Source organism: Juglans regia, chromosome 12 (genome assembly GCF_001411555.2).
Source record: "Juglans regia cultivar Chandler chromosome 12, Walnut 2.0, whole genome shotgun sequence".
Taxonomy (NCBI): Eukaryota; Viridiplantae; Streptophyta; class Magnoliopsida; order Fagales; family Juglandaceae; genus Juglans; species Juglans regia.
Window position 1 is genome coordinate 11,221,419 of NC_049912.1, and position 72,089 is coordinate 11,293,507.

The window sequence follows — 72,089 nt, forward strand, 5'->3', positions numbered from 1 at the left end:
AAAAAAAAACACCCAGGCCGAAATATCGGCCGGTATCGGCTGAAATATAGGCCGAAATTTAGTCCAGTATGGCCGGTACCGGCCGGCACGGCCGGTATTTTAGCCGGTACTGGACAGATATAGCACCTGTACCGGCCGGACGGCCGAAACGAAAAATTTCGGCCGTACCGGCCGGTACGGTACGAAATTTAAAACACTGCCTAAGACTGGTGAGTGTACATGTTATGATAATATGTTATATTACCAATGCATTCAGAACGAGTCTACAGACAAATGTAGTTTCAATGTGAGTTGTACTACGGTCACCGACAGGTACTCACAGTGAATATGGGAAACTGTGACGATACCACACGTTATGATGTTACGATTAAATTATCAACTGCTAATGATGAAATGTTATGATGAAATTATGTTTTTTTACTGTTGAAGTAAAAATTTTCTCTGTACAAAAATATGTCTCTATTTTTGTAAAAATGTTAAGGAATCTAGATGAGAGAACATGTTGATTATTTACATTTCATGCATGTCATATTTATCATTCTTCATGCATAATTTATCATTCTTCATGCATAATTTATCATTCTTCATGCATAATTTATCTTTATGCACATTGGTTGTTTAGCTTACTGAGATTTCAAGTAAATCTCATCTTTTGTGGACCCACTATCATTCAAGTTGGAATGATAAAGGTTGTGTTAGGGTTAGAAGAGGATAGGGTAGATGGAGTGTTGAATCCGACTAACTAAGGAGGAGCCAGACCTCGAGGAAAGACTGGACTGGATTGTGACGCCCCCAAACCCTCACTTGGGATGTAATAGAGACATGGAGCATCGAAACATGCAATACAAGGTTACATACTGTAACACCTCTCTCCTTCCTTCTTACGTACGCTCATTCTTTCTGACGTAAGCAAATTCCGAGGACAGAAATTATGTAACACTCTGCCCTTCTCTCTAGCTACGGCGAGCCTAGTTGTGCATGCCGAACCTCGATGGCGTGTTTCTAAAGATATTATGTAATTTCTAAAGTACGCACAGTGTTTTAAATGCACTAAAAATATTTATATGAGGTATTTCCAGTGTTACTGAACTAAACTTGATTTTAAATACGACAATTATAATATTCTTGAAGACTTCAATTATTTAAAACATTATGAGATTTAAATTATGTTGAAAACTCTAATTAATTTAATGATTTTATTATTTTAAAGATATTAAATGAGATTTCATCATTTTATTAATGATGAAGGAATATTATTTTATAAACTAAAGTTTAGTTTAAATAATATTCTATCTTAATTCCTCTTAGTGCTTTTAAATAAGTTAATGTTCACGCATTTTAAATCAGTGTTTTAAAACCCACCATTAGATCATTTTGAAGATCCCAAGACGAAGGGATCAGGATTAAAACCCAGACCCTCTCTCTTTCTCCCTCTCTTTTCCTTCCCCTCTCTCTCTCCTCCCTTTCCCTCACGCATACAACATACGCCTCTTCCCCTCTCACCGATTCTTCCATAGCCCAACCCAGCACCACCGTGCACTGCCCAATCTCACCTCCACCACTGGCAGCTTTCCCTCACGCCGGCGAGCTCCCACCGGCAAACTCAGCTCCCACCTTGCAACTGTCCTCCCCCACGCACGTATGTAGAGACCCACGCACGGTTTCACTGTGCGCAAACCTTTCCACCGCCATACACGGCCACCCAGGCCACCACACCGCCACCAACGATCTCCCCTCTCACCGGTGAACCTCTTCCATGGAACCCAAGCCACGCAACCTCCCTCTCCCCTTCTGTCACACGCATGCACGAAACCCATAAATGGGTTTCGCACGGGTTCTAGGCCACTGACGGCCCTAGCGACGCCATGTGCCAGTCCAAGCCCCACCAAGCACCTCTTCTGGCCACCGTGACTCCTACCCGAGCTCCTCCAAGCCAGCCAAGCCCTCCACCTCTCTCAAGCCCTCTCGTTCTCCCACAGCTTAGATCTGCCACTGTGGCGCCACCCCAACGTAACCACAGCTCCACCATACCCCTCTTAAGCCCCTCTATGGCCAGCCATGACCAGCCAAGCCCTCCCTCCGATTCCCCATGTTGTGACCCGCAGCCTTAACTCCTCCATGAGCCCCCATGTCTCTGACTTGTGCCACCTCGGCACCACCAGGAGACGACCACGACCCGACCCTCCTACGCCTAGACCCACACCTCTAGCCACCTTCAATGGCCAAGACAGCCACTGTACGTGGGTTAGTCGCCACGTACGACCCTTCCGACGCCATCAACCGTGACGATCAGTGAGCAACGCAAGGGTTATCCCGTCGATAGTATAACTCTTTATCCTTCGTTAATTATGTTATTTGTTAGTTGATTAGGTTGTAGACTGTGCTGTTAGTATTGTGGAGTTTGTTGTGTAGTATGGAGATATGATGTGCGATGTATGTGAAGTGTTGGGCGTAGTTGGGAAGTGTGATGTGAAGTGTTGTGGACTATGATGTGTAGTGTGGTGGACTGTTGATATGAACCCGCGGGAAAGGAATCCCTTGAATCCACAGTCAATTTGAAAATACCCCAAGAAAGCCAAAATCAAGTCAATGGATGGAGAACCTAGACCCGATGAGAACTCGTTTCAAGAACCTAGATTATATTAAAATCTAGACCCGTTGAAGAACCCGTCTCAAGAACCCAGATTATAAAGGAGGAACGCCACAAAGGTTGTGATTTACCTTTGATAAGTTCAAAAGTTCAATTAAGAACAAGAGGAGTAAAACTCAACTCACAATGAATAAAACTCATCAAATTTCATAAATTTTATAATCTGAATAAAATGTGGCCACATAGAGTATTTAAAGCAAAACATAATGAAACCCTAGCCAAAATAAACCCCCCATCTTCCAAAAGTGCCCCTGGATGAACAGTGCCGCGGCTACAGTACGGAGCTACAGTAACTCGCTACAGTACCCTAACCCTAGTTCAATAAAATAATAACTTTCCCAATATGCCCTTGCATAGGCATAAACCCAATTATTCTAAACAAATAAAATAGGTCCTTGAAATTAATTAAATAAGTTGAAAGTCTTCAAGTGTCCAAAGCCTATAAGTCATGTTGTTGCCCTTTCCATAGCTTATGAAATGAATCAAAGCATAATCTTCATCGTTTAAGCCCTTGAACTTGTATTTGGCTCATCTGGAACTTGCAACATATCTTTAAGACTAGGCCCACCTTGGTTCCCATCATTCCCCCTCTCCTCAAAAGGATTCGACCTCGAATCTCCACCTGGATCAAAGGGAAAAATGTTAGTAACATTATCATTGATTTCATATGCATTGTCATTAATTTGTTCAAGAATTTGAGAACATCCATCTAAGCTACTCCTGTTGTCAACAGATAAAGATATTAAGTCTATAAACAATTTCAAAAGGAGAATATAAAGTGGTAGTATGCATGGTCCTGTTATATGCAAACTCTATAAATCCATCCATAACCACAAAAATAGAATTTCTACTCCTTTCTTTCCTAGGCAGCCCCAAAACAAAGTCCATAGCCCCAAAACAAAGTCCATAGATATGTCTACACATGACTCACTAGGAATAGGTAGGCATTGTGTTTGACCCGTGGCAAAATATGGAATTTGGTAAGTAGCTGATACTTGCAAAATGCAGTGGGCATCTCCTCTTTAAATGTGGACCGGCATGAGTACAAACGCAAAGTGTCTGTGTTTTCTTGGGCGCGGAATGACTGTCCCGATATGTGCGGAAATGAAGGGCAAATGATAGTCCCACAAACGTTCATGCAACACATCAATGAATGGCAATTGATATTCCCATAAACGTTTATGCAACATGTCTGAAATCTTATTTTCACGAGAATGACCACTCCAATTATATGCAAACTCAATGAAAAGCAAATGATACTCCCGCAAACGTTCATGCAACACGTCAATGTATGGCAAATGATACTCCCACAAAATGTTTATGCAATACATCAATGAATGACAAATGATACTTCCACAAACGTTCGTGCAACAAGTCTTTGAATGGCAAATGGTATTCCCACAAACAGTCATGCAACACAACAAAAGTTTTCCTTACACCATGGTTACCCAACAAACCAGTATATCCATCGCACACAAGCAACTTACGCATAAAACTAATAGGCACACAAAATCTATTCATTCTAAACAAGTACCAATCTAGTTTATAGAACTTACCAAAAGATGCATTCTCACATGTTCCATACACACTAGCAAAGTCATCATTATTAGCATGCAATTCCTTATCATATTCAAATCTCAACAATGTCGAATCTAAAATGAAGACAAGGACATACCTTCTTGCTAAAGCATCAACCACAAAATTTTTCATACCTTGTGTGTATTTGAATACATGAGGAAAAGTCCCAATACAATCCTCCCGCTTAGTATGCATTCTAGTCAACAACTTACCTTGTCCCTTTAAGTGTGTCAATGACTCTTGTTTTTCCAAGAAAGGTCGATTAAGAATTGTCGCACCTGGCATAAAATCAATGTAGTGTTCTATCTCCCTAATAGGTGGCAATCCACAAAAGACACCACTAGGAAACATGACCTCATATCCCTGCAACAAAGAGACAACAATACTAGGTAAACATACGTCAAGTCCGTTAGGATTAAGACTCGCCTTAGCACAAAAACTCACTTTTCTCTTTGTTTTTCTTTCACTTTCTTCACACTCTCTTTTCTTTCCACTCTCTTTTTCTTTTTCACTCTGTTTTTCATAATTACTTTTCAACTCATTCTCTCTTTTGCTTAAGGTTTTAGTCTCACCCTCTTCTTTTTTCTCTCTCATTTTTCTGTCTTTCTCCATTTCGGTCTCACTGTTTCTTTTCTTCTCAATCTCACCTTCACTCTTTCTTTTCAGCACAATCTCACTTTCACTGCCACCTTCACTCTTACTATTAAGCTCATTCTCACTTTTTCTTGAGGTTTCAGCCTCACCCAAATCTTTTCCCTTTGGTGGTTCGGTCTTCTCCTTTGCTACAACTTGATCATTTTTGTCCCACTTTGGTTTCCAAGAAGTACTAGAAACCAAAGTATACCTTGATGTACCCTTTCCAAAAAGCCGTCTCTCCACCTTCATAGCCATGTGCACCATGTCCTCTACCTCCTCATAATGTTGCAACTCAACTACATTGGCTATCTCCCTATTCAACCCCCTCAAAAATCTTGTCATCGTGGCCTCCCGATCCTCCACTACATTAGCCCGAATCATAGCCACCTCCATCTCCTTATGGTAGTCCTCTACACTCCTAGAACCCTGTATAAGATTTTGTAATTTTTGGTAGAGGTCTCTATAGTAGTGGCTAGGTACAAATCTCCGCCTCATGATAGCTTTCAACTCTCTCCATGTTTCTACAGGCCTCTCAAAATTCCTCCTCCTATTGGATACTAATTGATCCCACCAAATAATCGCATAATCAGTGAACTCAATTACAGCCAACTTCATCTTTTTCTCCTCAGAGTAATTATGACAATCAAACACCAACTCTATTATTTTCTCTCACTCTAAATAAACTTCAGGGTCAGTTCTACCTTGGAATGATGGTATTTTCATTTTGATGCTTCCAAGGTTCTTATCTACTCTATCTCGACCCCCTGAGTTTGCCCTAAGGCCTCTTCCATGCCTAACTCTTCTATGTCTACCCAATCCAACTTCAGATGTTAGCACTTCCTCATCCTCACCATACTCTCCATTCTCATACCCATTCTTAATATTAGGTTCATGTCGCCTCCTATCTTTCTCTGCTTGCAGATTTCTAACCATTGCTTCTTGATTATCCATGCTATTCCTCACTTCACCTAACACCAAGTTCAACTGCTCAAACTCATGTTGCATGGCATGCAACACAAAGGATGAGTTATCTACTCGCCCCCTTGGTGATGAGCTACTCCGATGAGACATTACAAGGTGCTGCGCAGAAGAATGTTAGTGGTAAAAAAGAAAACCTCACACACTCCCTTACGTGTTTCAACTCGAATAATGACACTCTACTCGTGTTTCACTCTTAATGGCTTTTTCCCGATAATAGTCCCACACTCTCTTGCCTTTTACCTCAATAGTTTTTCCACTCAAGTTCTTTCAGAACTAAATGAACTCAATCAAGACAAGGCAACCTTGTTTTATCCTAACTAGTAATTAGATTCAGGAAACAAGAACAAGAGAAACATGAAGGAATAAAAATGACACGAGAATCAATGAAGTTATACGAATGAAAGTAAGACAAGATACCAACTTGAGTGATGTATGCAGCAGCCCCTTTGATGATAAGGTTCAATCAACAAATTTCTTTCTTTCTCATTTTTGTAACTATGTAGTAACCTCTGAATATGCTACCTTTTTTTTTTCTTCTTCCTCTTCTCTCTTTTTTTTTTTTTTTTTAAAATTTTTTTTTTCTTTTCTTTTCTTTAATTCATCCACAAATAGCAATATTCAATTGTGAAAACCAACCAATTGAATTCAAACACACAAGCATCGACAATGAAGTAGAAGAGAATCAATGGAACGACACTCCAAGCAATTGACAAACTTAGAGATGCAGGAAAACCCTAGAATTTTGAAACCCTAGGTGATGCAAATTTCAGACAAACCCAAAACCCTAAGAATTTCGGCAGCCTACTTTTTGTTTCTATTTTTTTTTTTGGCAACTCTAGAACAATGAAGCCCTAGAATTAAATTTAAGGATGCTAAAATTAAAAGATAGAATCAGACCTGATTGGAAACCTTGCTCTGAATACCAAATGATATGAACCCGCGGGAATGAAATCCCTTGAACCCACAGTCAATTTGAAAACTCCCCAAGAAAGCCAAAATCAAGTCAATGGATGGAGAACCTAGACACGATGAGAACTCGTTTCAAGAACCTAGATTATATTAAAATCTAGACCCGTTGAAGAACCCGTCTCAAGAACCCAGATTACAAAGGAGGAACGCCACAAAGGTTGTGATTTACCTTTGATAAGTTCAAAAGTTCAATTAAGAACAAGAGGAGTAAAACTCAACTCACAATGAATAAATTCATCAACTTTCATAAACTTCATAATCTGATTAAAACGTGGCCACATAGAGTATTTCCCCATCTTCCAAAAGTGCCCCTGGATGAACAGTGCCGCGGCTACAGTACGGAGCTACAGTAACTCACTACAGTAACCCTAACCCTAGTTCAATAAAATAATAACTTTCCCAATATGCCCTTGCATAGGCATAAACCCAATTATTCTAAGCAAATAAAATAGGTCATTGAAATTAATTAAATAAGTTGAAAGTCTTCAAGTGTCCAAAGCCTATAAGTCTTGTTGTTGCCCTTTCCATAGTTCATCAAATGAATCAAAGCTGAATCTTCATCATTTAAGCTCTTGAACTTGTATTTGGCCAATCTAGAACATGCAACATATCTTTAAAACTAGGCCCACCTTGGTTCCCATCAACTGTGCTGTAATGGTGGCATGGCTTCGTGTGGATTAGGAAGAGAGTGTGTACTCTCGTGGCATAGTGTGGGATAAGGAGAGTATATGTAAAATATACCCTCCTGGTGTATTGTGGAATGGGGAAGAGTACGCGTTGAGTGTACTCTGTGTGGCTTAGCATAATGTGAAGGGAGTACACGTGGAGTGTACTCCATGTGGTGGAGTGATGCACCATATGGAGGGTATGCCATAGTGGTGATGTGGCGTAGAGTGTGTGAAGGGAGTGCACGTGTACTCCATGAGATGCAGCGATACACCATGTGGCGTGTCACAGAGATAAGGATGGTTGTGTAGTTGATGGGCGTAGAGCGTGGTGAGTCATGACGGGAACTGTGGAACAGTGACCCGAAGTAGTTGTGATGTCGCCTGTAGTATGAGTTGACAAGTTTCATCGTAATTAACTTATGGCTGGGAGTATGTGTGAAGTGGCAGAACAAGTGTAGGAGTGTGCAGCGAAAGCATGATTGGGGAATGTCACGAAGTGACATGGTTACTAGCAGTCGTGCTTATGATAGGTGAGGAGTTAGTGTAGAAATGGCACAGCAGAATCGTGACGAGATGTCACGATGTGATAGGAGTATGTGAGGAACCATACTCATGATGAGTTAGGAGTTGGCGTAGAAATGGTGTAACGGGATGTCAAGTGACGTGGCACGTTCACGGTGTAGCTTGTGAGTCGTCTCGAGCTATATGACGTGACGTAAGGCGTAGTGGTTAACGGAGTCTTGTCATGTTAAGTGTTGGGATGAACTATCATAAGGAACGAGTAGCATGAAGAGTCATGCTAGCCGGTTTAAGAGAAGGTCGGTATCGGAGTATGACGCTTGTCCTTACGAGCAGGTTATCAACGGTTTATATGTTGGTCTCAGGTGATAAAGGGGTAAGGTATAAGTGTAATCTGGTGAGACACATGTACCGGACAGATTCACCATATGTAATGGGTACTCTGTTCTAAGCACATTTACACGGTGCTTAAGCCTCAGAATTGGCTTAGAGCCGTGTGGCTTCTATGGATGGGAATGAAGATTTAGTATGGGATAAGATGCATGGAGGCAGTGACGGGTGTATTGTTAGGATTGGGATGCGTGATTCCATCGGTCGGAATCATGCATTGGAATGTGGTCAAAAAGAAGAGTAAGACGGAAGTCCTAGTGTCTTAACCCTAAGGTGAATCATGGGTTCACTTTAGTGGATGAGCACTCGAGATAAGAACGTCGAGTTTGGAAGAGATAAGTGGTCTCCGAAGGTCTTAGCATAGTAAAGGGTACGTAAGAGCATGGGATAGAAGGAGAGTGTTCCAAGTGAAGCATAGTTCTATTTCTAGTTTAAGTTGCTTATGCATTAGATAGAGAATGACATCAAGGTTATGTGTATGCATGTAGGTTACCATCTGACACGCACATGAATGGACTGCATGATATGAAAGTAGCATGGAGTCCAGTTAAGTATTACGTTCATACTCTTCTAGACTTTTCTAATATACACGAAAATGAAAACGAAACGCTTTTCTCTTTACGATGCCTTAAGAAACGATACGAAAGATGTTTTACAAAAACGTGCTAAGTATAAGTGTTCAAAGGTATACGTATGTACGGCCCCTACTTGGTAGCCCCTATTTACGCACCCAAAGTAATAATTGTATGCATGTGAATGGATGACTATACGCAATATCTATTGTATGTATTTTCTAAGAAAATCAATGAACTAATGTTTTACGGATGCCATGAAAAGATGATGTTTAAGCTCATGCTTCTAAAAGACGTTTTTCCATGAACGAACTGTTAAATGAAAAGGACTGAACTGAAAGAAATGACTGAAATGAAATGAACGTTTACTATATGAAAATACATAACGGCCACATGAATGAATGCAAAGGGTACCAATGAATGGCCAGATTGCAATGCCGGGTAAATAGTACTAGAAGTGCACCCAGTGCTACCCCTGACTGAAAAGGGATCTGCCGTGGCCACGGGCGGAGTCCAGGTCCAAAGAAAGACCGCTAACCCCAACACACGGGGCGTAACAGTATGTACCGACCAATGAAAGTGATAAGAAAGAATGCATGAATGCATGAAAGCATCAAACTCTTGAAGAAATGAAGGCACTGATGGGAGACACGTTTTACAAAAAGAAAGCCCCTTTTTAAAGAAAAATCTCATCCAATGATGTTTTCAAACGAATGCATGCATGCATGTACGTATAGTATGTATGGTATGATCAATGCATGAATGAAAACCTATGTTATTATATTTTAATTGTATGAAGTAATGCTTACGAGTCATTGACTCATTTTAGTTTTTATGTATGCCTCTCCCCCTACAGGAACCAAATGAGCAGTACGCGTCAGGACGGACACGGCCCAAGGGGAAGAGCACGGAAGTCTAGGCATAAGTTTTAATTGTATGAGAGGCCTTTTATTTTAAAGATTAATGTTTTCCGCTGTAAATCTCTTTTATTCTCAAAGCACATTTTATTTTATAACGTAGAGTCTTGCACCCTGGGTATAGAAGCAAAAAGTTTTAAATCAACGATAATTCCAGTCGTCCTTCCTAAAACCATTTTATAAAATTCTCACCACAAGGACGGGCATTACACATACTTCCGTTCATGACAATTAATATGCAATGCATCGTAGTATGCAATTAGCACTATGCAATAATCGCAACGGAATAAGGGTGATTAGTTATAACTTATACCAAAATGAACTAAAACATCCCAATAACATTAATATCCATCATAAGTTCAAACTTAAGGATAGAATTTACTTAATAGAAAATACTTAATCCAAGTTCCCCATAGCGTGGGGTGGTGGCTCAGCCAAACCGATTTCAACCAACTACCTTCTGACGATTAATCAGTTTGGTGTTTTGGTTTTGTTCTTGAAACTAAACTCATCCAAGGCTTGGTCTGGGTTCAAAGGGGTCTCATGAGGTGTTCAAAGACCATAGTCCTTGAGAAAAAGGCACAAAAAGATTAGGTTTAAGGGCAAAACAGTTCATGCACACAAAAGGCACACATGTGTGCCAATTGGTGTAATTTGGGGTTTGATATGTCATTTCTTCTAATGACATGTGTGGAGGTATATCTAGGGCCCTAATATGGTCTAAGAATGATGTAATTGAATAATGAAACAAGAAAATTTTAGATAAAAAAGGCTAAAAGATTAAGAAAGAAAATTAAGCTCTAAAATATGGTTTAAAGATCACAAATCATGGGTAAGGTGATTAATGATCTTAACCCAATTTCAAAACTTAATTTGGATACTTAGGGTATGACATGGGCTTGAGGAAACCCATGATATTGTGTATTGGGCTTTCAAATTGTAGAGTGAAATAGAACAAAACAAGGCTTTGGGCCTTGTGGGCTTAAAAGGGTCATGAGTGTGGGTTAATGGTTCATGGGCTTCTGGGTTTAAGTGAATGGGGGCCTTGTTTCCAAATTTTGAGGGATTAAAAGAGGCCTTAAAATCCACTAAAATGGGGTTTAAAAGGCTTTCCTTGACATAATTGGGCCTTATGTGAAATCTATACCAAGCTTGGCCCAAATGCCTTATGCCTTCCTTGTACTTGGGCTAAAGCTATCCTACTAAGTCTTGCACTTCTATGAGTCTTGTTTTAGGGATTCTAAGGCTTGGCCCATAAATGTCTTAAGCTCTAAAGGCCTTAATAAAATTACCTATGGCTTGCTTCTCTAATCCTCCATGCTTAATAATTTATGACACTAAGTGTCATGGTCTAAATAAATCTAACTATCAACATTGGAGTAATTAAATAAAATAAGCAAACAACATAATATAATAATAATAGTAATAAAAAAATAAAATAAAAATATTTAAAGCTCAAAATCATAAGCTTAATATAAGGGCGTTTAAAGTTTAATCCTAATGATTAATTAGGCGGGGTGTTACAAAATCCTATTCCATCCAACCATCTAAACTGTGCCAAAACAAAGAAGGTTTCAACCATAGTAAAACCTTAAATGGTTGGAATCCAATTGAAACCCCAAAAGTTGGGTTGAAACTGAAACCCTAAACGGTTTCCCCAAATCCTAAAGTTTGCCTCCAAACCCTATTTGATCTGATTTCTAGTATTGTGTTTAATCACTTGATTAAATCACTTACACATGCTATTAATTCCTCAAATTCATGTTATGACATCATTATCCACCCATTTAAACCTTAAAATTTGTTTGGGTCAAGAAAAATTAGATTTTAGTTTGATAGCATCTCAAACCCTAACAAAATCCTTTTTAAACCCTAAAAGACACCCACTTGTTTAAGGCCCACGAATTTTAGCCACATCAGTAAAACTTCTTAAGGAAGTTTTCCCCCACCCATGGCAGACCAACCTTTGTCCATGATAGCCCCAAATAGTCTCATGATGTGAGAGGAAAATTGTGATGCCCCCAGCCCCCACTTGAGATTGGACGGTGATTGAAGTGTCGGGACATGTAACATAAGGCTACATACCTCTCATACATGACAGATAAGATGTAATGCATCTATGTATACTAGCAGTATGCAATATATTTCGCAGTGAAAAATTTAAGTTCGTGTAAAACTAAGCAACACCTAAAGCAGCTGCATTAGCACATGGTACCATAAGACTAAACAAAACTCAAACATTGTCTTAACATAACCTGTTTTTCAAAAGTACCAGATAATATATTCATTGTCTCCCAAAATATAAGTACTGAAACTTTCTCCCAAAACAAAGGGGACCATTGCAAAAGGTTAAGTCTTAAAATCCAAAACATGTTTCCTTGCATAGGAAAAATGGTCCCTTTTCTTTTCTTTAAACTAGCCACGCTTCTTTCTCTTCTCCTTAACCTCTTTAGCTTGTCAATGAGCTACAATGCCTTGGTAATGAGTCGGTCGACGTTCTCTACCCTATCCAAAAAAAAAAGGGCTCCGTTGAGCTCTCTTTGCTCTTTGGTACCTCTTTGATGGTCGGAGGTACCGTCCTCTTGCGTTTCACCATGAGGGTGATCTTCTATACTTGTCACAACTTCTACCATTCTGTGTGGGGAATAGTAGTGGAAACTATCACAATGAGATTTTGAGAAGTCTCAACAAGTAAATATATAACATACAATAGTTAACATAAGCATACAAATGGCAAATGGCAAATCATGGAATGTGTGCATGGACATGTACTTGGTGTGACGCCCCCAAATCCCGCTTGGGATTGGACAGACATTTGAAACATCGAGACATGCAACACATGGTTACCTGCCCCCGTTCATGACATATAAGATGTAATGTTCCTAATATGCATCTAGCATTATGCAATATTCGCTGCGGATAATTTTTTTCTTTAGCAATACTATGCACCAAACTGAAATATCCCAAATACTTAAAGCATATTTCATACATAATGACATACTAAACAACTAAAATCACAACACTAGTCCAAAATGGCTGCGATCAAAAGAGTGCTGGAGATTGAACTCCACAAATATATGTAATAATATGAGGTAACTACTTTACTATCATCTATGTCGCATCGTCGCATCATCGCTTAGTCGACTGTTTCCAGTTGGTCGAATCTCGATTATTCTTCAAATCCTGTAACAAGATCTATCATTCGGGAGGAATGATAGTTGGGACTACTACAGTGAGATTTGATTACAAATTTCAGCAAGTTAACAAAAAAACCTACACACAGGTTAATGATGCATGCATGCATGGTAATAAAAGCATGAATGCATAATCAAAATTATAAGTAATCATAGCACAACTTGACATATAACATAACATAACTGACATAACTTAAACTGAAGCGTGAACTAAACTTGACTTGCTTAAACTGAACTGGACTTAAACTGAGACTTGACTTGACATGAACTTGATTTGAGAATTGACTTAACATGATCTTGGACTTGAATTTTGAAATTTAACTTGACATGAACTTGAACTTGAACTAAAACTTAGCTATACATGAACATGAACTGACTTCTTTACTTAACATGAACTTGGACTTGAGTTATGACAATCAAAACGATTCTGCCACTCGTTTTGTCAGGAATAGTGAACAATCAGAATGATTCCACCCAACATATTCCGTCAGAGATACTCAGACAATCATAATGATTCCATCATGAGTATTTTAAATGAGATACCTTAACAATCAGAATGATTATGCCAGGAGTATCTGTATAACTAAACTTGAACTGAATTCTTTACTTAACATGACTTGGACTTGAATTCTGACAATCAAAATGATTCCGCCAATCGTTTCGTTAAAAATAGTGAACAATCAGAATGATTCCACCCAACATATTCCGTCATAGATACTCAGACAATCAGAATGATTACATCGTGAGTATCCTCTACATAACTGACTTGAACATAACTCAAAAGATATGACTTACTTGAGATTAAAATATTTCGTAACATGGCATAACATGTAATAGACAACATACTTAACATGACATACTTGCAACAATGAATACTACATAACATGACATACATGTAACATACGACATACTTGCAATGTATAGCAATACGTGACATAATATCTTGTGTAACAGATGAATAATTCGTGACAGAATAAATTCTGTGTAATAGATAAATATGTAATGACTTGGCATGGCACATATGATAACATGCATACATACACATTAGTTCCCTTACTTAGCACTCATACACATTAAACTCATAGTAAGTTAAAAGCTAACTTACCTCGATCTTCGTGCTTCTAAACAAAACTCAAGTGCGATCACAAGAAACTAAAAGTAGTGATTTTTAAAAGTTAGAACTTAATCATTAACAATTAGGAATATGGAAAACTATTAACTTAGAGTAAAATTACCATTTTACCCTTTACATGTGAACAAATGACCATTTTACCCCTAACTTAAGAATTTTGCATCCTAACTCCAAAAATCACCAACCATTAACTGTTACAACCCAACATATTCCACCCAACATATTCCCTCATGTAACTTTTGTCCCAAGCTCAAATATCAATTCAGAAAAATTTAAAACTAAATACAACCATTAAAACTCTATAGGGCCGAAACTTACATAGGTTATTTCCCTTTATTTTTGTTGCAATTCTTTCAAATTTCAAGACTCATGATTAAACCAAAAATTTTCTTCTAATATACTCATAACATATTCTTAAGAATAATCATGTTTTGAATCATGAACAAAAGTGTAACACCCGGACCCAATCAAGCTCAATTTCTTTTTTATTTATTTATTTTGTTTTATTTTATTCTATTTTATTTTTAATCTATTTTTTTTCACACATTAACTTCCGCACGTTTTATTCTTTCCGTCTATTTTCTTTTTCCCCCTAGGTCTTCCTCTCGTCCACAGCATGCATGCACACACACGACTCAACCTTTCATCTGCACACATGTCTCTCTTATCTCTAGGGTTTTCGCATCATATTTATACGCACACAATAGCCATGCATAGAGAACGCCTTCGTTACGTTCACTACCGCTGCTAGCAACTCCTTCCCACACAAACAGCAGCCCACTTCCACCGTAAACAACCATCACCCAGGGCCCAAAGCCTCACCTAGGTTGGGTACTTACTACTTTTGACCTAATATATATATATATATATATATATATATATATATATATATATATATATATATATGGAAGGTAGGTTTAACCTAATGTTTTCGGGTGATATGTTTTATTTTTTTGGGGTTTATGTTTAAATGAGTTTTGCTTTAAGTTTCAATAAATATTATATTTGTATTTTAATAATATTGTTAATTAAAGGAAGTAAACCTATTTTTTTAAGAGAGTAGTTTTCATGACTTATTTTATGGAAATTTTAGTAACCAATGTATTCTTTTTATTTCTAAAATGTTGCTGGTATTTTTAAATATTTTGAATATTAATTTTTATTGAGTTTTATATTTATTTTACTACTTGCTTGATTAAATTCTTATTCGGTATGAATTCGATTAAGTGGATATTGATGGTTTTGGGAAAATGAGGGTATTTTGGAAATTATGAGAATTTTAGGTTTTGAGGAATTAAATAGATTATTTTAGAAGCTTGAAATTAAATATAGAAATATGAGATTAATTGAAAATTTACGAGAATTACGTGATTATTCTATAGGTGACGATTAATTATTGTTCAACATTTTGAAGGAAATTCCGAAAAAGCTAAGTCCAGGTAAGATGGTTCCTATGCTAGACTTTCCATTAAAATAAAATAAGCTGAGGTTGAATTTTTCGGAAAATATACATATTTGGTTATGAAAAGAAAGTTGAACTACCTCAGTTATTTGTTCTGCATTGTTCATGAGATTCTGTTTAAGAAGAAAGTATTTTCTGTCATGACTGATGTAGACATGAGCTTATTTTTTACATTCTGTTTCTAAGCTTTGAAAAAGAAAGGGAATATGAAATTTGTGCATAAATTATGTTGTGATATGATTTTGTTCTGTTATGAAGATTTTGTTCAGTACTCTGTTTGGATAAGACGTGATTTCTGAAAACCTTTGGCATGACTCTCTGATTCTGAATTTGATTATGTTTTCGCTCTGTTCAGTTACGGCACTGCCACGGGTGATAATAGTGGCATACGGCCCAATCACTGGTTACAATAGTGGATACGGCCCAACCACAGGTAATAATAGTGGATATGGCCCAACCACGAGTTATAATAGTGGATACCGCCCAACCACGGGTAATAATAGTGGATACGGCCCTACCACGGGTTATAGTAGTGGTCTCTGTTTTGAGTGTACACCTTGGTGACAGAGTGATTTATGTTCTGCTTGGCTATCTGCAGATGCACAACCCTACCACGGGGGTTAAACATGGCCTATGTTCTGATATGATGTTCTGATGATGATGATGATCATTTATGCTATGCCAAATGATATTTTTTAATGAAATTATTTATGAATTTTCGCTCTGATATTTTGATAACATGTTCTGCTTCCGCACTCTGAAAAGGAAAATGTTTTGTTCTGCATTCTGATATCTGTAAATGCTCATATTTACACACTAGTATATGTCCTCTGCTTACTGAGTTATTGATAACTCACCCCTTATTTCTATATATTTTTCAAATAATTTTAATGGTTCAACTGGAGAACAAAAGGAAAAAGTTTAGCAAGGTGTGATGATCGTACTAGAATAAATGTCTGAGGGTACAGATGCTAATTTGAGAGCCGTAGTTAGTAAACTTATTTATTTTTCGGGTATTTTGATTTAATGAGTTGAGAATATTTTTGAGTTTTTGGAGAATTTCTAATTTATGTTATTGATAATTTCTTTATTGTCCCCATGGAAGAACTTAGATATTTGGATTGATTAAATGGATTAATATTTTATGAGATTTTTTAGATTTTATAATTGTGTTATTTAATTGATATTAGGTAATAAGGGCTAACTCTCCGGACCTTCGGGATCGGGGTGTTACAAAAGTCATCAAAATCACTAAAACCATACTTGAACTCTTTGGTTTTTCCTCTAAGTTCAAAACAAATTTTTGTTTCTAATTTGTTTTGATCAACCTCTTGATCCATGACTTATAAAGATATGATCTTCAAACCAAAACATCACATGGTTTAAAAAAAAGGTCCCAAAACAGATCCAAGTTTCAAACTCAAGATCACATGGTTAAACATTAACCAAAACATAAATTTAGCCAAGAACATCATCACGTTAGCCTAACCGAATATCTCCTTGCATAAAATTTCATATCTTTGAAACTAACATCAAATATCTTCAAAATAAAATTCTAACATGTATATAAGAGGTTTAGAATCTTCCAATAAAAATATCAAAGTCATTGGAATAAGATTAAACCATAAAAGATTTAAACTTTCTCAAAACAGAAATTGTTTTTCCTCTTCCAGTTTCTAAGTTTCTAGATCTAAAAAAATGTTTAACCAAAACTTTTAATCATGCAACAATTCCTCAACCCATAATCATATACACATGTTAAAAGTACTCCATAAAATTTTCAGACCAAGATCTATCATTAGCTTGGTCAAAAACTCCAAAATATAACTCCAGTTTATCCCCTAGAATGACCTTTCTAGGGTCTAAATAACTTTTTACCAATCAAATGATCTCCAAATGGAATAAATAAGGTATCCAAGTAAACTAGACTCCAAAAGGAACAACTTTTGTGAAGGGAACTTTGCGAGAAAATACTAACAAAAGCTTTGAATCAGGCATGCAAAAGAGATAAGAAAATTTATCCGAGAGTGTCTTTTGTGTTCTATTAAGGAAAAGTGTAAATGAGGGTTATTTTTCATGAGAAGTGGACTGGAGAGACTCTTACACAAGTTATGGAAAGTGATAGGAATGAAATAAAGCTTGTGTGTTGGCCTTTTCTTCCCATTACAATAAACCAAAAATCAGCTCAAGATCTTTTCTCAAGGTGGAGTGTAAAGTGAAAGCATGAGGTGGCCCTTTAGCTTTGTACTTCAAGAACTTTATAGGCCCTTCTTGGTAAAGATCTGGCCATCCAAGTGGGGGTGCAAAACTTAGCCAAAATGTAATGCTAATACGGTTAAATTCGTGGACCTTAATGGGCAACCGAATGGGCCTAAATTTTGGAGTTTTAAGAGGGTTTGGGTTGCTATCAAGCCCAAATCCAATATCACTTGACCCAATCAATTTTTCAAGGTTAACAAGGTTAGATAATGATGTTCTAACACAAATTTGAAGGATTAATAGATTGTGGAAGTATTTTAATCAAGCGATTAAACACAATGCTAGAAACTTATTCATTTAGGTTTTGGAAGTCAACTTTATGGTTTTGATAAAACCATTTAGGATTTCGATTTCAACCATACTTTTGGGTTCTCTGTTGGACTCCAACCATATAGGATTTCACTAGAGTGGAAATCATCTTTGGTTTGGCATAATTTAATTGGTCAGATAAAATAAAGTTTTTGCTTAGGTGGCATGATCTCACATATTAATTCCTTCAAATCCATCAAGCGTTCCTCATGGTGCCAAGTGTCTAATACTATTCACTAAGTGTGGCTAATATCTTGCCAAGTGTCCAAATAAAACATCTCTAATCTAATTTGGACATTTCACACTATGATTTTGAAACACTATAATTAGTGCGCTTACCAAAGTTACTATTCACTCCGAAAAAATGAATCATAAACTTTGCATTAAAAATTCATGAATATTCATATTAACTTACAGTGAAAATCATTTACCGAAATTCAATCTCAAAGTGCTCCTAAAAATAATTTCATAGTTTCAAACAGGTGTTTCGTCCGAAAATATGAAAATAGACTTATTGCGCCATAAAATCCTAAATAAACAACTGAGTCTAATGGCGCAGACCATAACACATTCTGAAACTTATAACTACTCAAATAATTAGAATCTTACTTATGGCACCATAGTGAGTGATAATACTGATTATATTGACAGACTAAGACCTATGCGACTGGTCGATTAGTGAAAACTTATGGAATTTTCACGAAATTCCTAAAATCAATAGAAATTCCACCTTTGAATTTCTAGCAAGCTGTTACACTTGGCATATGACTTGACCAAAAACTTGACTTATGCGCTTGATGTGAGCTCATGGCCTTGTTCATTTCATATAACTTGACTTATGTGCTTGATGTTACATCTTTGATAACATTTTCATGTTGATCTTTACACATTCATATTATATCACTTCATGTGAGCTCATGGCCTTGTTCATTTCATATAACATATGGTGGACACATCATGGCTCCCCTATACACTGCGTGTTCTTGCTAGTTACTACACCACCAACGGTTCTTACATCGTGGTGAATACGTCTTATTCATATACATTATAACATGACAATATTTTGTCGATTTATTTGCTTTAGTCATGGCACCCACTAGCGTTAGGTGCTTCCTTGCTCCGGCATCCTTTCCAAAAAGATCAATTCGAGGTACGCCGATTATTCTTTGTCGACCTAAGGGTTACCACTCTATTCTTAAGTACTCTAGAGTGGACAGAGGAATTCCACTAGGACATTCCTCTATCCTAGCATTTGGAGTCGTGATAAAGCATGTACTTGACTTTCAAAATGACTATTATTCACCAAAATGCATGTGACATGAGACTTAAGACATACTTTTCCTTACACATGACATATAACATATGAAATGTCGTGTATGCAAAAACAAGCATAACACAATTGGTTCATGGCATGGTAACATATGAGCATGGCCTGATGCATGGACAAAATCTAAAGCTAATACACATGGAACATCAAAACACTTAATCCAAACATACACAAATATGCTTGGCAGAAACTTAAAGGGTACCTTAGCATGTGAGATTCATTTTAATCATGGACAAATCTGAACTACAATGGTCTATATGTAATACCCGAGTCCTACTATGTAGATCCTTGCGTCATTTTATTAATTCTTTAAATTAAATATTTTGAGATAAATATTTTTATTATTTTATTTTAAGATGAGTATGCTTTATTTTAAAATGTGATTTATTAAAATAAATCAAGGGCATGATTTTAGGACTTTACAATTTTTTCATTAAGCTTTCTAATTTTATTTATTCAAGAAATAGCCCAAACTCTCTCCACCATTGGATGGGTAGGTAAGGGAAATATCTTCTCACACTTGATCTCCACCGTCCATCTCCCTAGCTTATGGAACAAGTTTTGACTAAAAACAATTAAGCCATTTTTCTCTTGAACCCGTCGGCTTCTAAGGCAAGAAATAAGTCTTATTCCCATGGACTCGTCGACTTCTAAGGCAAGAAAAGGAGAAACACTTCTCAAGCCCTCAACCGTGCGACCTACCACTCATTCTCTTCCATTTCCATTCTTCTTCCAATCTCAAGCCAAGTACCCATTATCTCTTCTTCTCAAGAGGAAAATAGCAAGGTAAGAATACCCTTAACCTTCTTCCTTTGTGTATTTCGAACCTAGCCATGGTTTAATCAAGTGGGTTTTCTCTTTTGTTGTTGTTGATGTTTCAGTTTTGGAATTCCAGCCAAGGATTCGTATGCTCTCTAGTTCTCTAAGCCGAACCTATCTCTTCTCTTCTCCATTTTCGTGTTTTGAGAAGGATTCACCAAAGGTAAAAACCCTAGCTTGACCCATTCGGTTTTAGTTTTATTTTGAAGGTCAACTAAATTGTTTTAGCTTGTATCTTAATTATAGTCATTATCTATGTTGTCAATAAACGTGAATGCTCTGTTTTTGGCCCAAATCGAGTGTGTTGAAGCTATTTTGTAACATATTTTCCTATCATTTGAAAATGATAATTTTGCTATTTAACTTGGTTAGTCATAAGTGATGTTAGTTGATCTTTTGATATATATATATATATATATTATATATAATATGTTGATGCCATGTATTTGTGTTGAGGTCTGGTTGGTGACTTGTTATTATGATGCTAGAGGAATCGGTTTAAAGGTTTGGCTTGGTTCCTTGTAATTTTGTAGCTTGCTTCTAACATGTATTGAATGAGTAAACTATATTCCTGGGTGTTTAAAGCTTTCAAGTTCACTTAATAGGTTTTAACCTAGCTGTTCTATGCTATGTTTAACCAAATAATTATGTTTTAACAAACTTTTCTTTGATTTCAATGTCACTAGATTTATAGTATGAGTTGATATTAGAAGTAGATAATTATTTGTGCATGTTATACTATTGTGTGTGAAATGTCCAGCAAGCCTAATCCCATGTATATACCCTGTTTTGATTACAAATGAGCCTTTTCTAATAAGGGACAACTAACTATTCTAAAGGGCATGTTTTTCTAAATTGATTAGCTTGTCCAAGATGCCAAATTTGTCCTAAGCCCCTTTATTAAGCAAATTTCCAGATTTGAGCCTTTATCTCCATTAATTTCAAAGTAAGTTTAAATCCAATAAATTTTGTTAAGCCCATGAGTCCTCAACTACCTTTTCATATAAAATACCCAAGTGGCCCTTTCATGGATGGCTAATATGCTTTAGTATTAATTATGTGATTCTTGTAAAGGTAAGAAGAGAGGTTAGTTAAGTGGGATAACGCTAAGTGTAGAAGGGGCGTTAGGTTAATGTCATGGCTTTCTCGTTTAAAGAAAGGCCTAAAGGATATTGAATAAATGTTAATATGCTTATTATTTATTGGAATAGGACCTATTATAAAGTTGGAAATATCGAGGAGCATAGAAGTAAGTAGCTATGATCATGCTTCTTACACTAAATTCTCTTTATGAAAGAATATTTCTCTCTCTTATTGCAAATGTTCTTCTAAAGAAAAGAGTAAATGAATATAGTACGTACGAGCTCTTTCTTGATAGCCCCAGTTAAGCACTCTATCGATTATAATTGTATGTATGTGTATAAGGTAATGCATGCACGTAGGTTATAAATCATGAGATTTTCATACATGCTCTCTCAAGAAACTTATTGATTATTCCTATATGTAGTATAACATGAAAATGTATCTTGTTTATAAAAATGCATGTGCATCAGACAAAGAAGGATGATGAAAATGTTTTGATTGCAAATGAAAGGAAAGGAACATCTCATGCCTTATGCTTTAAGCGATGCTTTAAATGCTACGAAGAAAGTATTTTAAAATGTCCCTATGAACTTATGCTTTAAATGTCCATATGAACTGATGCTTTATGGATACCATGAAAGATGATATTTAAACTCATGCTTTTAAATGATGTTTTTTTTTTCATAAATAAACTATTAAATGAAAAGGGCTGAAAAGAAAGGACTAAAAGGACTGAAATGAATGAAAGAAAGAAATGATTGAATGAATGAATATTTTAATGTATGAAAATACGTAACGACCATGACTGAATGAAATGGTACAAAAGGAATGGGCAGATTGCAATGCCTGGTAAGTAGTACTAGTAGTGCACCCAATGCTGCCCCTTGATTGAAAGGGATTCACAACCTATGGCCACGAGTGAAATCCAGGTCTAAAGGAAGACCGCTAACCGTAACACATGGGGCGTAATAGTGTGTACCGGCCAAAAGAAAGTGAAACATGAAAGCATAGTTATTTCTTAAAATGTTTATGCATGAAAGTATTACTTATTTCTTAAAATGTTTATGCATGAAAGCATTGTCAAAAATTAGCAAATGTTTATGAGGAAGACCACTAACCCTAACACATGGGACGTAATAGTGTGTACCGGCCAAAGGAAAGTGGAACATGAAAGCATAGTTATTTCTCAAAGATATTTATGCATGAAAGTATTGCTTATTGCTTAAAATGTTTATGCATGAAAGCATTGTCAAATTCTCAAAATGTTTATGTATGCATGTTTTCAAAAGAAAAAGAGTAGATGATTAGTACACTAACGACATGGTGTACTACTTACTGAGTATTCAACTCATTTTGTGTTTATGTTTTAAACGTCCAAGTAATGATGAAGAGGCTGGGGAGCAAGGCATTACTGCAGAGGGAACGACAGGCGCTTAGTATCTTCCCTGTTGGTTCGACCTTGCGTGGATGATGGGTTATGTTTATAGATGTTGTTTTTATGTTGGGATGAAGTCTCTTCCTAACTAGAACAATTATGTTTTTATGAACGTATAATGGACTCTGAGAGTCTCTTATGGATTAATGTTTGAATAGAATTTATGTTTTCTCTTATTATGAACGTATCAGGTGTTCCCTTTAATTAGAAATTTAGAGTACACGTGTGTCATGTTTATGCTTATCACATATTATTAGAAAGAAAAAAAAGAGAGAAAAGAAAAGGGACAGGTATGTATGTAGCGATTTCGCCCTTTCCGAGGCGGGGTTGTTACACTATAGATCATGGCAAAGATACTCGTGTAATCTAAATCATGAAAACATGGCAAATCATCACACAAGCCGAAACCCTAATCAATTCAAATCATGGCGTATCATCATGCAAACCGAAACATATAATCATGACATGTTCTTATACAACTCACAACAATATATTTGTTCACAAAATCACGAAATAACAAACATACATAATACCAAACAAGGTGAAAGATTCACATAAGTATATACATACGTTAACCGAAAATAGGTGGGTTTACTATATCCTTCGAATATTTACTAACAAGCATGAGGTTCCTTCTTAGCTTAGAGTCGTGGCAGAATCTGAAAATGGCAAGAAGGAAAAGGCATGGGCATATGGCTTATGGCCCTTTTAGAGCCTTCTCCTCAAGAATCCGATGGGTTGATCAAGGGCCATTACATGTTGGCCAAGTGGCATGGCCTTCTTCCTCTTTGGCTGAAATCCTCACCATTGGGTGGCTTTGGGAATGCAAAAGCCTCATTGGAAACTAGCGTATGCCTTGCCCTAGGTTAGCCCGAAAGTCTCTCTTGCCCCTCTCCAAAATGTCTAGAACCTCATGTGCAAAAACGTAAAAAGACTCGGAGCCCCCTTCATCTTCCCAAGAAGGAGTGTGATGCATGCCAAGTGGCATTGGCGTGTGGAGCTTCTCCAAGGTGCCGTCTTTGGTGGTCTGTTAACACTTCCCATGTTAGAAGATTGGGGTTCCCCATTCTTTCTGCCCATTACGCAGGTAAGCACTTAAGAGCTAGACATTATTTGAGGGGCCTTCAGGTTGGCGAGTCTCATCTCCTATAACATGTTCCCTCATGCAGGTAGCGTCTAGAGGAGCCTACCCATGGGCCGGGCTGAAGTGTCTACTTGTTCTGGGCTTAGGCCTTTGCTCCTTGTCCCCTTAGTCGCCTTTCTCAGGCTCGCTGAGACTGAAGAGGGAAAAATCTCTTACAAGTAGTTTCCATTACCATTCCCCATCCAAAATGGTAGAAGTTGTGATATGATCCCAGGACCTTTAACAAGATGGACGCAATGCCAGATCTGATTGAGGATGAGGTCACTCTTGAGTGTCGATATCAGTTTGTTATTGTAACCCTAAGGACCACCTTGCACACTCTCAAAGAAAACAGGACATTTTGAATGAGGATCCTACATCACAAGGAAACCTCGAGCTTAAGGGAGCCCCTGATATAGAAGAATGGATGGACAACATAACTAGCTACTTAAGACAAGCTCAGGAGTACACAACCGAAGCCCCAAGGGTCGGTTAGAGTTTGGGGCTTCTGCTAGATGGACCTCTTGTTCCACTGGGAAATGGCATCTTTTTTTGCATTAAGGAATGTGGCCAACTAGAAATTCTTCGATTTATACCTTGAAACCCCTTTGTGTTTTAGAAATTTGAACAATGATATTGTGTTGGGATCTTTAGTTTTATGGTACCATGATTTTGGAAAAAATTGCTCTTAATCTTACTTAAATTTATATAAATTTTTGTTGTGATTTATTGCATACTCCTATAAATATATTAGGTGCATTACATCTAAGCTGTCATATGTATGTAGCCTTAAGTTACATGTCCTAACGCTTCAATAACTGTCCAATCCTAAGTGAGGGCTGGAGGTGTCACAGTTAGAGTACCTTTTTGGGATGAGATATATATATATACACATACGTTTATGTAATTTGTGTGTACATATATATGGAAGAAGTGAAGATTTATAAAATGAATATCGTTAAAAATATTAAAAAAAAGGACATTTGTGTTAGAAGATAATATTAAAAAAATAAAAAACCTGAGTTGAGCTAGAAAAATAAAAAAAGGTTGAGAAATTTTAACAATAATGAGATTTTAAAAGGAAAATGATACACATACCATCCTTTTAACAACTCCGTTTTACATGAAGGTCATTCTTATAAAATAAGTTATAAAAGTAATATCGTTTTATAGAAATACCCTCAATTTAAAATATGATTGTATAAAAAGTTGTAAAAATGATTGTACTTGTATAATTACTCTTCTTTTTATTAATCTTCATTTACTAAGCATACAACTCTAGAATAAATAATTGAGTAATACCGTGTACAAGTACCAAATGTACAGGTCTTTTGTAAGAATATGGATCACATTAAGGAAAAAAAAATGAGTTTTTCACATTTTTCTATGATAAGATCTACTTTTTTTGTAAAGGGTGTGTGCAAAACTTGTAAATTTGAGACTTGTATATATCATTTTTTTAAAAAATTATATAGATACCATCATTTTTTATAACTGATTACACAAGTTTATTTATACTTTTGTAAAATAATTTATAAAATTAATATCTTTTTTACAAAAATATCTTCAAGTTAAAACATAATTATATAAAAAATTATAAAAATGATTGTACTTATATCCTTGCTCTAAACAAAATAAAAAGGAAAATAATAGCATCACTTTCAAATATACCCATCAAATGTGTCCACTCATATATTTTATTTTTTTTAATTGTTTAATTTTTTTTCTTGATGATTAAAAAAGTGACTATCATTAAAAATATAATTTTTATTTTTATTTTTTTAATAACTAAGAATGTTTACTTTTTTTTTAAAAGCCATTTATATTACTGTACATGTTTAGAACCCCATCATTATCTAAATAAGGTTGTGTTTGGATGTTGAGTTAAGTTGAAATGAGTTGAGTTTTTAATGAATAGTTACGAGTTGAAATGATGGAGCAAGTTTCATGGGGTCCACTTGAAAAAGATTGTGGGTATCACGTATAAAAAAATTTTGAATTGAGATAAATTTAATGATTTAAAAGTTAAGTATTTAAATATTAGACTTAAGGTCTCGTTTGTTTTTAAAAAATATCTCATCTTATCATTATAATTTTTTTAAATTTTAATATAAAATAAAATAAACAATTTAATTTTTTCAAATTTTAAAATAAAAATAATATTAAAAAATATATTCTAATAATATTTTATTCAACTTTTCAATTTTCATCTCATCTCATCTCATCTCATCTCATCTCATCTATCAAAATAAAGGAGGCCTAACTTAAAATTGTATTTAATTGAGTTGATATCAAGTTCAGCAACCATACGTACCTAAAAATAAGAAAAGGGGTTGCTGGTAAGACTAGTCATCGGTCGGTCGATCGATCGATGGATCAAGAGTATAAAAAATGGAGCCGAGTCGTGGAGTGCTGGCTTTCGCTCCTCGCCAGCTCTGCTTCCTCACACGCGATCATTCAAAATTCTGATTTTCTTTTCTCCTCGGATCTAATATCGTGGCCCTTTGAATTTCGCTGTTGGAGGTCCGTTTCGCTGTTGTAGGTGAGTGTGAGAATTCTGTACTTATTATGGCTACGGCGAAGACAGCTCGGTCCAGGGGCTCGACGGCGATGGTGAAGGAGAACGGCGTGAAACTCGAGGAGGGTCTCGGTGTCTTCAAGTCCGATAAATTCGACGCCGATGCCTTCGTCCAGTCCCGCTGCTCTCTCAATGAGAAGGTTCGTTTCCTTCTTTTGTTGCTTTCTGTTTGATTGCCGGGAAATCGTAGGGACTATGAAAAAGGAGTTAAGATGGAAATGTAATTTACTTCGTGTTTTTAGAAACTAAAATATAAATATGATCGTAAATATGTGAAGCGCCGTATTTTAATTAGTTCATCTTTGGAGTAGAAAATTTGTTTTCTGTTTATACTAACAATTTTGAGAGCAATATGTTTAGAAATTTAGAGTGTATAGTTGTTATTGTGAGCCTAACTTTAGTTGAAACAAATTAAAGAACAAAAAATGATGCCCAAGAGGAAGAATTAGGGTTTGAAGTTTGTTTAAATTCCAGGTTGAATTCTAAACACCATCTCATTTTGAGCTGCAAGAAGAAAACACTATCATTTTCAGGTAGTAGCTTTCTGCAGTTGTTCATTGGGCAAGTTTCTTATTGGTTTCTTTTGGTATTTCGATAGAAAAGACTTTTTATTCATCATATGAGCCTTCCTTAACATTTGGCCGGAAAAATGATTTGAAAAATGTTCAAATTCTTCAAAAGTTTTCTAAAAATTCCTCATAGCCTCATAATTTGAGCTTTCCCCAGCCTTTTCTTCCTACTCATATTGGTATCAAGGACATAAGCACTCTTCATGCTAAATTCCCATGATTTTTTTCCCAGTATATCAATCCATCTTTTGGCATCATTAGACTCGGTGCTATCCTTAAAATCACATTCCCTTCGTGGTGGACAAATGGCACAAAGTTTCTTCAAATCCCATCACTTTGTATCGTGGTCAATGAGATTGTCAACTTTTATGACTCTATAGTGTGGTAAGCTTATAAGTTAATGATGTAAGCAGCCATTTGTCCTCCCATGTTCTGATATCCCTTCCATTGCCCATTCTCCACCTACACCCTTCTCACATAAATTTCTATGCCTCCCAGCTATGTTTCATGCATTAAATGGATTCCATAAAAAGCTTATAAATAAGGGATTGGGCATGTTGCATAAATTTTTTTCCAAAAGAGCCAAGTTAAAAGCCTCTAGACTTAAGATCCATCCCTCACATATGTTTAGATTCACACAAAATCCCTAGTTATTGCAATTTCATTCTTTGCTAATTGTCCCTTGTCTCCCTAAAAAATGCATCATAGACTCTAATTCATACAAAGGCTAGAAGGTAATCTAAATTAGCTCATAGCTAATGTGTGGATTGCTTGTGCCACTACTGTCACCAATATTTCCCTTTTCACTCGTGAAAGTATTTTTCCTTTTTGCCCTTTAAGTTTTGCCAAAACCTTGTCTTGATGTCTGAGAAGGTATATTTCTTAGATCGTCCCACCATAGAAGGTAAACCGAGATATGTTTCATGCTTCCTCACCATTGCCACTCCCATATAGATGTGATGTTGTCCTGGTCAATTTGGTTTTTGTTCTTGCTAAAAAAGAGGGAGGTGTTCTCTTAATTAAGTTTTTGACCCAAGACTAACTCATAGAGGTTGAGGATGTGCTGAATATATAAATATTCTTGTGTATTAGCTTGCAAAAATGCATACTGTCATCTACAAAAATAGGTGACATCTTTGCTACACCTCTAAAAATCCCCACTCCTATAATTCTCCCCTCATTCTCAGCTCTTCTCCGTAAAGATGAGACACCTTCCACGCATAAGAGAAAAAAGTACAGGGATCCCTTCATCCCCCATAAGAAGGAATCATACAACTCTTTGGTTCACCACCAATCAAGATTGAATAAGTCACAAAGAACACATAGTGCATTACCATCAAAATCCATTTAGAATTGTAGCCAAGTCTATTCACGACTCTTTCAACAAAATACCACCCTACCTTCCCCCCGCCCTTTTGCCTAAAAAATCTAATTGCTTTGAAGGCAACCAACACATTATTTGTAATTAGCCTTTTAGCACAAGCTCTTTTCTATCTGATATCATAACGGGTACAACAACCTTAAGGCTATATTTTTTATTTATTTTTTATTTTTTTTATAAGTAACAAACTTAAGGCGATTAGCATATTACTTGTAGAATGCATTGGCCAATCTGTGATCATTTGGTTATAACCTTTGGTTGACAGATTCCTATGGTTGCCATGCATTCGGCATGTGATTGCCTTTTAGTGGCTATTTCAAACAATTAGCCTTCTGGGGATAAACAATTTTATATTCGATAAAAGTAGGTTTCTTCATTTATATCCGATAAAGTAATTTGCATAATTAAATAAAACATTGTAACCAACTGAAAATGGGTAAGACAGGCACACAATAAATTCACTAAGTTCATAGTCCGCTCCTTGCTTGTACTGATCATCATTCTTGTAAAGTCACAAATAGAGAGCTTGAGAGAATAGAAACACCGTGCGTTGGAAACTTACCAAAAGGAAGTGGCACAAAGTGGCCGGAGTCAAAGTTTGTAGTTTCTGTAACAGTTTCCAATGAGGTAAGGAAGGTTTTGCTAAGGGAGTTGGTTGGTTATGTAAGGCTCGGTTTGGTGTGTCGAGGGTTGAGGGAGGAATGTCGTGGGGGAAAAGGAAAAGAGAGGATATAAATAGTTGAGAATTCCGGCGTCTTGGTCAGATACAAAATTGCTGAAATCTTTTGGACCAGGAAATTGGCTGAAGGCTTACTTACAAGATTGCTGAAATCTTTCAGACCAAGAAATCTCCCAAGGCAGTTGAAAGGGCGGAAGGCTCCAACGAATAAAGTCACACTTTAAAAAAATAGATTTTTTTTACACAAATAAATAAAATCTTAAAACACTTCAATAAAATGTCGGATGTTACAGGATGAATCCTTTTTGCCTTATGTGGTGAATCTGGATGGAAAGGAATGATCGACACTTTGAAGATAGGGAATGCATGTTGGATGAACTTTGAGATCTTTTTGTGCACACCTTATTGCTTTGATATTTTGCCATTGTGCTCAATGGAACCAGTGTTGGTTTCATTCATATTAATAAAATTTTTTGGTCGGGGAGGACAATGTTGTATTTTGGGTATTGGTTTATTTTGGATTTCTCATGGGCTTTTGGGTCATTAGGGGCTCTCTTGTATGGGCTAGGTGTTTTCTTGTATACAATCAGTGTACTTGGTTACTCCTATTGATATTTATATATATATATATAATATTATTACTTATAAAAAAAAATAAAGTTTTTTACTCATAAAAAAAGGGTAAACCAATGTTAAGCATGCACTGGCCACCATGTGAGCATTTGGTAATCACCTTTGGGGTGAGATATCCCTATGGTTGTCATGCATTTGGCATGTGATCGCCCTTTAGTGGCTATTTCAAACAAGTTTTTTGATACTATAAATGTGGTTAAGAAAATTAAGATCATTTAAAAAATTTCTATGATGAACAAATTTTTTTTTTTTGATTGGCACCAGGAGTCCAAGAATAGTGTCCCGATTAATCCTGAGGATGCGCAGGCATTCAACAAGGAGTTTGCCGCAAGTGCACCTTGGGTAATTCAAGGGGTTCTCTGATTAACAAATACCGCTTTATAATTGTAACGCCCCAATGGAAGGCCCAACCCACATGGCCTATACCCCAAAAGGACTAGTCAATGATACAATTAAAGCCCCATTGGAACCTTATAAAGAGCAAGAACTTCTCCTTCCCAAGCAATGTGGGATCCCATACACTACCTACCATTATCCATATCATATGGGGTATCACAATCTACCCCTCTTAAATTTTCGACGTCCTCGTCGGGCCTGTCCATTGTAGGTGGCACGGCTCAAGTCCCACATTTCTGGTTGGGATAGGCTCTGATACCATTTGTAACGCCCCAATGAAAGGCCCAACCCACATGGGCTATACCCCAAAAGGACTAGTCAATGATACAATTAGAGCTCCATTGAAACCTTATAAAGAGCAAGAACTTCTCCTTCCCAAACAATGTGGGATCCCATACACCACCTACCATTATCCATATCATATGGGGTATCACAATAATATTTGTTTTCTTCTAGGTTTTCTTGTTGCGAATGTTAAATAGAAGGATTGATTTAATACTCCATATTGCATTGACTTGTATTCTTCTGTTCGAGTGTTGATCTCTCTTGCTTCTAATTTAGACTGACCCTTATTTCAACTGGAAGTTAAAAATGTATTTCTACATAGCGACTTGCATGAGGAAGTTTATATGTAGCAACCACATGGGTTTGTTGCTTAGGAGGAGTATCGAGATACTGTATGTAAGTTAAAGAAGGCATTATATGGTTTGAAACAATCTCCTTGAGCATGGTTTGGGAGGTTATTTGATGTTGTATTGGCATTTGGTCTTTATAGATTTCAAACAGACCACTCGGTATTTCACTTACATAGTGATGCAAGTCACATTTTATTGGTTGTATATGTGGATGCCATTGTAATTACTGGAAGTGATTCTGCTAGAATTGTTAGGCTAAAATAGTTTTTACATGATCAGTTTCAAACAAAAGACTTGGGCAAGTTTAGATATTTCCTTGGAATTGAAGTTAGTAGATCTAAAAAGGGTATCAACCTATCTCAAAAGAAATATGTACTTGACCTTTTGGAAGAAACTTGCATGTTAGGTGCATGACCTATTAACACTCCCTATGGACCCAAATCGTACATTCTTGAAAGAGGAAGGGGGGTTGTGTAGATATCCAACTAGGTATCAAAGACTTGTTAGGAAATTAAATTATCTCACTATCACTAGACCGGACATCTCTTATACAGTGAGCGTACTGAGTCAGTTTTTACAAATGCCACCGGTCTCACATTGAGATGCTGTAATTCATATTCTTTGTTATCTTAAGCTAGCTCTTGGCCTTGGATTGTTGTATCGATCAAATGGACATCTCTGAGTTGAAGCCTTTTCAGATGCTGGTTGGGCAAGATTTCATTCAGATAGAGATCTAATACTGGATATTGTACCTTTGTGAGAGGTAACTTGGTTACATGGAAGAGTAAGAAACAAGCAATAGTAGCTCAGTCTAGTGCAGAAGCTGAATACAGGGCAATGACTCACACTACTAGTGAACTGACATGGCTGCAACACTTCTTCCAAGAGATTAGGTTTCCAGCTCTTGTTCCTCTTCAGCTATTTTGTGATAATCAAGTTGCAGTGCATATTGCCTCTAATCCTGTGTTCCATGAGAGGACTAAACACATAGAGATTGATTGTCATTTCATTCGCGATAAGATACTAAGTGGTGACATTTCTACACTTTTTGTGAAGTCTGCTGATCAACTTGCAGATATGTTCACTAAGTCATTGTGTTGTAGTCGCTTAAAGCTTATTTGTTTCAAGTTGGGCTTATATGATATATATGCCCTTGCTTGAGGGGGAGTGTTAGAGCATGGTTGTAATTAGTGTAACTTGTGAGGGTATAATTGTCAATTGTATGTAGTGTATATATATGATGGTACGCTAATGAATAAAGTAAGTATTTGTCCCATGTGTTTCTACAGAGTCCATGGTCCTTTCCCACATGTGCTTCTTGTAGAAACGTTGTCGTTTGAGTTTGATCTTTTGTGAGGTTATCCGTTACTCCCTAAGCACTCTTATGTTGTTTTATGAGTATTCCATTTTTCTTGGCGCCCGACTAATCGAGCTACACGTTGCTTGCCCATTGCATTCCTATTGCCCTTACCTTATTGTACTCGTTTATCTTTCTTCGCCTGTGTCGTTGCTCACATGAAACGCCATATCGCCTATCTATCCTTTACTCACCTGCTATTAATCTTGTAGGCCTTTGGTCACCCAAATGATGCTTTCTCCATTCATTAGCTACTCTTTTCCTAAACCTTTGCCTACCTTGGCCGTGCTTGCCTGAGTATTGCTCGCCTGAGCCTTTTTCTTACCTGGACCTTCGGATGAATTTTTCCCCTTTGCGCCCGAGATGAGGAACCTTTCATGTAGTCTTGTTTCGCCTGTACGTGGGGAGTTCCTACCTTCGAAGGGAGCGGTTTTCACACTGACTAGTCATTTTGGAGTATGGGCCCAAGATGTAGTTTGGGCATTCCATGGGTTGCTACATTACTGCAAGTTTTGCCTTATTCATTTAGATAATTATACTGGGCATACACATGAATGAGATGCACTGCAAATTTTGCTCCATTGCCATCAGGACTCTTCTATCAACCTAATTCCTCATATAAAAATAAACATGATTTTTGTGTTTAAAATGATATTTAAAACATCCTATGATGATATCTGCTGCTATTTATAGGATGTACAGAAATTATGTTCATACCTTTTGGATCTGAAAAAAGCTTCTGCTGAGGAAATGCGCAGAAGTGTCTATGCTAACTATGCTGCCTTCATACGGTGAGTTATTGTTTGGCTGTGCTAAAAATGGTAAATATCACATTGAGTGATTTATTAAATGTGTCCTCTGAGCTTTGTTGATTAACAATAGCAACTTGGTCTTCACATGTTGATGCGCTTCTTTAATTAGCAACTCTATGGGCGTTGGCTTTTATGCTTGTTATATTGTTCGTTGTGTTCCATCCAACATAAGCACTGCTTTTTTCCTTTGGAGTTGACATAACCATGTTGCATGAAAACAATTATTGAATTATGCTAATACTCAAAGGTAAAGATTTGATTTTGTCAAATATGTCAAGATTGTTGCTTACATATACTTCATTTGACTCAATAATTCATCCTCCTTCACCTTTTAAAATTTAATGCTACTTGCCAATCTCGCCTACTAATACAACATTCTTTTGCCTAATAGAGATCTGGAAATGTCTGTTTGTCTCTGCTTTATTTTAGCTTGTATATAAAACTACTAAGATTATGTGGAAAATAAACAATAAACGGTGAGAATTTTATGAGTATTGCTCTCCCCAGTTGAAGACCTTTCTCATGGTAGAGGTCATTTATGTTAAATTGTCCAATAAAATCTTATGAACATCTTTGAAACAAATATGCACTCCTTCATTTAACTTCATTTACTTACCCGGTGGTGGTCATTGAACATCTTTGAATTTTCATTCCTTACATTCTTCCAATGCTAAATATTAAATGAATAAAAATAAGATAAGAAAACTAAAATCTTTAACTGGTCCATCCATAAGAAATGCTTATGCCTTGAAAGTAGCTGTTGGGGAGTCTTTTTTTTTTTTCTTGCTTTTTTTCCTTTTTTTCAGTTTCTTTAAGTTCCAGTTTTGATGGAAGTTAGCATTCTGCTGGTTGAAAATCTACCTCCCTCTGCCTTCCAAATTCAGTTCTGGCATTACAGAGATTGTAACTATCTTGACCTTATAGTATGCTTTATATTTTTCTTTGGTTACCTCTATCTCATTACTTGTCTTATTGTCAGTTAAGGTCTGAAGCTTAAATCAATGGTTAGTAATTGATATATTGGTTTATTGTATGTGTGTCATTGAAATAATATGCATTTATTACAGCACATCAAAAGAGATATCAGATTTAGAGGGGGAGCTTTCTTCCATCAGAAACCTGCTATCTACTCAGGCTGCTTTAATTCATGGTTTATCTGAGGGAGTCCACATTGATTCCGTATCTATCTCTATTTCAGAAGGTTCTGCAGTTGACAATTTATTGATTTCAGAAGACAGAGAACCTTCAGAACTGGAGAAATGGTTAATAGAATTCTCCGATATCTTAAATGTTCTGTTAGCTGAGAGGAGAGTGGATGAAGCTTTGGCTGCCCTTGATGAAGGAGAGTGTGTAGCTTCTGAAGCAAAACAAATGAAAACGTTGACCCCGGCTATGCAAATGCATTTACAGACCTCTATTATTGAACTCAGGCAAAAGTTAGCCGATCAGCTGGCTGAAGCTGCTTGCCAGCCTTCTACGCGTGGTGGTGAACTTCGTGCCGCCATATCAGCTCTTAAAAAGCTTGGGGATGGTCCTCGTGCTCACAGTTTGCTACTTAATGCACATTTACAAAGATATCAGTATAATATGCAAAGCCTTCGACCATCAAGCACCTCATATGGAGGAGCATATACTGCTGCTCTCTCACAGCTAGTGTTCTCTGCTATTGCTCAAGCTGCAAGCGATTCGTTTGCCATTTTTGGTAAGGAACCAGCTTATACTTCCGAGCTTGTGATGTGGGCTACAAAGCAAACAGAGGCTTTTGCTCTTCTTGTTAAAAGACACGCATTAGCTTCGTCAGCAGCAGCTGGAGGTTTAAGAGCTGCTGCTGAGTGTGTTCAAATAGCATTAGGTCATTGTTCATTGTTGGAAGCTCGTGGTTTGGCACTTTGCCCTGTACTCTTGAAGCTCTTTAGGTCCAGCGTTGAACAAGCACTAGATGCTAATTTAAAAAGAATTCAAGAGAGCACTGCTGCTCTAGCTGCTGCTGATGATTGGATACTCACTCACCCTCCAACAGCTACACGTCAATCTGGTAGGTCTTCAAGTACATCCCTTGGTAATGCAATGGCATTTCAACATAAACTTACAAGCAGCGCCCATCGGTTCAATTTGATGGTCCAGGTGAACTATAAATGTTTTTCACTTACATTTCCACTTTCCAGTAACTAATATGTCATCTCTCTCTCTCTCTCTCTCTCTATGCTTGTGTCTTTGACATTCAGTTATGCATGCGAGTGAGTAATCGGTTACGTTTTCCCTTCTGAGTTGCATCCTCATCTTATGGTCTTAAATAAGTTTCTGTGAAATTGATCTCTCTTTGAGTAAGTGTGAACTTGGGTTGTACTCTCTTTTGTCTGAGATTTCCTTCAAGTTAGTAATTTGTATGTTATTTTACATATCATACTGCAACCAGAGTGCAAATATTGTTTACATTTTATATGCCCCTCCTGGTCTTGCACTCTACATTGACTTCAACTATTCTCACATTATTTGTCATTTTGTTCAGTTTTAAACAATATGTCGAGCAACCTTCCTCTTGCATTGAAATTCAGTTACGAATTTTTATCACCTGGGCAGACAAAATGATTCATCTATGTGAAATTACTGTATCATTCGAGTGCATCCTGTCTTTTAATGAACTTCATCTGAGTAGAATTTGTTACCTTAACGTCCCATTCATTTATGCGAGCACTTGTTTCTCTCGAGTCTTGGCTGTTGGGGGGCCTGATTGATCTTATGCTTGATGTCTTTTCTTTCCCATTGTGTGGATGGGGTTGAGGATTCCATTTCAGAGCTTTAATTCCTCCATTAATCTTTCTAGCTATATCTTCCACTTTCTCATACAGGATTTCTTCGAGGATGTGGGACCACTGCTAAGTATGCAACTAGGAGGTCAAACACTGGAAGGTTTGTTTCAAGTATTTAACTCATATGTGAGCATGCTCATGAAGGCATTACCAGGTTCAATGGAGGAAGAGGCAAGCTTTGAAGGTTCTGGAAATAAAATTGTCCGAATGGCAGAGACTGAAGCTCAGCAGATTGCATTGCTAGCAAATGTGTCATTATTAGCGGATGACCTACTTCCACGTGCAGCCATGAAACTGTCTCCTGCCAACCAATCTACTTACAATGGTGATACTCGTAGAGAAAGGCAGAACCGCCATCCTGAGCAAAGAGAATGGAAAAGGCGACTTATGAGTTCGGTTGACAGATTAAAGGATACATTTTGTCGACAGCATGCTTTAGACCTCATTTTTACTGAAGACAGTGAAAGCCATCTTACCGCTGACATGTACATAACTATGGATGGAAATGTGGATGAATTTGAGTGGTTTCCCTCACCAATATTCCAGGTATTCTTTTACTTATCAAAACAATATTCTAGGTACTCTTTTCATTTGACTAATACTCATGCAATGATATGTTTATCCATCTTCAATGTGCTGTGTAACCTCCTATTGTTTCTGGTGAACTGAAACCACACTGTTTTCTCTGTCTCACACTCACACATGCATATATTCTACTGCCATTCAAGCATCTAGAAAGTAAAACACGTGCAGTCTGCCTAAATTATGAGCTGTTTCACTTATTAAAGTCCAGCTAACACCTGCAAACTACCACCCATTCTCAAGCACGCCTGAAAACTCAATTGAATCGCAGTTTTTACATTTAATTGTATATGAAGGGTAATAGTGTCATTTTACTGCAAGGTAATGAAAACCATCCAATTCAAAGCCCCAATGTGACAATTGAGAATTTTATTGGTTTCAAGTGATTCTAGGGAAGCTTCAAATTGACTAATCTTTATGGGTTATATTGCAAATGTGGATAGTGCTTTCTCGGGGTTGTTTTACATATGGCATTAGAGTCAAGTAGTAAGGCTAGCCATCTGATACTAGAGCACGCCATGACCCTGACAAGGATGTCAGAGATTTAAGAGGGGGAATTAATAATACCCCCGTCTCACATTGGGAATATGAGAATAACCCAAAGTGGGTAGGTTATAAAGGTAGTCATAGGTGTTAAGTCACATATTGATTACCTACTATGTGAAACTAGGCTTTATGAGTGATTCTTGAGAAACTTCAAATTGACTAGTCTATTTTTGGGATTATAGCATAGATGTGGCTAGCAAAGTTATACCAGGCATCTTCATGCATTTATAATTGGGATGGATTCCAGCATGCTGTGCATTGCGATGGATCTCAGTATGCTGCATTACTAGAACAAATGTTTATGGTGCCTTCTCCTTCAAAAAAGGCTCCTGACTGCTAATAATTACTGATGCTAAAGGAGGATCAACGTTTTTTGATAGCCCTAATTTAAGTTTATGCTTTCTTAGTTTATGTAAATTAAGTGGCTTTTGTCTCCACTTTTGTTTTAGTAGGAGTTTTCCGAGTCTGAAATATCTGATGTTGCTACCTTGTTATGACCAGGAACTATTTGTAAAACTGAATAGAATTGCTAGTATAGCAGCAGAGATGTTTGTTGGCAGAGAAAGATTTGCCACGTTACTATTGATGAGACTTACAGAAACTGTGATCTTGTGGCTGTCAGAAGACCAGAGCTTTTGGGATGATATTGAGGAAGGCCCTAAGCTGTTAGGATCTCTTGGTCTACAACAGGTATGCAGTCTCATATTGATTCACTCAGACTGCGGTATCATTATACCTTCTATATTTGTTTAGGGGGCTAATGCACTCTAGTTCAAATGACATCTCCTCCCCTATAACAAAGATGGAAGGTGAGATTTGAATACAAAAATATTTGAGTGGGGGATACAACTTAGGTGCTAAAAACCTACAGGTCATTGCATCATGAGAAGTGTGTAGGGGTGTAGTCTTCATAGTTTTTTTGGGAGCCTTTCAGGCCCCTCTCGATTTTATTCATAGTTGATAAGGAGGAAGGAGTGTAATTCAATGTTAATGGTTCTACCTTCTTGCCCATTCCTGTTCTTGAGGAAGAGAGAGAATGTCTAAATGCCTCTCCCTTTGTAGCTTGTCCTTTTTACCTGATTCCCAATATGAGTTTTTCATCCTTCTGTTATATTGACTCCACTCGTTCTTTGTTTTTTCCAAAAGTCAATTTCCAGCCTAGTGTTGCTTAGAATCTTTGCGAAATTATCAAATTATAATATATATGCCGACATGAGGAACTTAACCCTGATATTATGCAGAATTTATGTTGTACAAAATGAAGAGGTGAAAATACTGAAAATGACCACCTAAAACTTCAATAAGTAATGATCTCAAACCAGTCTTTTCTGTGGTCTTATGTAGAAGTATGTATGTCCTGTTGTCTCATTTTTGGAGATTTCTCATTTATTTCGGGTTGTTTTATATGCAGTTTTATTTGGACATGAAGTTTGTCATATGTTTTGCTTCCCAAGGTCGCTACTTGTCTAGGAATTTGCATCGAGTTGTCAATGAGATCATATCAAAAGCAATGGCAGCATTTGCTGCAACAGGGAAGGATCCTTATAGGTAGGCTTTCTTTCACCTCCCTTCTGGATTATCAATAAGCTCTACATTTTGTGTAAGTGTACTCATAGGCTGCTCTACAAATACTTAAAGACACATATATTATATACGGACAGCTTAATCATTAATATAACTCGTAACTCTTAACTATTTACAGAACTGGACTAACATATGATCTCCAAATTTTTTAAACTAGTTTATTGTATGTTATCTGTATGTCCCATGTAGATAACCATTGTCCAGTATATATGTGTGTGTGCGTGTGGGAGTCTTTAAAGGTCTGACTAGTTTTGAGAAGGCAGTGCAAAAATAACTCCTTTTAGAGCATTCTCAGAAAACCATTTTTATCAGATTATGCAAAGGTAACTAACCCAAATGTAGATTTGACACTATTCAATGCTTAATTTTTCTTTATATATAAATTTCTTTCCCTCGCTCTTTCTTTATTGTTTCTCTCTCTTCTTCCTTTCATGTATCTATTTCGTTATCATTTATGAGACTCTTTCTTTTCATTTGTTTATTGCTTTAACGAAATACAGATAAAATTTGGATGAGCTGTTGGATGGTATTCTTAAAAGTGGTCAGTTAAAATAGAAAAAAGAGGTTTTGGTCTGCTATTTTAGATAGAGATATATATAAACTATTGTGAATGCTCTTAGGCTTTTAAACTTGTGCTCCTATCTTCTTTGGCGAGAACTTCTTGCACGATATTCATCACGCGAAATGATATATATAAGTCTCAAATGCACAAACCTCGCGCAAGCTCTTTATAAAAAGTTGGCCCCACCATGAAAAAATGTGAAAAACACACTTTATCTTGATGGCGCCCACATTTTTACAAAAGGCTTGTACATTTGGGGTTTGTACCTAGCATTACTTATTCTTCATTTGTGATCAAGCACAGTAGTTTGAATTATGAAGTAGGGTAGTTTGAATATAGTTTCTTTTCTGCTAAATGCTCTTCAGCGATTATGTTTTAGAGATCTATTCCAGAGAAAACACTATGGTTGTCATGGATTTCTAACAATCTAAATGTAACTCAAAATTACAGGCCTATAGAGATCTAATATGCAGAAATTCAGTTTCTGCGCTTTATTATTGTTTTTCAATAGAGTTAAATACAAAAATGGTCCTTGTGTGGCTTGTCTTAAGGTCAAATTACTCCATGCTTTTCTGTTTTTGCTAATTAAAAAAGGGTAGGAGGGGACAATCGTAGGTTGCTACCCTACTTGGGCGTGACCATGTAGAGTGTGGTGAGCCAATACATGCAGGAAAAAGAACAGGAGACTTTAGAAGACCTGTTGAAAAAGAAACATATCAGAGATTAGTTGGCAAACTAATCTATCTATCACATACCAGACCTGACATTGAATTCGCAGTGACTGTGGTGAGCCAACACATGCATTCACCTAAGGAAACTCACATGGAAGCTGTGCACAAGATCCTCAGATATCTCAAGGGTTCTTTGGGCAAAGGACTTTTCTTCAAAAAATGTGAAAGCAAGGAAGTAGAAGTCTTCATAGATGCTGATTGGGCAGGTTCAGCAGAGGATCGAAGGTCCACCACAGGGTATTGCACCTTTGTATGGGGAAATTTGGTAACTTGGAGAATCAAAAAACAAAATGTAGTGGCTAGAAGTAGTGCTGAAGCTGAGTTTAGAGCAATTGCATAAGGGATGTGTGAAGGATTGTGGTTACGGAAACTCTTGGAAGAACTACATGTCACAGTAAAATTCCTTATCAAACTCTACTGTGATAACAAAGCAGCCATAAGCATCTCTCTCAATCCAGTTCAGCATGTGTTACGATCCCACTTTGACTAAGTATGAGATTGGTTGGTGGTTTATAAGCCCCTAGATACCCTTCCCTTACAAGCCGATTTTCAAGGGTGAGTTATACTTGGTGGGTTCATAACTAATGGTATGAGCCACCCCGCATATGCAGTCCATGTGCATATGCAGTCCATGTTAGCACGGTTGCAATCTTGCGGCATGGGGGGTGATGCCGGCATGATAGTGTTCGTCCGGGGTTAGGAAAGACCTAGCGCACAGCCAGTCCGTGTGAGCGTTGGGACTGCCGTGGACGTCGGTTGTGGAGCGTGGTGGTTGTTACGATCCTACATCGACTAAATACGAGATTGGTTGGTGGTTTATAAGCCCTTAGGCACCCTTCCCTTGTAAGTCGATTTTCAAGGGTGAGTTCTACCTAGTGGGTTTATAATGTTATATATATAATTTATGTCTCTATATTTAGATTGTATAGCAGAGAATTAAGCTAACTATAAATAGTCTTAACGTGTATAGACACTGAATGTGTTACAGAGAAATCGGTAGAAGAAATAGCAAGTTGTAACTCTTTTCTATAAATAATGAAAGAAACCTAATGGAAGAGGTATTCAGACCAATCTTGAAATGGTATCAGAGACATTACTCTGATTATCGTTTCTCTATGGTCTTTATCCTTGAGAGTTTTTGAGTTTCGACAATAGGAATTATTTTCTTTCTCTGTTTTCGCATGTTGGTAAGTTTCTAAGTTTGTGGTGAGTGTTTTCTCACACGTCTGGTGAGTTTCGACTTGTGGGCTCATCACCTTGGTGGCTTTGAGGCTGTCGGCAGGTTCTGTGTGGTGGTTTACTGTGATCTTGTTTTGGGCAGTGCAGTTTGGTGCTTGTCGGCAGTTTCTGGTGGCTGAAGACGTGTAGTTTCTGGGTAGTTTCTGGTGGTTGAAGACGTGCGGGTGTCTCCTTTGGTGAGTGTCGGCAATTTCTGTGGAGGTCTGTAGGGCAGTCCTAAAGTTTCTGGGTAGTTGTGAGGCAATCAACCATTTCTATGGCAGACAACACTCTCTGTGGTGGTGGGTTCCTTCCGTGTGGTGGCTGTGTGGAGGTAGGCTACGCCTTGGTGATCTCTCTGCGGTGGCTGTGTGGGTTCCTTCTCTCGGTGATCTCTATTTTCAGAAATACTCTGGGCAGGTTTGTGTTTCTTTTGTGTTTTGTGGGTTTTTCATGTGGGCTTCAATTCCTTTGTGTTTTTTTGCTTTACGAGTTGGGCTTCTCCTTGTGTTTTATGGGTGATCTGGTTTACATGTTTGGGCCTCTTATCATTTGGATTTGGACCTAATTTAAGTTAGGCTTGCCACTTATTTGATTGACTACTTGAGCATATTTCTCTAAGTGCTTTTCATCATGTCTATTGAAAATACTATTGTTCGCTTTACTGGAAAGAATTTTTCTACGTGAGAATTTCAGTTTAAGATGTTTTTGAAAGGAAAAGAATTATCAAATCATATTTATAATTCTGCTAAAGTTCCCACTGATGAAAAAGAATTTGCTCAATGGGAGGTCATGGATGCCAAGGTAATCTCTTGGTTATTGGGGACGATTGAGTCTCACCTTGTGACCAATTTTCGCTGTTTTACTACGGCTCAGGCTATGTGGGATTATCTTCATCGTATTTACCACCAAGATCATAGTGCTCGGAAGTTCCAATTAGAATTGGAAATTAGTACTTATAGTCCAGGCAATTTACCTATTGCACAATTTTATCCTAGTTTTATTAACCTTTGGTGCGAGTATTCTGCCATTATTCATGCTAAGGTTCCCACTACAGCACTCACGGCTCTTCAAGCAGTTTATGCTGAGAGTCAACGTGATAAGTTTTTAATGAAGCTTCAACCCGAATTTGAGCCCGTTCGAGCTGGTTTGTTGAATCGTAATCCGGTACTTTCTTTGGATATTTGTTTGGGAGATTTATTGCGTGAAGAACAACGGTTATCCACTCAAATAGGTATGACTTCTGAGAAAGTTTTTTCTGAGACTGTGAATGTAGCCTATGCAGCACAAGGGAGATGGATGAACAACTTGCAATGTGTCAGTTGCAAGAAATTTGGTCATATCGCTGCAACTGTCCTAAGAAAGTTTGCAACTACTGTAAGAAAGAGGGCCATCTCATCAAAGATTGTTGAGTACGACCTTAGAATCGCCAATCCCAAGCTTTCCAGGCTGCTGTACAGTCTTCTTCTTCATCTTCTGCGCCTCTTACTGTAAGCTCTGGTTCATCTGTTCTCACACCAGCAATAGTCCAACAGATGATTGTGTCTTCTTTTACAGCCTTAGGATTGCAAGGTATGGGTGCTAACTCAACTTCTTAGATTGTTGATTCGAGCGCTTCTAATCATATGACTGGTAATACGACGAGTCTCCATGGTGTTCTTAAGTATAGAGGCACGCAAAATATTCAGATCGCTGATGACAGTACTCTTTCTATTACTACTATTGGTAATTTGGGCTCTTCATTTCGTGATGTTTTTGTCTATCCTGGATTGTCTACCAATTTGATTTCTGTTGGACAATTGGTAGATAATAATGTGGGAGGACAGTGATCGCGAAGGGGCCTAAAATTAGACGTTTATTTCTCATACAATTTTCTATTCCTAATGTTGTTTCTCTTACTTGTACGGCTACTGCCAATACTAATGAAGTCTGGCATAAGAAATTAGGTTATCCTAATTCTGTTGTCTTGACTGATCTTATGAAACATAATTTTTTGGGCAATAAAGATTCATTTTCTTCTTCTCCTGTATCTTTTGATTATGCTACTTGTCGTCTTGGTAAAAATAAAACTTTACCTTTTCCTGCACATAGTAGTCATGCTTCTAACTGTTTTGAGATCGTGCATATTGACGTTTGGGGTTTGAGTCTTGTTATTTCTCATGGTCAATATCGTTATTTTGTGACGTTTATCGATGATTATAGTCGTTTCACCTGGATATATTTTCTCCGTTCTAAAGCTGACATGTTTTCTGTCTTTCAAAAATTTGTTACGCTTGTTGAGACAGTTCAATACTTGTATTAAAACTTTACACTCCGACTCAGGGGGAGTACATGTCTCATTCTTTTTAAACTTTTCTTCAACAAAAGTGGATCATTTCCTAGTGTTCTCGTCCTTATACTAAATAAAATGGAGTCGCTGAGCGTAAGAATCATCATCTCTTAAATGTCGTCCGTACTTTATTGATTGACTCTTCTGTACTTTCTAAGTTATGGGTAGAAGCTTTATCTACTGCTGTCTATTTGATCAATCGTTTGCCTACTGCTACTCTAGATTATGATTCTCCCTTTTTTTGACTATTTGGCATATCTCCTGAGTATCAATCCTTTCATATTTTTGGATGTGTTTGTTTTGTTCATCTGCCACCTGTTGAGCATCACAAGCTTGCTGCACAGTCTGTCACATGTGCCTTTATGGGATATAGTCATACTCAGAAAGGATTTGTTTGTTATGATGCTCATGCAAATAAATCCCGAATCTCACAGAATGTGATTTTCTTTGAAAATCAATATTTCTTTCAGTCTCAGGTTATTTCTGATCCTCCTATTACCCTTCTTCCCACTTTTGATGATGTGTCTTCTTCTATTAAGCGTTTTCAACCAAGTATGGTGTATCATCGACGTCATCCCCATTCTTCAACGCCCCTTCCAGACACTGAACCATCATTTGATTATTCGGTTCCTATACCTCGGCACTTCACCCGGGTTACACATCCACCGGATAGGTATGCTTTTCCTCACATCTCGCTTATTGCTACTCTCGACGCTGTTTCTGTTCCTCACTCTTATACCCAAGCATCTACCCAAGCGTATTGGCAGCAGACTATGCAAGAGGAAATCCAAGCTCTTCAAGACAATCAAACTTGAGACCTTGTAATTTGTCCCTCTAATGTCAAACCTATTGGTTGTAAATAGGTGTACTCAGTCAAGTTTCGAGCTGATGGCTCATTGGACAGATATAAGGTCTGTCTCGTGGTTCTTGGAAACCGCAGGAGTATGGTATTGATTATGGAGAGACATTTGCACCTGTTGCCAAAATGACTACTATATGGACTATATTGGCACTTGCTGCATTGCAAGGGTGGTCTCTCCGGCAGATGGATGTGAATAATGCTGTTCTACAGGGGGATTTGAAGGAAGAAATCTATATGTCCCCACCTCCTGGCATGTTTTCTATACCTTCCTCAGAGGTTTGTCAGCTATGCCGATCCTTGTATGGACTAAAACAGGCACTGCGTGCATGGTTTGGCAAATTTCATTCTAACTTGCTTGCTTTTAGGGCTCGTCTGTTTTCAGAGATGAGATGAGATTAAGGGCAAGTTTGGGGCACAAGACAAAATACAAAATTCTCATCTTATCTCATCATTACACATTTTTTAAATCCCCATACAAAATATAATAAACAATTCAACTTTTTCAAATCCCAATACACATTTTTCAAATCTCAAAACAATAATAATATTAAAATATAATATTTTAAACTTCAAAACAAAACACAAAATTCTCATCCCACCCTCCAAACCTGCTCTAAATTTAAAAAGTTGAATAAAGTATTGTTAGAATATATTTTTTAATATTATTTTTTGTTTTGGGATTTGAAAAAGTTGAATTGTTTATTTTATTTTGTATTGGAAGTTGGGAAAGTTGTAATGATTATATTAGATGAGATGAGATGAGATGAGATGTTTTCTAAAAACAAATGAGGCCTTAATTTTAAAGTTAGTTTGATTCCTCTCTTTTCCTTCGCAAGACTTCTGCAGGAATCATATTGCTTCTCGTATATGTCGATGACATTGTGATTACTGGCTTAGATACTGAGTTAATTAAGCAATTACAATAGGATCTCAAGGCCTCCTTTCACATGAAAGATCTTGGTCCCCTGTAGTACTTTCTTGGCCTTGAGGTGTAGCTTATTCCAACTGGTACGTTGTTACACCAGCACAAATACATGCAGGACGTTATTTCATTGGGTGTTCTCCAATCGGGTAACTCTGTTTTTACTCCATTGGAGGTAAATCTTAAGCTTCGTCAGGAAGAAGGAGAGCCTTTATCAGATCCATCCTTGTATCAGCAGCTTGTTGGATGTTTGAACTACTTGATGATTACTCGTCCTGACATTTCTTTTGCTGTGTAGCAAGTCAGTCAATTTATGCGGGCTCCCCGACATCTTCATTTAGTCGCTGCCCGCCGCATTCTCCGATATCTGAAAGGCACATCTACACTCGGGTTGTTCTTTCATAAAGAATCTTCCTTACAGTTGGTGGGGTATAGTGATGCTGATTGGGCAGAATGTATGGATACTCGTCGCTCTGCTATCGGCTGGTGCATGTTCTTAGGCAATGCATTCATTTCTTGAAAGAGTAAGAAGCAAGATAGAGTATACAAGTCCTCTACTGAGTTTGAGTATCGTGCCATGTCTTCCGCATGCTCTGAGATCACACGGCTTCATGGGTTATTAGGTGAACTTGGTTTTTCTCAACTGCATCCCACTCCTCTTCATGCTGATAATATCAGTGCTATTCAGATCGCCGCTAATCCTGTATTCCATGAGCGTACGAAACATATTGAAGTTGATTGTCATTCCATACGTGAATCCTTTGACAAACATGTGATTACTCTCCCTCACATTTCCACTGAACGTTAAACTGCAGACATATTCACTAAAGCTCTTTCTCGGCAACTGCATCAGTTCTTGGTTGGCAAATTGATGCTTTTTGATCCACCAGCATCAATTTGAGGGGGGATGTTATGTATATAATTTAGGTCTTTCCATATTTAGATTGTATGGTAGAGAATTAGGCTAACTATAAATAGTCTTAACGTGTATAGACACTTAATGTGTTACAGAGAAATTAGTAGAAGAAATATCTAGCAAGTTGTAACTCTTTTCTATAAATAATGAAAGAAACCTAATGGAAGAGGTATTCAGACCAATCTTGACAAATAACAATATGACAGGACTAAGCATGTAGAAGTGGATAGACATTTTATCAAGGTTGAAGAATGAACCATCTGTATGACTTATCTTCCTACAAAAGAGCAAACAGCAGATATCATCACCAAAGGGCTATCTAGACAAAGTTTTGATGATCCAACTTGAGGGGAAGTGTGGAAATCCCAATAAATATGAAGATGGAGTAATTAGTGGTAGATATTGTTTAGGAAGTTTCTATTTAGGAAGTTTATGGTTTTCTGTCAATTAGTTAGGCAGATTTTCTTGCTCTTATTTTGGAAATTCTTTCCTTCTATGATATTTCTCTTGTATCTTAAACAGAGATCACTAGCATGTACAGAAATATACTAAAAATCTCACTCTGATTTCAGTTTGTACTTGTAGCAGCACTCATACTGCAAAGTTGAAAGATTGAGGTAGGTGGGAAATCGTGCATTACCGGTTACCTGGGAATCCTACAAGATTATCCTGTTTGGATCGACATAAGTACAAGGGATCCAAATGCATATGGGAACATGGATTTCATCCTCTAACACACCTCAAGGATTAGAATAGGGTAACACTGCTTTGCTCTCTTCGAGGGGGCTCATCCAAGAAAATGAGGGAAAATGAGAGATCAGTAAGGTTGTGTTTGGTTGTTGAACCAAACTCAACTCATCTCAAACCAATCATTGATGAAACCCACTATTTTTTCTACTTTCCCTAAAAAAATTAAACTCATCTCAACCTACTTCATACATTTCGGCCTAAAAAGTTAAACTCATCTCATCATAAAAAAGTTAAACCCATCTCAATGGGACCTACAAAATACTACTATTCACGACTCAACTCAACTCATCTCAAAATCCAAACGTAACCTAAAAGTCAAAGTATAATTTGGGTTCCTCTCAACCCATTCCCTCAAAATTTCACACTCTGCATCGAAAACCCACTCTACTGCCTTTAACAGCCCATTGTGGACATACCCACCACCAAAATTTGCCTGCCCCAGTTTGTTATCAAGTAAAACAGCATAATCACTTTCCTAGCCAGCGGTATAGAGGCATCTCTGCCACACCGAGCGAGCACAGGCCAGACAGTATACACCCTCAAGGATGGGAAGGCCACTAGCGATTGACATAGACACATAGAGAGCACCAGTATTTGAAAATTGAGTGAGAAGTATCCATGAAAGGTGAACGCGCCTCCGTTGGCCCAAATCAGGATGCCCCGACCAGAATTCACGTCGTTCCTCGATTCCCCCACGTACTTGTACCCATTCTTCCACACGTACTAGCCTTGCCTGTCATGCATGCAAGTAAGCCAAGACTACCTCCACAGCATTGACCCTGACTTCATGCTCGTTTGCTAGCCCTTTTAATTTGAACTCAGCGACCCCTCTGATATCCTTCACCGAAGTGGCGAACACGTTCTTGAAGAAAGGGCTTCTTGCAGCTAGAACGCACCAGTGGATGAGGATTTGTTGGCTGTTGCTGCTGGCTACTGCTACTGTCAGTTACAATGATCTTGGTGTCGGCATAGTAATCGGAGCTGGGAGAGTCGACAAGCGATTTGAGGTTCTCAATGAGGCGGCGAAGGGCAGACATCCGAGGGTGGTGTAGGCTCAGAGGAGAGTGTTTCAGCGTTGGTGGCGACGCAGTATATACTACTGCCATTGCTGATTTTGTTCCAAACCTACCAGAGAGAGAGAGAGAGAGAGAGAGAGAGAGTGGATAATGACCAGATCGTAGAGGAAGGTTGTTCTAATTCTACATGCCCAAATCTTCACTTCTTCTAATTCTACATGGCCCAAATCTTCACTCATGCTCATATCAAGAAAGAGATACCCATCTTCAAATACCCTTGTTTATGTCAGCGTAACATTATGTTCCAAGAGAAATTCTCCGTACATCAATTTTTGTTGCTGCAATGGATTTATGTCTTCCATATTCGCATTAAATGTTCAGCTTCACGTAGTAAATGTTGTAAGAAGGTTCAACTAAGATCTTTAAATTTTCACCATCTAAAGACTTCACTGTGAGAACCCTTTCTCCAGGATCTCTACTTATTTCATCATGGAGTGCACAATGATAATTCTGAAAACAGAGTTGAAGTTCTGCATCACTCAATTCAACCATATCAGTATCAATTCTTAGATACCAATTGTTAAAGACTCAAGCATTGATCCAAAAGCCTTTAGATTGTTGGATATTAATTTGATTAAACTTTTAGCCCTCAAGATCATAACACATCTCAATCCCCTTTTTAAGGGTATGTGGATTCCCTTCTAAAGAGGTGAGAATCTGCATTCCCATTACCTTTGTTCTTTCAAATAATTCGTCCCTTTTTACTTGTCTTAATTACGAATATTTTATTTACATTATATAGTCTAGGGTTTATTATTCTGCTACCCAGCGTCTGCCTCATACACTCAGATTGGACAAGGTGCTTGATCTTTAGTCAATGACTTTATAAACTTCTTCATGAACTTGTTTGGCTTTTTTATTTATTGGATATCGTTTTTTGTGGCACCATTTGATTTAAGGAACTCTTATGCAAACCATTTGATCAAAAATATTTTATGTTTTTTATATTTGTTAAAATGAAAAAGCAAAAGAAATATTTCAAAAGGCCTTATATGGTCATTACTCAAGGCCATGTTTGACAACCTTAGAATTCTCAAAAATTTTCAACACCTCAAATTTTCTTATAACTTCATTCCCAAGCATTACTAGAACACAAAAAACTTTTTTATTTCAAATTTTCAAATTTTCATCTACACATTACCTAATCATTAGTCAAACACAAAAATCAATACAACTTCTACAAATTCCAAAACAAAAAATAATCTTAAAAAATTATATTTAAACAACTTTTCACAAACTTCAATACAATACTTATTTAAAAAAAAAATTATTCAAATTATTCTCTTTCCTTTTCCAAAACCTAATCTCAAACAAATTCCCAAAATTCTCAAATATTCTAAACATTTGTGGTATCCAAACATAAATGTAGGAATGCCATATTATAACCATCCATCATATTCATAGTCATTCCCAAAGAAGAGTTAAAGTCACATTCTCAAGAACTTAGATTTACATTAATCACTTTTCTAGGAATATTGATGTATCTTGTAAGAGTTAAGTCGCATTTTAGATTTTTGAGAATTAAACGCCTCGGAACACTAATTTAGGGTGGTTGTATCTTGGGAGTCAAAGATTGTATGGTTATTATGATTACATCATATTAAGTTTTACCATGACTTTATCTATTATGTTTATTTGCTAACAGTAGAACACCATCTAGCGATATTGGCTAGTGTTTTTAAGATTTCAATAACAAAGTCAGCTATCATTTTAAATCCAAGTCATGAAGAAACCAGGATTTCTGCACCAATAAATTTTAAGACCGTTGTGCTTAATCATGCTGAACATCTACTACTTGTTTAGAGAAAACCAAGAAAACTTCCATCTATACTTGTGTGTTTGTGTGGCCTCATTGTACGTGTGCTGTTCCTGAGGTGTGATTAATGTTTTCTGTCAGCGTACTACCGGAAGACGACTGGTTTAATGACATTTGTCAAGAAGCAATTGAAAGATTGAGTGGAAAACCAAAAGCCATCAACGGAGATCGAGAACTCAACAGCCCAACTGCATCTATTTCAGCACAGTCAATATCATCTGTGAGATCTCATGGGAGCTCTTAATGCACAGTTGCATCCTTATTAAACTAGACTGCAGAAGAATCTGTTTGTGGATATGTTAATGGGACGTTGTAGTTGTAAGCTCTTTTTTCTCTCTCTCTCTCTCTTTTTTTTTTTTTTTTTTTAATTTTTAATTTTAAAATTTTTTAATTTTAATTTTTATTTTTATTTTTTTATTTTTGCGCCTAATTTTTGTTCATCTACCTCATATTTTTAGATTTTTATAAGCTGATGTTTCCGTGGTCGTGAGTTTAGGAATTCGTTTTATTTTCTAATTGAGTGAGCATTTGAGTTTGTAAACGTCCATTACATCATTTGATCCAATTCTGTATAATGCGAAGTATGGGTGGGTTGAAGAAAAACCCTTGAGTTTCCACCTTAAGTGCTTTACTAAATAGTATTAGCAATTTAGTTATTTCGGTTTGTGCATTGTGCAATTTTACGACTAGTTAACTTAAAATTGGATAGTTTATCTTATTAATTAAAGTTATAGTATTAAATATATTTTATCCAATTTAGTGTTACGAGCCCAAATGAGGGATCTCGTAACAAAGGGTGAATTTAATGATAAAAATGGGTCACTATAGCTAACCTATGTCTTCTTCAAACAAAAAGGTTTGGGAATACAATTCACTCATGTCTTTATTCATAGGTCGTGCCACTTAAATAATATATATGTAGCTTTTTTACCCGTTCAATAGGTAACAAAAGGATAAACATAACAACAGATAAATATGGCACTCATTAACATCTCATATTCAAGAGATAAAGATGAACTTGTGCAAGATAAGTCCTCTCATTAACAAACTATCTTCATTCCACAGAACTCTAGGAGTTTTGCATTTCTCCTGGACTCTTGTTGATGATTACTGCTAACAATTCCAGCAAGAATCTTGCACCAACACATGTTATCCTTGTAGATGGATGACTACCTGTAACATTTAGCCCTGTTTAGATACAAAGTTATCTTAATTCATCTCATCTAATCATTATAAATTTTTTAAGTTTTTACATAAAATATAATAAACAATTCAAACTTTTTCAAATTCTAAAATAATAATAATATTAAAAAATAATATTCTAATAATATTTTATTCAATTTCATCTCAATTCATCGCATCTCAACTCACTATTCAAACTTCACCTTAGCCGATCACTTTTATCTACCGTGTGTGAATACTTTTAGTTTTCGTAAGGAATGTATTTTTTATTTTTTCAATTTCAAAATAGACTGAGAGGATCAAGGTATTAGAGCATTCTCAATAGTTCCTTTATCATATCCTTCAAAATACATTATCAAAATTCATTTTTTATATTTTACATACTAATTTTTACAATAGGTCATCCATCAGCTTATCTATTTTTTTTATATTATTTAAATATTCTTTTTTTAATATTTTTTATCTTTTCAAATATTTATTCTAACTATTAATGAATTTGTAATATCTCTTCATATACAATGTTATACAATTATGTCATATTTTTTATTAATCCAAATTTAATTATATAATTATGTTATATAATTAGACTAGTGATACACTAACAACCCATCTACAATTTGTCTACTACTTCTTTATAAAATATATTTCTTTTAAATTTTAGATATATCAAATCAAAACCAAAAAGAAAAATCAAATTTGAAAAAAATATTAGTTTATTCAATAGTAGTTCATGAGTAGTAAATTAGTTGGTAGTTTATCATTTATCATATAATTATGTCTTATTTCATATATGGATGAAAGGGTGGATCCTTCCCAATATGAAATCAGGGTGAGAAAAGGGGTAAATGAAAGTAACAGAGAAAAATGTCTAAAGGAGAGAGAAAATTATTAAAAATATTTTAAAATTGTGAACAACATTCTCTATATCTAAAGGATTATTATAGCAAAATGTAAAATAAAGATCAAAATACAAAATCCATTGGAAGGGTTTTTGATCAACTTTCTTTATATTTTACAGAAAAATATATTTTACATGAGTCATTGTGAATGCTCTCAGACCAAAATTTAGATATCAATGTGCTAATATTCACTATTTTTTTAAAGTCTCCTTTACGGTATAATTTCATAAGCATGCATATTTAGTTACTGTATAATATTTTTTCTTACATAAATTGTGTTGGTCCTACATAAGTCTTTGACTAGTTTCAGGAACTGATAATCAAATTCATCCTAACACCAATTTCATTCGACTTGTCCGGTTTGTGGTTTAACCCATATCGCTCAACCTATTTCTTTTATAGCGTGTTTATGTGTTAGATAAAAACATGACCGATATGTGATTTGTGTGTTCCTGCCCATATTTCTTAAACAAAAACGAAAAGAAAAACTTAGGGGAGAGCTATGAAACTAAAGGGTCTAGTGTTACCTTTGTAGCACAGTAGCAGCCAGCATGTGACAATTCTGACTATTTATCTGGGTTCTGCCCCGAGAATCTAGGTATACCCGAACTAGAACTTGGGTTTCAAACCCTGGTCAGAATCCAGATGAACCCAAGTTTTTTAAAACTCAAATTCTAGGTTGAACCCCGTCTTTTTTTTTCTTGTTTTTTTTACAATAAAATTATATGCCTTACAGCTACAATCAATCCTTCTTTCCTAAGTATAATAACTTGAAAATCAAAATCCTCGAGTGGTTCTAAGAACATGTTCTAAAATTTTTTTTTTCCACGAAAACTGCCTTTTTCGGAATTCGTATAGCCAATTTGTATAGCCAATTTTTTTTTCCACGAAAACTGCCTTTTTCGGAGTTCCAACTCTGATGTGTCCTCATCCTCTACAACAATGTAAGTAGGAAATTATGGAAGCATTGAAATGTCAGGTTTCTTGTAGAAAGCATCTTTTACAAACACAAAGTTCCCTCTGGCACTAGGCATTTTTTTGCCTTTAAATACCTGTTCAGGAAACATATAGTTTTGAAAATTAGAATCCAAGGGAAATTGCAAAATAAACTCACTAATATATCAAACATCTCAATATCAAAGGATCTCTAATGTAAATAAATAAAAACCTTGGTTTCAAGTTTAAAATCTAGTACCTGGACCAGGCGTACCCGAGTTTTGCAACCCGGGTTTCGGCCCAGATTTGTTCCGGGCCAGAGCCCGGAACCGGAATCCGGTTTCCTGGGTTCCAGACCAGGCCGGGTAAAAACCTAGTCCGGATGAACAATCCTAGTTACAATTAGGTAAATCAAACTTTAGACCTAGAGTAGGAGAGAACTAGACATAAAATATGTCTCACAACATTTATGGAGCAATTAGTATTGTGCAACTGAATTACAAGAACTAGTCTATATACGTTAGGCTTCAAAATCATTTTGTTTTTTTATCAGCAACTATTTCTCTTGCCTTGCAAAACAAACAAACATGACAGAAAATAATTTCTCTCATATAGAATTTATGTATATGCAGAACAAACATTTGAGGTCGTTTCATATTTCTTTTCAAACAAACATGCATATTTTCAAACTCGACCTCATTTCGTTTCTTTTATGCAAAACTAGTATATGAACCCCGCTTACCTGGACAACTTAGCTTTTCAGAATTTTTCTCAAAAATGTCGAGTCGACTATAAATCATCACCTATAAAAATAATCACATAATTTTCGTAAGTTTTCAATCAATCACAGATTTCGATATTTAAACCTAAGCTTCTAAAATAACCTATTTTAATTTCTCAAAACTTAAAACCCTCATAATTCTAAAATATATCATCACTTCCTAAACGTCACCAATATCCACCATGACCAACGTCAAACTCAAAACACCAATATTTAAACCCGAAATAGCCAACAAATTTCATAGCATAAACCAATCACACAAACAACTCCATCATCCAATCCAACCGACCCCCTTACTCATTGGACTCAGTCCGGCACAACCAACCAATTAACAGTAAATATGAGTTAGCACAGAAATATATTTAAATCTCAAAAGTTCTTTAGGAAAAAAACTTACAATGCTATAATATAATTTTTGAAAGATCACAGAAGTGCTAGAAGTGGTGGCACAACAACGGAATAGTGCAAAATGCACTGTGGCCGTGGGTCTCAAAAATCCACTTTTGAACGGGGACAAACCAAGACCCGAGATTGATAGGGAAGAACTTAGGGATGTCGGTGAAGCTATTGGTGGTGGTGGTTGGCCGTGGGTGGCGGTGTAAAGGGCGGTTTAAGGCTAAAAATGTTCAAAACGGAAATGTTGATGGTGGGGCTTCACCAGTGGCAGATCAGAGCTGAGGTTGAGTGCATTGGGTTACTAGGAGGTCGATGATGAAGTGGTGAAGAAATGGTGGCCGGTGGTGGCGCGACAGCGGTGCGCAAGCACAAGGAACGCCGCGGCATAGTGTTGCGCATGGGGCCAAACGATGACGCGAGAGGGGCTGAGATTGGAGCGAGGTGGTCGCTGGAGGGTGGGGAAGGTCGTGGGCTGGGCAATGTCGCCGGACGGCGGCGGGATGGGAGAGGAAGGAAAACGCACGAGGAGAGGGAGAGAGGGACGTCGCGCGTGGGGCAGCAGTTCCGGACGAAAAGGAAAGGAAAAAAAGAAAAGAAAGAAGAAAAAGAGGAAAGAGAAAAAGAAAGAGGAAAAAGAAAAAAATTGAGGGAAAAGAATGAGGTCTAATCCTCACAACTTGGGTCACAAATTTCCAACGAAAATTATTTCAAAACGACAGTTTAAATAAAATAAATTTAAACATAGTGACTAAGTAAAATAAAATAATTAAATCCAACAATACAATCATTTTAAAACCCACAAACTAATTTAAATTAAGAGAAATTTAAATGCAAAACAATTATTAATATTAATAAAGCATAACAAAATAATTTTCACAACTTAAAAAAAAATCATAAAATAAACCAACGAGAAATCCAATAAATTTTAAAACAAGAGAACTGATATTTAAATTAATTAAAATAATCATTCAGTTAAAATACACTAAAATACGGAGTATCACACTCCTTGGTGGTGGTTAAATGGTTTAAGGAGCAGATATGTGAAAACTGGTATCTTGAGGAATTTTAAGAGGAAATCTTGGAGGTAGCAAAGTCTTTAAAGATAACAGTATCACATATATGCAGGGAAGGAAATGCTTCGGCAAATTTCTTGGCAAGGATAGGTGCGGAGGGGCGTGGTGGTCAATGGGGGTCTCCAACAGATGTTCCCTAGGAACTTAAAGGTATATTGAGGCTAGAAAAGACAGGCCTCCCCAATATTTGTCTAGTTTAAGACACCTCTGGACTGGTGTTGTTCGCTTTGGTTTGGCATGGGTGTGTTTCTGGTTTGTTTTGATATATAGTGGTTTGTTTTTATATATAGCCTTTTGCCTTTTAGTCTGGTTTTGGATTCATGAAAAATGTAATTTGTTACCACAGTTTTCCCCCTCAAAAAGTGAGGGATATCAATAAAATAAAATAAAAAAATCAATTTGAAAAAAAAAAAAGGTATAAAATTCCACAGCTTTTTTTTCCCCAACCAGTGAACCTCTAACATGGAATCCAATTCCACTTCAACTTTCATCAAGCGCATTTCCTTACAGTACCGTAAACCATAGAGGAGGGCCATAAATTCCACAACATTGTTGTACCATGTCCTAAACCTGCCGAGAAAGCCAATAACAAATTCGCTTTGTCATCGCGAATAATACCACCCGCCCCCATACGGCCAAGATTGCCAAGACAGCTTCCATCAACATTCACTTTGACCCATCCATCAGCCCGGTCTAGCCATTTAACAATGCATACCTTCTTTTGTGTGGATTCTATAAAAGGTATAGATAAATCATTTCTTACCTTCATTTCATCTTATCTCATTTTAACATTTAAATACAATTTAAATATAAACTTATAATATTTTTATTCAATTTTTTCTCTTTCATTTCTTAAAATTCACTATAAAATATCTCAACTCAAATAATTTCATTACTATTTATAGATTTCTCGTCTCATCTCACTACTAAACGTCTAGACGGCGGAGACTCCCTCATCCCTCCCTCCCTACCGACGCCCTCTATAATTCCCGTTTTATGGATGTTTATGGTGTTTCATGGGAATTGATAATGGGTTAATTAATGTGTTATGAATAATACCCATTTCCTGAAAGTGCATAACTCCAAAAAAAAAAAAAATGCAATCGATTGACGTGGTGGTTTCTCCCAGTGTTTCAGTGAAAGACTTGACTGTTATCGTTTTGATTCAAAGATTACAAGCGAGATTCTGTCAATTACACACAGAATGAAATTCTTCAGGTGCTCATGGCATGCATGCCGCATCTACGATATTGTACGAATTTTGTCTAGCTACCTTAATTTGTATCGTGGAAGAAAAGGAAGGGATTGGAAATTTGGCGGTCAAAGTCATAATTCTCTTAAACAGGCATATTTAAAAAGTGAGATGAGATGAGATCTCACTTTTATAAATAATAGTAAGATAATTTATTAATAACAGTAAAATAATTTGTTATAAATAGCAAGAGAAAGAAAAAATTGAATAAAAAATATTATAAAATTAAAATATTATTAGAATATAATTTTTTAAAATTATTTTTATTTGATAATTTGAAAAAATTAAATTATTTTTAATTTTTTATTTGAAAGTTGGAAAAAATTATAATGAATAATTTGAAAAAATTATAATAATTAATCTGAAAATATTTGTGTTTATAACACCCAGACCCAACATGACCAAGCTTAGGCCAAGCTCACGTATAATGAAATTTTATTTATTATTTTATTTATATTTATATTTATATTTTGGATTAATATATTAGGAAGTCTAAATAAGATTAGTCCGTTGATTTTGGAAACAATAGTTCTATATACAACCGCCGGTGCGGAACCGGCGCGGAACCGGCTGACGTGGCATTGCCACGTCATCTGCCACGTCAGCCTATTTTTAAATTATTAAAAAAAAAAAAAAACAAAAAAAAAAACAAAAACAGTGGAGGGAAAACGAATGAAATGGCTGAAAGAGAGGGAAAGAGAGGGAAACGGGAAAAAAATTAGCCGAAGCTCGTTGTTCATCGCTAAACCCCTAGAGATCCTCGGAAGGATTCCGTCTGTCGTTGTCGCCGCCATGGACTGAAGAGCTGGTTGTTTCGGTCGCCGTCTTCTCGTTTGCACAGGCAACACCGTCTCCATCTTCAGCATCTCCACTGGCTTACAGGTTCGCTTACTGTCACCCTTTCATTTCCTGTGGAATAACAGTGTTTGCTCCCCATGAACCGAATTTCTTCTTTTGTAGATTGCATCATTGGAAGGTCATACGGCGCAGGTGACGTCGGTGATTGTGGTGCCGGCATCGAGCCCCGCTTCTAAGATTTTGTGCTACTGCTGGACCCCCTCACTCGATGGCTCGATTCGGCATTGGGATTTTTCGATGCCGGACTTAATGAAGAAGATCGATATTAAGATGCCCATTTTCTCCATGGTAAGTTTGATCCCTTGCTACCCTACGCTTTCGCTGCTAAATTCTGTTCTGTTCTGTTCTTTACTTCTTTTTTTTTTTTTTTTTTTGGTGTGTTTTTTTGTCTTTTTAGCTGCTGTGTGGTTTATGTCGATTGAAGAGGTGAGATGATTTTCTGCCTTGTTTTGTTCCAAGTTGTACAGTTTCTACAAAAAGGTTCTGCTATAGTTTTAACTATACTTCTTCCTCTATTTGAATCACTTTTTAATTATGTTTAGGCCTCCATTTTTATCTGTTAAACCAGTAGAGATCAATATGTATTATTTTACCTTCTACTCAAGCTAATAACTAAGTAAACAACTAAGGATTTCCTTCAAACTGGTAAGTTTTCTCTTAGAATTTTCTGGTTCATGCTATGTCTACCCATAAATCATGCTTATTTCCAATTTTTCTTCAATGCTAGTTCATTGCTTGTGTAGTTTGGATTATAGTTGAAGGAGGGAGATTTTGAAACAGGTTAACTAACTTATTGGTTGTACAAGCTAGTGCAGAAAATTCAGCAACTTTAGCTCTGATTCTTCCTAAGTTCTAGCCCCTTAGTTTGCATTTATCTCATCTCTTTAACCCAACCTCAATATGTGACATTAGGAGTACCAAATGACCTTAAAATCTCAGATAAAAAATGGTATGAATGGGATGGTGGTTGATTTATGGCATTGCTAAAGTAAAGCTGGACGTGATCTTCATGCTAGTGGAATACTCATGAACAAGTGATGTCATGATTCCTCCTACAATAATTTATTTTTGCATGTAGGTGATGTATCTTAGCAGGTTAGTTCAAATGGTGATTTACTTAATTATATGGAAATTTTGGAACCTTGCGTTGAAAACTAGTTGCTACCACTTCATAATTATTCAAAAACTGCCTACTGAACTTTGCAAGGGATTATATATAAGGGGGTTGTATTGCTCGCTCCTTTCAGGCTAGTGTTGTACTTGGTGTTGGATCTCTTGTGGGTTGCTAGCTTCAATAGCTTGCTAGTAAAGAGGCAAACTTTGAAACCAGTACTCTGTTACACCAGATTCTCTCATTGTTTTTGTTCGTTGAACTGACTTAATTCTTTGTTATGTATTGGATTGTGAGAAGTTCTTGTTATGCGTCCACCGGTAAAGTGAAATGACATTATTGTACTATTGGATATGCAGGTACTCAATAATGTTAGCAGAAAGTCTCGTTGATACTCATAAACCAGTGGATGAAAATGATCGTAATAAATCTCCAGAACTTAATTTTGGTGAGTAGGAATCTGGTTTAGTTGTTATTTACCCGATAGGCTTTTATTGTCTCTTCACTATCACTTGTAGATCTGATTTTAATATTTTTTAGTTTTTTCTTTCACTAAGGGGTATTTTTGATCCGTGCATGAAATTTCTAGTTTTACGGTTTAGTTCATTCTAAGAATACAAACTAAAAAATTTACAGAACATGAAAAACTTTACGGTGTAGATAGCAAGAGTTCCTTATTTTTGTGCATTTTATAGCTTATATCACATTTCACTAACTTGAAAATACAGGTCTTTGTTAACATTTGACCGTGAGTATGTCTTGGTAGGAAAAATACTTAACTACACGAATTTGATAAAATTATTTTCATTTTCAAAGAATTGGAGAGTAAATATGATTAATCTTATAATAAGCAATTTTCAAAAAGGAAATAAAAGAAGGAAAAGAAACAAAAAAAACCCATTCTCAAAATAACTTGAAAAGAGCATAAAAAATGTCAACATTTTCAATCTAGAACCATAATATAAAGTATATACATATTAAACTTCGCATCGCCACATGCTCATGAATGAAATAAATATTAAACATTTTATTTGAAATGAGACCTATTGTACCAGTTCATAGATTTTAATGTGGTTGGAGTTATACAATATTGCTATTGACAATATGTATTTGTCTCCCTCTTAGCATGGAAAAAGGAAAAGAAAAGCCATCTACCTTAAGACCATCTAGCTCAAATCCTCCATTTGCGGTATGTTATTTTATTTGCAATATATCAATAAAATTATATTCGAGATTGTATGATATTTATTTTCTCAATACATCAATAATTTATCCAAACAGTTTTTTTTTAAGAGTTTAATTGTACTTTTTTTTTCTTTTTTCCAGAATGCTAATTACACATCTCAACAAGGCATGGAAGGCCAGTTGTCTCTCAGCAATACCTCCGTTACAAGCAAATTTTTGGGTACAGAGGATAATAGACCCTCAGTTGGGCAAACTGAATCGCCAGCTATATCTTCTGATGTTGAAGAAATTCATCCTGATAGACCAGATGCAGAAGAAGTCGAGTGTGGTAGTGCAGGAACATCAGAGAAAGTGGAAATGGATGGTGATGATGAGCCAGTTTCAGGGATGATGTTTAATTCCTTAGAAGATTTAATGAGTTATTATAAGGAATATGGGAAGAAACGCGGGTTTGGGGTGATGACAAAAAGGAGTGAGAGGGGAGAGGATCAGACTGTTAGATATGTCACTCTTGCCTGTGCCCGTGGGGGGAAGGCCCGGAATAGGACTATGAATGTCGCCAACCCACGGCCGACAGGAAAGACGGAATGTAAGGCAAAAATTAATGCCTTAAAAGTTGCTGATGGAAAGTTTCGGCTGACTACAGTTCACAATCTCCACAACCATGGCCTCAGTCCAAAGAAATCTCGCTTCTTTCGATGTAATAGAGAAGTGAGTGAATCTGTTAAAAGGGTCCTAGACACGAATGATTTAGCCGGCATCCGAATGAATAAGAGTTTCGGGTCTCTTGTTGTTGGTGCGGGAGGTTTTGAAAACCTCCCATTTTTGGAAAAAGATTGTCGTAACTACATTGACAAGGCACGACATCTACGATTGGGCGCAGGTGGTGCTGGAGCGCTTCAAGACTACTTTTTACGTATGCAGTTTAAAAATCCGGGGTTCTTTGCACTAATGGACTTGGATGATGAAGGGAGGTTAAAAAATGTATTCTGGGCAGACCCCCGTAGTAGAGCAGCCTACCAATATTTTGGAGATGTCGTAACCTTCGACACCACATACTTGACGAACCGATATGGGATGCCCTTTGCGCCATTTGTTGGTGTAAACCACCATGGGCAGTCAATTTTGTTGGGAGCTGCCTTGATTTCCTCTGAGGATACTGAGACCTTCATATGGTTATTCCAAACATGGTTGTAGTGTATGGATGGTATAGCGCCAAAGGCTATTATCACTGACCAAGACAGAGCTATGAAAAATGCCATTGCAATAGTTTTTCCAGAAAGCCGACATAGATTTTGTCTATGGCATATCTTGAAGAAAGTCCCTGAAAAGCTTGGCTGTTATGGTTCTTACAAGAATGGAATGAAAACTGCATTGATGAGATGTGTATATGATACCCAAACGCCGGATGAGTTTGAAAAATGTTGGGATCAGTTGCTTAGCACATACAACTTACATGAGAATGTCTGGTTGCAGAGTTTATACACTGAGCGTGAGCATTGGGTACCGGCATTCTTGAAGATGGTTTTTTGGGCTGGAATGAGTACAACGCAGCGTAGCGAGAGTATGAATGCCTTCTTTGATGGTTATGTTCATGCTAAGACAAACTTGAAAGAGTTTGTTGATCAATATGATAATGCCTTGAAAAAGAAGATTGAGAATGAAAATGCCGCGGACTTCCAGTCATTTAATGTCACAATTCCCTGCATTTCTAGATCTCCAATTGAAAAGAAATACCAAGATTTATACACAAATGCTAAATTCAGGGAAGTTCAGCACCAACTTACTGGTATTATCGATTTGGACCCAGTTTTACTTAAGTCGGATGTTCATGGTAAGACTTATCTGGTAGAGGATGAAGTTCGTGTCGAAGAGTTCACTAAGCTGGTTACATATTCAGTGAATTTTTGTGAGGACGATGCAGTCGCCAAGTGTTCTTGTGGTTTATTTGAAATGAGGGGGATAGTGTGCCGGCACATCTTCGCCGTCTTCAAATGTAACGGGATTAAGATAATACCAGATAGGTATATTTTGGATCGATGGAGAAAAGACATCAAAAGAAGATACATGTTAATCCACAGCAGCTATGACGCAGGGGATCAACGGGACGATGCTAATAGATATTCAATTCTGTTGAATATCTGTTATAAGATGATTACTTGTGCGGCGAGTTCGAAAAAACATACTGAGGATGCAACATCTAAATTAAATGCAATGATTGACCTGTACGAAGCGGACCAAGAACCTCCATCGATGACCGAAAAGTGTTTAAATGTTGATGGCACGACAAAGGACTCAACTACAATTGGTAGTTCAACAAAAGTACTTAGTCCACGTGTTGTCCGAGGAAAAGGCAGACCCCCATCTCTGAGGAGAGCATCCAGAATGGAGAGAGAGCTGCGGAAAGTTAAGGAGAAGACAAAGAAAGCTACGGGAAAGGCAAAACGCAAACAGGTGATTCCTTGTAATATTAACTTATTTATTTAAATTTTAAATAAAATGTTATTTGACAAAGCTATAACTATTTTGATAGCGAGATGGGGAAGATACACCAGTCGGGGACACTTGCAGGAGGCTATTTGGCCCTTCCGATTTGGACTTTTTCAATGTTGGACACGCGAGGGTAATTTTCTCTCTCTCTTTATATATTTTTATTACTGTTACATGAGTTATTGCTCTATTTTTTACAAGTATTTATCATCAGGTTATTCCAAAAAGCATACCAACTGTTGAGATTAGTGGAACCCAGGACCGAGAAACAGTACTTCAAAGTCAAGAAAGCGTAAGTGATAGTAGTTCTATAACAGTATTTTTTGGGTATTAGACGACAACACATTAATATGGGTTACTATTTCTTACAGATGCAATTTGGGTTTAATGGATCACAACCACGACAATGATATGATCATCGTGGGTATGTTTCAGCTAATGATTAATGTTTTTGTTTGGAACTCAAAACTCTTCCATGAAGTGAAATGTGGTTTAATTAGCTGTTGACATTGTCTATATTCTGCATGGTACTTCTGTATGCACCAACTAATAAAGTTCCACATACTTGATGGCATATATTGTTTGATAAATCCCAAGTAAAGAGTTTGATTTAGTCGTAATATATATATATATATATATATATATATAAATCCTTCTAAGAAGATGAGTGTTGGGTTTTGCTATTATATTTATTTATTTATTTATGATACATGGAATGAAGCTTTGATCAGAAATATTTTTTCCATCTTCTATGGCTGAGCAAATTCTTCATATTCCTCTCCATTTCTGGGCAATTACAATCTGTTGGGGCATATGGAAACTTAGAGATCTTTATTTGTTTGAAGATACTTCAAGTACAATGCTGGAAGTTGTTAGCCATAGTCTTGAGTATGTAGCAAGTTTCAATGCTATTTTTAATAGGATTTTATTAGATGTTGCGCCTTAATTAAGTATTTGCATTTATTTGTATATCATTGACTTGACAAATGACTTTCCTTGTAATACGTCTCTAGATGGTTGCCCAGAATACTTTGTATAGATAGAAGTAATTGATCTCTTGCAATATTTTTGTGTTATCCGGGCTGAACCCATTCTCTTGCAACATAACATCTGGGCTGAACCCATATTTATTATCCACATGCTTGAAGCTTTCATTCATTTAGTTTTTGTGTTATGCCTTTTGGAGTTATTATTTACTTCTCTTATCATATGTAGTTTTAATTTCATTAGTTCTCACTTACATTTGGTAATGGCAACCTTGATATGAATGCCCTGCAAATTATACCGATTACAAAATTACGTAGCAAGGAAGCAATAACTATTAGCGTGGCTAGATTTTATAGATGCATGTCTCATGTAGATTGTTTATACATCCAGGAGTAGATTGCAGCTGCTTTTATGGTGTTGTGGAGCAGCTGGTGTTGTGGCTTCAAGCATGGGTGTCGGTGGATGCTGGTGGTTTCCACAGTTGAGTCGGCAAGTTTTGCTCTTCTGCCCAGCTGCTTTTACTGTAATAAGAAATGCAAACAATGAGGCGGAAAGAGCCATAGATATGGACACAAGATTTAGTCTTTTGTGCATCCAGGTGTTATCTGTAAACATATTTTGGACTGGTGCATATTGCACTTGTTTGTACTTGATATGATCATAGTGAATACCCACTGATCGGGAACTTAGTGTATAAATCTAAACACTTGCGAATCTGCGCTTTAGACTAGTAGTTCTGGAAATGCCTACAATATGTACTGTATGATTGTTAGAAATATTTGTTGAGTATTTTGGATCACTTGAGACACTACTTTTGAAACTGTATGCAATCTGTATCAATGAATGTGACTCCTGATTGTGTTTTCTCGTGGATTATATTGCATCTAATTCAAAGTGTTTGGGAAGTATGACAGTTAGTCAATTCAAGCTAGTTGACCAAGTGTTGAAACCAAGCTTTGAAAAGATTACATGTGTGCATTAGCAAACAACCCAGTAGGTGCCCTGACATTATTCATAACCATGCATCCTAAGCCTTAGCAAATAACCCAGTAGGTGCCCCAACGGATGGTATCATCAGCGGATGGAAGATGCAATTATTATCTTCTTCATACCAACAAACATCTTTTAGCAATATCATTGGTAGGTGGTCATGGTTCCTAAAACTCATGTATGATAAAATGCACCATGCGAAGTTGATGGTTTACAATCCCCATATATACACCACTTTGATTGTCATCTTTGGGTGTCTCGGCCTTTAATTTTCATCTTTGGGTGTCTTGGAATTTAATGCTTCCATCATTCTGTCAGCTCACTACTCAATTCTTGTTTCTAGTTCATCCACATCAGTCCAAGCTTTGAAATCAACACTTGGGTTTTGTTAACTGAAATTTCATTTTATCTGAGAGAAAGTTTGCAGATTAATCCATCTTTTATGAGGTGTAAAACTGCTACTGCTATTTTGCTACACCTTTGTTTCAATTTCATTACATCAGTCCGCACTTCCAATTTAACACTTTAAGTAAGAGAATATTGGCGAAACATTCATTCTAGCTGAAATAAAGTTCACAAATGAATACAACAGCTCAAGTTATCGATCAAAAAAAAATAATAATAATACAACGGCTCAAGTTACCGATCAAAAAATAAAAATAAAAATTACAACAGCTCAAGTTGAATTTTGCCAACAAAATTTTCCATCGCACTACCATTTTAACACAAGTTTCACAAATAATTTACAAGACAAGTTCACAAAATAACCAAAACAAAAACAAACCCAACTACATAGGTATATATAAACCAGCCAAAATGCACCTCTACATTAATTAATGATGTAATCCAATAAAAGGACTTTTTACATGAACCAAGCGAACACTATTACAATGGTGACTACCCAATACAAACACAATAACTTACGCCTTTCCTTTCTTAGATTCTTCGCCATCTCTCTCACTTTATCTTCCCTTTTGCGAACGGCATACTCGCGCTTTAATACGTCATCCCACGTCTTCTGGTGCATATTCTCTCTTAATAAAATGTTCTTCTCTAGCAACTGAAATATATCCGCCCATACAAAAAATTCACACGTCGCATCTCCCTGCACACAGTACAAACTCCAAAGTTAACATGGATCCCTATACACCCCGCAATCAGCAAATCAATATGCAAATCTAACGAATTAAAAGTTGTTTTACCGTATTATACTTTGGACAGGCAAAGAATCTCCTTCCAGGATTTTTCTTAGTGTAGGACGTCTTTAGTGGTGTTTTTAAACCACACCAACAAGTTGGTGATTCTATGACATCATCATAGGATAAAGCTGATGATTGGGATGATGCCATGCGTGATTCTGAAGAATCAAGCCATGAATCCCTTGTATTAGTCAATGCATACTTAAAATTGATAAGTAAAGCCATGAAAGGAGAAGAAGAAAGTGGCAGGCACTAAGTTGGACATTAACCATGAATCTTTTGTTATCTAATATTTCAATGATAAGAGATTTAAATTTTAAAACTTTAATTGAATTCTATTTTGAAAACTCAAGCCCAAGAATCAAGGAATGTGGGAAATGCAACTTCGTGGACATACGAAAAGGTAGAAAAAATAACCATATTAAATTTTCAGTAGTACTAATAACAGAGTAGGAGGCAAGATTATGCTTGAGAATTAACAGGTATAGCATATGCAAATTTGAAAGCCAGGTCTTCCACACTTTAAGCAGACATGAGTACTGAAACGAGTGTGAGTGTATATATGAAAGTGCAATGTCAAGCAGTTACATGAGAATTTTTTGGGCTAGATATCGCAAGTACTCACACCAATATTCATGAAGGTTTTTACATACTAAAATACTTGATTAAATAATGAAATTGGTACTTTAGTAAGACAAATTAATTTTCAACAACATATATTATCAATAGCTTTCAGTTAATTATATTATTTAAATTTTTAATACATCTCCTAAAGAAGGAAGTTTAATTTCAAAATTATATATTATTATAAATAATAGATACTTAGGGGTATCACTCTCTCATATACTTGGGGTCAAGATATTCATAACCTCATCTGATTGTTAGTGAGATTTTTTTACTAAGGAAGTTTTATTTCACTAGCTGAATGTATGTGAATTTAAAATAGTGAAATTCAAGCCGCCTTCTTGCCATGTCAATGAAAAAAGCTAAAAGATTGAAGATCTAGTTGGAAGTTGATTCTAAAATGGTAGTTGATTAAAAATCCTCTAAAACGTCAAGGAATCTTGATTCCTCCTCCCCTTCAGGGCCTTCCTAAATTGACTATAAAGAGTTCAAGTCGACTAAAAAATGAAACCTCCAAAAAAAAAACAAGTATATTACGAGGAAGACTCCATTTCTATCAGCAAAAACTGAAAGGAAACACAGTTCAAATATTGGAATGGCACACTTCTTATTTCAGAGCAAAACAGTGACTAAGAACCATGATCTGCAGAGAGAATGGGAATGTAGTTGTAAATGGGAGATGGGGTACAAAAGTAACTCATGATCTGTAAAAGGGAATACAAGTCACTATGGACATTACTATCTTTTGGACTACATGTGAATATTTTAGATCAAGCAGGGGAAAAGGTATAAATGAAATACTATTTGGAGGGGGAGTGTTTGCGAGAAACATCAGAGAACAATCACCAAGAGCAACAGCTACTAGTGGCAGCACCAGATGGTGGAGGTTTCTGTTTGAAGATGTTCCTTTTTACCCCAGCTGAGCCCTCGGCCAAGAGACTGGGTGTCTCCAAAATCTACACATCAACACCGGTTATTCTGTTACTTTACTTGAATAACCTTTTTCACTACCAAATATGTTTACTTATCAAGTTGAGAGAAGAGAGAGAGAGACAATACCGGTAAAAAGGCAGAGGGATTAATGCCCTCAAAACTTAGCAGAAGAAAATAGAAAACCGATCACACAATATGTAATTAGGTAGCTGATACTTACAATATGTCTAAACAAAAATAGGGAAAGAAATAAAGAAAGACCAGGATCCAATGCTCTCGCAATTAGAACACATGACTTGAGGAAAAAAAAAAAAAGTCCAATAATATGACATATCTTTCCTTTTTCAATCAATTCAAACCTTCCTTGAAGACCTTAGAACTTTCATTACTTATCTAATCATGGCTTTATACTAAACAATAAATTTTGTTATTTTCAGCATCCTTTTGTTTGTTGTGTCCTTGTACACACTTCAAAAGACCAATATATACAAGGCCAAGAAGCAATTTTATTGTAAAATTTTCTGGACAAATAAAGTGAATATAGAATGCATTACGGAATTATTTAATAGCAACCCTCATTTTCATGTTTCTGAAAAGTAAATGACTAAACGAAGGGAGTAAACTTGACATCCGGATCTAAACCTGTTCAAGAACTGGTTCACATCCTAGGAATCTCCTGTACTTCTAACAGTAAAACAATACATAGACAAAATATTTCAGTAATTTGCATACCTTTAATACAAGCTCTTCAAAGCATTGCTCCACATTGACTCGAGTTTTAGCACTGCATTCCAAGAAAAGGCATCCATATTCTCTAGCAAAGTCAATACCCTCTTTTTTGCTGACAACCCTTTCACCTTCCTGAAAATTAAAGATAACTTCAATGTGCATGATAGCTTTAAATAGAAACAATAAAACATCCCTAGAACCTAAAACTAATATATGCTCATAAGATAAAGTTCAAACAACTCAGTAAACTAATAATCTGATCAAGATTAAAGAACTAATTTGTCGTGAACATTCCTATACACACAAAAGGAAGGATAATAACAAAGTATCGTTCTCACGGTTATAGGGTCTTGGGATGGTAGATCTTAGTACAATCCTAACCTTAAGAATTTTTATTGAGAACAGGATGCTCTCGAGAATCAAAAAACTACAAACCAAAGTTCAAAAAACTACAAACCAAAGTTACGGGTTAGGGTTAGGGTTAGGGTTTAGGGTTAGGGTTAGGGTTAGGGCTTCACATTTCAGATCTAGTGTTCGAAGACGACAGGGCTTCGTGGGTTCAATTAAGTTGGTGCTGGTTCGGTGATGTGGTAAGAGCCTGTGGTTGGGTTCGAGGAGAAGAGGAGAAGAAGCGCCTACCTGCTCTGTAGGCTTCGGATTGCCGATATGGTGGAGAAGATGAACCGGCTTCGTGGCTGTGGTGGAGAAGACGATGTGGGTTCGTGGAACTGGTGGAGAAGAAGGCGCCGACTTACTCGCTTCGATGCTGACCGAACCAGTGGGGAGGAAAACAATGGGAATGGGGAGAATGAGAGTGGGGAGGAGAGAAGAAATCGAGAGGGAGGAGTGATCCCATCGCTGAAATGTGAAAACGCGAATTAGGGGGAAAATCCAATTTTCAATTAGTAAACGTTAAAACGACGCCGTTTAACGCCACGTAGGACACGGTTCCGCAACCGGTTTCCCAAGCCGGTTGCAAGCAGAATTTTTGTTTTGGAAATACCTCTAGGCCCAAAAATTATTGTGGTAGCATTCACAAATTAAGTGGACCCTATTTAATTTGTGTTAGGCTCAAGTATTATTTTATAAATCAAGAATTTGTTTGAAGCCCAAGAGTATTTATTGGACAAGTTGACCTCATTTTATAAATTAAAATCGAACCATTAAGATTTGTTGAGTGATTTAAGGCCGTAAAACAAGCCCAATAAAAACCCAAGAGAAAACCCCCAAGGCCGGTTTGTGTATAAATTCCAAGCCATGGCACGTTTCTTACTCCTCTTCTCTAGGGTTCCAGCTTTCTATATCTATTCTATTATAATAAGTAGTTATATTATTGTGAATAGTAATTTTTATTATTTTTCATTCTACTTTTTTTTTTTTCCGTTAAGTCATATTTTACCAAAAGACTCTTAAGATTCTTGATCATTTGACGTATAGCTTCCTTATAGAATTTAATGAAGGATCTTGTTTTATCAAAAGGTCCTTAAGACCATTGCCATTTGACGTGTATCTCTCTTGTAGAATTTAATGAAAGATTATATTTTACGAAAAAACCCTTAATAGATCCACACCACACATGAATTGACGTCTCTTTTTCATATCTTTTTTATTCTGACAGTATACTCAATTTCTTTTCTTTTTGTTTTAATTTCTTTAAATAAAAAAAATTAAAATGACTTTACTCTTTAAAATAGAAACGCTTTAAGGCATTCTTACGGTAAAATTCAACTTTTAGTAAATTTAACTAACTAATAAAATACTTAAAACAATTAATATAAAATATTAATTATTGATTTAATTAGAATATAATTATTATTAATATTAATATTTAATATTATTAATTTGATTAGAATAGAATTATTATTAATATTTTAATTAGTAGAAATATAAAATGTGATGAAAATAAAAATTATGAAATTAATAATATTTTATTATTATATAGAGAGTAAATAGATAATTTAATATGAATGCAGATTAATGCTCATATTTTTCTGAAATTTAGATTTTTTTTAATCTTTATTTTTTTGCCTCTATTTAATCTTGTATTTTCTTTTTCCAGACAAATATATTGATTTTTTTATTTTTTTATTTAAATTATTATGTCAAGTGCACCCTATGACTAACGCATCCGGATTAGTTGCATAGTATATATATATATATATATATATATATAGAGAGAGAGAGAGAGAGAGAGAGAGAGAGAGAGAGAGAGAGAGAGAGAGAGAGAGAGAGATCTGAGTGGTTGGTGTTGTATCATTTTCCTTATCTCTTCAAGAAAGCCTCCAGTTTCCTCTCATTTCGACAATTCAAAGCCACTGATCGATCCCATAATCCCAGACTTCTCCATGATCTAGACTAGGACTTTTGACCAAATGTCCAACGTAAATGAGAAGTTAGCTCACAAATCTCCCTTTCGGAAAATGATAAAATAACTACTCCTTTATATGAATTTTTCTACAACCTTCTAATAAAATAATATTTTTTAAAATATTTATTTTAATTTTGATTTTGATTTAATGTGTTTAAAATTTTAAAAAAAATATTATTTTATGCTAAGTTGTAAATAAATTGTAGTTGGATTGTAAGGATATCATGTATCTCCCTTTACAGAGGGAATTGGACAAAAGAAAATGATAAAATAACTACTCTTTTACAATTTTCCTACAACCTTTTAATAAAATAATATTTATTAAAATATTTACTTTAATTTTGATTTTGATTTTGATTTTGATTTGATCTGTTTAAAATTAAGAAAAAAATTATTTTATGATAAGTTGTAAATAAATTATAGTTGAATTGTAAGGCTATCATCTTCCATTTTCAATATCCCCTAGGAAAACCTATAAGCAGTTCTTGTTAGTTGACCCAATTATTTCATTAATATGGCTTTTAGCTAGTCGATCCCATAATCCAAAATTTCTCCATCTAGACGACGACTTTTGACCAAATGTCCAACGTAAATGAGAAGTTAGCTCACAAATCTCCCTTTCGGAAAATGATAAAATAAGTACTACTCCTTTATATGAATTTTTCTACAACCTTCTAATAAAATAATATTTTTTAAAATATTTATTTTAATTTTGATTTTGATTTAATGTGTTTAAAATTAAAAAAAAATATTATTTTATGATAAGTTGTAAATAAATTGTAGTTGGATTGTTGACCGTTTCTCACGGAGGCCATTCGTGAGAACGAGTCTCTCGCTTATGAGCCTTTGAAGTGGTTCACCACTCTTATTCATCACGTTCTTAACTGATTCCATGAAAATCGGAGCACGTGGGACACATAATATGGCGTCCTCGACCCCCACGTGTTATTTTAGTAGAGTTCGTGACACCGGCATGATGACCACACGGATCACGCACCCCAACGACCAGTGCTCAGAATGTGTACAACATGCAGTAAGTGTACAAAATAATATTCGCAGTAGAAAAATAAAATGTCTTTTTTTATTAAGTACCAGAATTGTTTGCAAACAGTAAAGTAACTTTACTAGTATTAAACAGTCATCCGACAGATAAATTAAATACAGGAAATAACAGAAGGGAAACAAATCTCATAACGCTGAACACTACTCAGCAAGTCAAACTTCCGGCGGAGCTGATCCCTCAGGCTCATACTCAGGCTCTGCGTCAGATTCTACAGAACCATAAGACGAAACCGTAGGGTAAAACACCACAATGAGATTATGATATCTCAGCAAGTAATTAACCAAAATAACATCTAAGAGATATATAAAAGTAACACGCATCCCCATACGGACATAATCCATATAAAACAATACCATATATTTTTATTCCCAAAATACCCTTTTTAACCACTCACGCCAAAAATTTCATTTTTGATCCAATCATAATTCATTAATTAAAAAGCATGCGCCACAGTCTTTCCTATGGATTGTCCGCACGATCTGGCTCTCATTGTCACATCACGGGTAACGTCCATGTATGAGACTTCGTAACGAGCGATGCTCAGTTCCACGCTTAGCGCGTACATGGCCAAGCATCCTCTAACCTCGCAAGCCAAAAGGTCACAAAATCAGTACGAGAGCGGTACCGTCTCGTTCGTTCCCGTTGTCACCCTGCGACATCTCATGGGATGTCATGTCAGTCTGTTACGCTCTCAAGTGACCAGAGGAGCTCCACCGAGATAATGTCTCATCTCGACTTGGGGTTGTGATACACATGCACCCACACAATTAATACCAACAGTCTTAATTTCCAACAGACAATGTGACATCACCGTACAATTTAATAAAACTGTAAATATACAATTCACAATTTATTAGAATACACATTTAAATAATTTATTTACATAATCTCAATCCATACAAAAATACAGGTTCACATCCTACACGCGTATCCCGTCCTCCAATTTGGCCCAAGGCCCAACATCAAACACAACCCAACATTTTAACAGCCCAAGGCCCAATTCCCAACACACCAACAGTTACAACAGATTCAACAATTTACAAAATACAATTACAACAATCATTGTTGAACGGAAAATTACATACACACGAAGACAGGAATTTCTGAAAGATCGCTCGAAAGGGTTGTTACTCAAGGTGGCGGCACACGGCAGAACACTACCAAATCGACCTCTCAACTCACAGGTTGTGACAAATTACAGGCTTAAAGCACACGACAAAAAGGCTTACACTTACGGAACAACAACCATAAAATTTAGGAACTAAG

General features: G+C 36.4%; 1 protein-coding gene and 2 long non-coding RNA genes across 6 annotated transcripts; 2 read left to right on the forward strand and 1 right to left on the reverse strand.

Annotated features, from left to right (window-relative positions):
- The first annotated feature begins 20,254 nt into the window (after positions 1 to 20,254).
- Positions 20,255 to 22,928, forward strand: LOC118343943. The gene is made up of 3 exons (XR_004797736.1): positions 20,255 to 20,349; positions 20,445 to 20,545; positions 22,845 to 22,928. It is a non-coding gene; the product is annotated as an uncharacterized LOC118343943 (long non-coding RNA).
- Positions 22,929 to 26,345: 3,417 nt separating this feature from the next.
- Positions 26,346 to 50,390, forward strand: LOC109003106 (exocyst complex component EXO84B-like). 4 transcript variants are annotated; one of them, XR_004797783.1, is made up of 8 exons: positions 26,346 to 26,741; positions 32,945 to 33,042; positions 34,131 to 35,187; positions 35,913 to 36,419; positions 37,503 to 37,691; positions 38,413 to 38,549; positions 41,200 to 41,516; positions 49,849 to 49,958. XR_004797783.1 is itself a non-coding variant. In XM_035683484.1 (7 exons), exons 1-7 carry the CDS (start codon positions 26,592 to 26,594, stop codon positions 50,009 to 50,011), a joined length of 2,301 nt encoding a protein of 766 aa, XP_035539377.1. In that variant the 5' UTR covers positions 26,346 to 26,591; the 3' UTR covers positions 50,012 to 50,390. The 4 variants fall into 4 exon arrangements, 2 of the variants coding, with proteins under 2 accessions (XP_035539377.1, XP_018836644.1); XR_001998094.2 differs by having other exon boundaries at positions 41,205 to 41,516; XM_035683484.1 differs by lacking the exon at positions 41,200 to 41,516 and having other exon boundaries at positions 49,849 to 50,390.
- Positions 50,391 to 66,318: 15,928 nt separating this feature from the next.
- LOC108992437 lies at positions 66,319 to 67,526 on the reverse strand. The gene is made up of 2 exons (XR_001996314.2): positions 67,396 to 67,526; positions 66,319 to 66,686 (listed from the first exon to the last, which is right to left on the reverse strand). It is a non-coding gene; the product is annotated as an uncharacterized LOC108992437 (long non-coding RNA).
- Between the last annotated feature and the right edge of the window lie 4,563 nt (positions 67,527 to 72,089).

Coding starts and splice junctions, on each gene's coding strand:
- LOC109003106 (XM_035683484.1), top strand. CDS start 26,592: ATGGCTACGGCGAAGACAGCTCGGTCCAGGGGCTCGACGGCGATGGTG. Junction 35,188..35,912: donor GGTTCAATTTGATGGTCCAG/GTGAACTATAAA, acceptor TTTCTCATACAG/GATTTCTTCGAGGATGTGGG. Junction 37,692..38,412: donor GATCTCTTGGTCTACAACAG/GTATGCAGTCTC, acceptor TTTTATATGCAG/TTTTATTTGGACATGAAGTT.